The 72,089-nt window shown below is 38.4% G+C and overlaps 4 protein-coding genes across 10 annotated transcripts in view; all 4 read right to left on the reverse strand.

The window, feature by feature from the left end:
- The window catches only part of LOC135767433 (uncharacterized), an 8,813-nt gene extending 4,524 nt beyond the window's left edge, over positions 1-4,289 (reverse strand). Inside the window, exons 1-5 of the mRNA XM_065277146.2 lie at positions 3,906-4,289; positions 3,287-3,486; positions 2,988-3,074; positions 1,498-1,584; positions 1,127-1,210 (exon numbers count right to left, since the gene is read on the reverse strand). Of these exons, the coding sequence (XP_065133218.1) occupies positions 1,127-1,210; positions 1,498-1,584; positions 2,988-3,074; positions 3,287-3,476 (448 nt within the window). The 5' untranslated portion in view covers positions 3,477-3,486; positions 3,906-4,289. The remainder of the gene's footprint in view (positions 1-1,126; positions 1,211-1,497; positions 1,585-2,987; positions 3,075-3,286; positions 3,487-3,905) is intronic.
- A 13,303-nt stretch (positions 4,290-17,592) lies between these two features.
- On the reverse strand, positions 17,593-49,473 carry LOC135767445 (mannose-binding protein A-like). 5 transcript variants are annotated; one of them, XM_065277167.1, is made up of 7 exons: positions 48,699-49,473; positions 46,470-46,653; positions 27,338-27,355; positions 27,176-27,247; positions 18,493-18,588; positions 18,110-18,241; positions 17,593-18,002 (listed from the first exon to the last, which is right to left on the reverse strand). In XM_065277167.1, exons 2-7 carry the CDS (start codon positions 46,651-46,653, stop codon positions 17,725-17,727), a joined length of 780 nt encoding a protein of 259 aa, XP_065133239.1. In that variant the 5' UTR covers positions 48,699-49,473; the 3' UTR covers positions 17,593-17,724. The 5 variants fall into 5 exon arrangements, with proteins under 5 accessions (XP_065133239.1, XP_065133237.1, XP_065133241.1 ...); XM_065277165.1 differs by having other exon boundaries at positions 46,470-46,656; XM_065277169.2 differs by lacking the exons at positions 46,470-46,653; positions 48,699-49,473 and adding an exon at positions 28,129-28,464 and having other exon boundaries at positions 27,338-27,463.
- Positions 49,474-60,230: 10,757 nt separating this feature from the next.
- Positions 60,231-63,563, reverse strand: LOC135767440 (mannose-binding protein A-like). 2 transcript variants are annotated; one of them, XM_065277155.1, is made up of 7 exons: positions 63,422-63,563; positions 62,320-62,434; positions 62,162-62,221; positions 61,823-61,882; positions 61,659-61,721; positions 61,504-61,557; positions 60,231-61,343 (listed from the first exon to the last, which is right to left on the reverse strand). In XM_065277155.1, exons 1-7 carry the CDS (start codon positions 63,422-63,424, stop codon positions 60,877-60,879), a joined length of 822 nt encoding a protein of 273 aa, XP_065133227.1. In that variant the 5' UTR covers positions 63,425-63,563; the 3' UTR covers positions 60,231-60,876. The 2 variants fall into 2 exon arrangements, with proteins under 2 accessions (XP_065133227.1, XP_065133226.1); XM_065277154.1 differs by having other exon boundaries at positions 62,162-62,224.
- A 1,501-nt stretch (positions 63,564-65,064) lies between these two features.
- Positions 65,065-72,089, reverse strand: part of LOC135767438 (mannose-binding protein C-like) — a 21,259-nt gene continuing 14,234 nt past the window's right edge. The window contains exons 2-7 of one of the 2 annotated variants that reach the window (XM_065277153.1): positions 68,781-68,895; positions 68,634-68,669; positions 68,295-68,354; positions 68,131-68,193; positions 67,967-68,029; positions 65,065-67,806 (exon numbers count right to left, since the gene is read on the reverse strand). In XM_065277153.1, the coding sequence (XP_065133225.1) occupies positions 67,340-67,806; positions 67,967-68,029; positions 68,131-68,193; positions 68,295-68,354; positions 68,634-68,669; positions 68,781-68,895 (804 nt within the window). In that variant the 3' untranslated portion in view covers positions 65,065-67,339. Of the gene's footprint in view, positions 67,807-67,966; positions 68,030-68,130; positions 68,194-68,294; positions 68,355-68,633; positions 68,688-68,780; positions 68,896-72,089 lie in introns of both variants that reach the window. The other variant, XM_065277152.1, reaches the window with a different exon arrangement.

Genomic DNA, 72,089 nt, shown 5'->3' on the forward strand with positions numbered 1-72,089 from the left:
AAAGTGTCAGATGTGAGCCAGAACTGGGCCACAGCAATTTTGCTATCTGGGCTGTACACACGCTTCTGTTAAACGAGCTTTCAAATCAACCGAGTCCAGTTCCATCTCGAGAAAAGAGATTCTCTGCACGGGGAAAAGCTTGCTCTTTTCCCAGTTGACCTGAAGACCCAAACGAGCAAGGTGTTCTAGAGTTAAATCTCTGTGATCGCACAGCGTCTGACGTGTTTGAGCTATTATGAGCCAATCGTCTAAATACGCGAGAATGCGCACACCTTTCTCTCTCAGGGGTTTTAAAGCCCCCTCCACTACTTTGGTGAATACATGGGGCGACAGAGAGAGCCCGAATGGGAGGACATTGTACTGGTATGCTCGCCCCTCGAACGCAAAGCGGAGCAAACAAGACTTGGAAGGCGGGGGCCATTGCCGGAGGAATGACACCCGTCTCCGCAAATCTGCTATAGTCATGCCCTCGCAGACAGAGCATGAACTATCACGCAACGCTGCCTCTGTGTGCTGGAGCCCCAGACACGAAAAACAACGCTCGTGGCCATCCCGGGGAGCGATGAACACACCGCATCCAGAAACAGAGCACGGACGGAATTCCATCTTTAAAAAGACGAACCCGACCGTGACATGAATGAATGGCTGTCTTTAAAAAGACACAAAGCTCAAACGTGCCGCTCTTTTAGGGAAATCACTCTTTTGTGCAAACGTGAAACACACTGGGAGAGGCAACGCATTCACTCGAATTCAAATCCTAAATTAAAGAGACAGAGAGAGAGAGAGAAAGGGTGGAGAAAAAAAACTGTGAGCCTCCGCTGAGGTGTCTTCGCACAACCAACTTCAGCAAGCTGAGAATATTTTCCCAGAAAATAGGATCTACGAAGATCAGTAAGCTTCTCGTGAGCAGATATCTGCCGGCTTCGAAGCAATAAAAGCTGATTTGGTATTGTGGCGGCGCAGGCATTATGCAAATACCTGCATGCCAAGTTCATTGGCGATTTCGTAGTTTCTCGAAGTAGATAGGTCACCCGCGAAGCGGTTCCCAATTCGTCGGTCACAACGTGACGTCGTAGTGACCGACTGAAAGGGAACTGAAACATGTCTTATTTTAGTATTCATCTACCTCTTTCTGTAATTGTGATTCTGTTGATAAGTTTTTGGTTCTCTGATTGAAGACTTTTTGTTAAACTGATGTCAGCAGGAGAGCCTGTAAAGAAAGATTGAGATTGATACTGTAAAGTAACCACAAACACAATGTATGAGAATGATTTACTGTAGCATGTTATACTCTCTTTATGTCTTTACTGAATTCCTTTTAACATGGCAAAAGGAATTAAAATACTATTTTGTGATTTCTTTTGTAAACAGTCACCTCTGTGAATTGAATTAAATCCAGTAAGTGTTCCTGACTTTAGGGTCTGGTGTTTGTCTGTTTATATTATAATGTTGACTTTATATTGCAATCTTTGTTAAAATGTTTTCAAATTATTTTACCTGGTTGCCCAGTGTTTCCTTTCTCTCCTTTAGGGCCTATAGGACCTACTGGTCCCGTTTTGCCTGGTGGTCCTTGTACACCAATTCCTGCAGTGAAAAAGTGATTAATCTTTATCCAGTAGAACATTTTCTAAAGAACATTAATCTGGCTTCTCTGTCAAGTTACGCATTTCAAATTTCAAATGTACACCAACTGAAAGACGGCAATGTCACAAATCTGTGATGTAGCACGCAACAGCCAATTGAGATCAGTGCCGTAAAACCATATGTCGTAAAGCTTCTTAAGGCGCAATATTTAAATTTAAATTCATAACGAACACGAGATGTAACTTTACTGTGGCTGATGAGAACTGGGATTATGATTGCTGGATAAAGGGCTGAATTTGGATATGTTTCTTGCAATTGTATGAATTTTAAAGATGTGGATTACAGTGAATGAATACAATTAACATCTTTTGTGAATGTATCTTCTGTAATTATTATTGCACAGGAGATGACTGCAGACACTGTTAACCCTCAATTTGTTTTAACCCAAATAAATAAGTACACTTAACCATTAATTATCCCTCCATTATGCAAGTGTTTTAGTTTAATGCACAATTTGCTTTATTTCTCTTATTCAACAAGAAATGTTGAGTTGAATCAATGTATTTTTTACTTATTTCAATCTCTGGATTTAAAATGTTTACCAATCATGCATTGCAGCATGCATAAATTAACTTTTATGTTATTTGATTGTTATTTTGCTGTTGGTTGCATTTTTTATACTACTGCAGTTGGTATTATTGTTGCTTATTATTATTTTTGTGAAGTTAAGAGCTCATAATAATGATAATAATAATGTTTTTTTAAGTTGAATCAACTCATCTGGGCTTAAACGCATTTTATTACAAACTAATACAAACTAAATATTAGAAATGGTTAAAAGATTGCAGAAATGTTTTAATTTGAAGGTTTTATAGTGTAGTCTTATTTACTATTGTGTAATCTCTGAAAGTCATGAACTTGAAAATGAGTCTTAAATAAACATGAAAATTTGCCTGAAAACATGCCATTAATACGAGTAAGAAACGCCAATGCCCGCCATTTTAAAATTTAAGAATTGAAATACGTACAAATTTGTACATCTGTAAAGCTGTTAACGCAAATAATTAACATTATTAGTCATGTCAACACATTAATTCTGTTGATAAGTGCTCGATGTCTGATTGAAGACTTGTTGCATAACACAATGTATGCGAATGATTTACTGTAGCATGTTATACTCTCTTTATTTCTTTACTGAATTACTTTAACATAGCAAAAGGAAATAAAATACTATTTTGTGATTTCTTTTGTAAATGGTCACCTCTGTAAATTGAGTTTACTTCAGTATGTGTTCCTGACTGCAGACAGAGTCTGCATTCATAGGGTCTGGAGTTTGTCTGTTTATATTATAATGTTCACTTTTTATAGTTATCTTTGTTAAAATGTTTTTGCAATATTTTTACCTGCTTGCCCAGTGTTTCCTTTCTCTCCTTTAGGGCCTATAGGACCTGCTGGTCCCATTTTGCCTGGAGGTCCCTGTGCACCGATTCCTGTAGTGAAAAAGTGATGTATCTTAATCAAATCTTTATTTTCATGCAGTCATCCAAATCTCTTTCTCATATGGCTCATGTGGCATTTCAGTCTGCACATAAATAGTGGACAGTAATGCTAGCAGTAAAAAATACAGTAAAAATACAGTAAAAAAAAAAAAACACTAGCCAGAAATAACACATATTAACCTAACCAGAAAGATCAGACAAACCTGGATCTCCTTTCTCGCCTTTCTGACCAGCAGACCCATCTTTACCATCCCTGCCAGGGATGCCGTTGTGTCCAGGTATACCCGGTACCCCAGCATAAACCGCACAGCTATTATTTGTTGCAGCCAACAGATGAGACCAAAACTGCATTTGGAGCAGCACAGCAAATAAGCATTGCCTTAACATCATCATGTGAGGTTGACTGTGGAAATAGCAAAGTTTCAGGAAAGTCTTTTAGGAAAAGATTGTACATAATTATTAAAAAAAATGATCTGAATAGAAATGATGATACATTTAATGATTCAAACATATGTAAACAAGTGACATTGTCTAAACTTCACTATAAATATCCTCTATCACATTCATGTGCATATAGACATGACACATATTAGTTGTTTCAGTTGCTGAAACATAAATATAGGACAGGATCTTTCACACATTAGCACATTTTAGCTTAAATGACATAAACATAATACACAGTATAATTCTCTCAGTCTATTCTGTTTTAACAATATAACAACAGCAACATTCTCTTGCTTGCTAAGCTTTATATTTGTTGTTTGATTTGTTACCCAAATATAATCTTTAAAACAAATTGTTTAAAATAATAACGAGTCTTACCTATTAGCCTACTATGTTATCAAGATGACAGGTCTTAAGTTTACTGTGGCGTTAGCTGAATTTATTTGTGCGGTGCCTACAAATAGTTTACTCACTGCAGAGTACACCAACAGGCAAACCAATAAAATCTTCTCATCAGTTGTTTGGAGGTGTGTGATAAAATACAGATATGAGAAATGAAAGAAAAAACAAACAAGGTTTTGATTGGGCCTCTTAAATGTCACAAGATTGCATTGCATTAGGTGGTTTGATTACTGTGGTGGAGAGCACTAACACATCAGTTTAAAATCTGTCACAGTGGTTCAACTTGGTAGACCAGAGCATATGATTTAACTTCTTAATATGTGAACATCACTTTTTTTTAGCATAATACTTAAATTCTGTAACTGGAAACTGTTGTACACATACTGCTTTAGAAAAATATTTGGTTATTATATGTATTGGTTCTTCCTAACCCCAAAATAGAAGGAAGAAATCTGAAGAGAAGAAATATATATATATATATATATATATTTTCTTATTAAACGTACTCTTTATTAGTTATACAATAGTGTAACATTCATTACAGAATGATTCCTCTAAACCAAATACAGTAACTTGCTGGCAACTGTGCTGCCACTTACTGTAAAGTTACAGGAAAATAATTTCGTTTCTTACGCTGAATATGGCACATTCTATGTGATTTCTATTTTACATTTAATAGATGTGGATTTTCTTGGTTACAACTAACATCATCTTAATAACCAGAACCCATTTTGAGAACACCACAGTCTTTTGCTCCAATATAATTATCATGCTGGCCTGAACCCCATTTGGTAAAAGTCAAAAGTCTTATTTATGATCCTTACTTAAAGTCTACGTACGCACCAAAGCCAAAAATGGCATACGTCAAAAAATATGAATACTCATAAAAGAAAGCAATGTTCCCCTTATAAATCACAGATCAGGTCTTTGCAACAGTGTTCATTGAACACATTATTTGTTGCAAAGGTTGTTAAGATAAAGTTTATAATGTATTTATAACAGAGATTGTAGATATAAGTAAATTGTTTACACAATCAAAAAATTCGGTATTCATAGAAATAAAATGTTGATCAAATATATATTCTCTATTGGTTTTAACTTACAGAGCTTTCCTCAGATCAAACTTTTTAAATTTTATTATTAAGTACTTGCTGGAAAGCTTATTTTTTTGCCTCACGTGCAGATATCATGAATCACCCCATTAATCGCAACAATGGTGACATAATTTATGTTGCAATGCATGATGGGAGTCATGAGTTTTATACCATGGTGGATCCCAGCATGCTTTGCAACATCATGTTTGTCACCATGGTTGCGATTAATGGGGTGATTCATGATATCTGCATGTGAGGCAAAAAAAGTATTTCACAATAATATTCCTATAATATCCTGGGATTTTGCTGTGTATGCGTACATAAATCATCCTCAGATCCCACCCTGCAAGGCCATTCTCCCATCAAGAGATTTTTTTAAATGATAAATCACCACTTTTCCATGGGAGCTGGCGTACATACGTTTCCATACGCATGCTTTATAAATGAGCTCCCTGGTTTCCATTAACGTCTACAAACTGTCCTTCTTTATCTCTGTCTGTGACTCAAGCACGGGCGATTCTAGGGTTTTCATAGAGTATAATAGAATAAATTATATATATATATATATATATAAATCCAGAAAACAATGTGCAAAGCATCAAAAAAGCATGAATGAATTTCATGACTGCTGATTACTTCATATCACCCCATATTAGATAAATATAGGCTATAGGCTAGTGCACTGACTCCATGGATTAATGGCATGTAAACATAATGTAAGGCTGGATTTTAAACTTTTTCTCACATCTGATTTATGTCTGTTAATGAAACAAAAGATCTCATATTAACTGCAGTAACTTTTGTAAAATCTAACTCCATAATACACCTTAAACTTAACAATTACCTTAAACTTAATTGAGCCTATTTAAGATAAATTTGGATTTATCTTTGTTAAAATGTTACAGATTTTCTCCTCTCGTTTTCTTATTTAGTTAACTTTAATAACAGAGACTTCAACAGGTAGGCCTAAAAGACTGATAAAGGGGCGGTTTCCCAGACAGGGATTAGACTAGTCCTAGACTAAAACAAATGTAAGAGCTGTCCAAACTGAAAACAACTTGCAAAGACATATCTTAAAATACATCAGTGCCCTTTGTTTTTTGCCTCAAAATGCACACAAATTATGTTTTTAAAAAGGTATGTTTGTTAAAACTAATTATATTTCCTAATAAAACTAAGGCTTAGTACTGGTTAAAGCTAATCCCTGTTTGGGAAACCACCCCAGAATGTTTAAGATAATCAATTGTTTAATATGATACTCACTAAGACATCTTTTTTTGAGACACGTTAATATGTATTTGTCTGTTTACCTAAAAGACGCAAACGTGAACTCATTTAGCTCTTTGCATGCATGCTATAGACCAATTTCGTGTTTGCAAATAGAGATGACGTTTTTTGTGGGCGGAGCCAAACTGGTTGCAGAAAGTGACTGCTCCGCAGTAGGCTTGTGAAGTGTTTTAGCATTAAACCGTGATTTTTATGGATCCGGTGTTCTGTCGAAGTCTGATTCCCCTATGTTTCCCTTTAGTGCAATGTTTCTTATAGCGTTTTAATCACGTTACGTTTATTTTTTAGATACGTTTACAGTATAGATAAAAAGTTTAAATGGCTTGGCTACTGATATGCATGTATGTAATGTATATGTATTGTTCTTTTTTGCTAAATCAATTATTTTTACAGTCTGAATCGCTAAAAGTACATATAAAAGCAATACATCATGTATTATATATAATAGCGTTTATTAAATATTTCATAATTTTCCTGTTTTCTATTATTTCTTCCTTAATAAATTATAATTGTAACGTGATAAAAACGCTATAAGAAACACATGGAGGGAACAGACTTCGACAGAACACCGGGCATCTTCTCTACTTATTTTCTATTCTAATTTTTAAAAGATTTCCAGATGATTTCCTCGCTCCATTCTGTCCGTTTAAGGGCTTATTGTAATCATAAACACCTACGTTTATCTTCAAATGATGTCTTCGACGATGGTATTCTGAAAAAATGAAAGCCATCTTTTTTGGCATTCTTATTCTGACACTTAATAGCACAACAGGACATTTTCTAGTGAGTTATCTTGCTCTTTTCACTCGTGTCTAATTCATTTCCACTGTTTTTCTGCAACCGAATTGCGCACGCAGCTTGCAGTGACGTAACTGTGACGTCTACTCTAAATTGGTCTATTGTTGGGTAGGAAGCACCAGGCCCCGTGCACATGATTCATTTTCAAGGCAGCAGTCCAGTTCAACACAGTTAATCTCATCAACACAGTTAAAAGATCACTTCAAGAATAAATACATGGAGTCGAGTTCTGTTGTAGAACAGCACAAAGAGAAAAAAGCCCAATCTATGAGCAGTGACTTTATTCAGTCCATTTTATTCATTTTAATAATGTGCTGTGCTGCATCACGTTGAAATAAACACGTCAATTAACAGAAAAATTATTCTTTTAGGGAGTGAAAGTAGCATATTCAATTTGGACACCCTGCACACCCCTCTAGCTCAGCCACCTTATTTGAAGTATTCCACTGTATTGCCTAGATGGGGCTGAACGTGCTGAAAGTCACAGAGGAGAAAGAGCCGAAGTCTGCCCTGCTGCCGTTTTCAAAAGAAATGTAAAGGGGACTTAAGCGATCAAGAATTTCTGTACAGTTTATGGGGCTAACATAGCAACATTTTTAGAGGGGACTCCAGCATTTGCGTTCTCATCACTTAATCCACTGGCTACCTACTCAAAGCTTTAGCAGTATTTCCTGGCAAAGCAATTGTTCCACCAATTTCCTTTCATCATTTAATCTGATTAGCAAAACTTTTAACAAAAAACTATTTTTGTCCAACCTTTCTGGATGTAGGCCTATCAAAACTTGTTACTTTGGCATTTAGATGCTGGATTTCAGATTTTAGAGATGTAATGTCACCTCCAGGATGCATTGAAACTCAATTACAAGATGGCTGATATTTCCATGTTTAATGCCTGATGCGTATTATTAAAAAATTAAACCCACAAACATTGTGTCCAGGATTGCCTGGTACTCCATTATAAGCACGACAGTTTAGGTTTTGAAGTTTAGCTCCATGCTAAAGTCCAGACTGAAACATCAGAACAATGAAGTAAACTGGCTCCATCTGCTGATTTAAAGTGGGAAAATGCTTGTTTTAGAAAAAAAGATTAACTGTACCAATGTTAAAGGTGCAATGTGTATGATCAAACCAAAAACAATGAGGTAGATTAATGACTCTCTGAAGCAGTGTGGAGTTATTGGATCAACCACTGATGGCCATCAATCAGACGGGATGAGAAATCATGTTATTGGATGAGGTAAAGTAATCAAGTCTTATAAATGTTGTGTTTGATGACATTGTTTTATTTAATTATGTAAGGTTTCATGTAATTTTTTCAAAACTAAATTGTTAGTCATGCTAGAGTATTAGTCCAATTCGATGGTGTGTTAACACAGCACATAATTAAGTGTTCAGATCAACAAACTTACAATCTACAATGATTTTTCACATAATATGTATTGACAGTACAATTCTAATTGTGAGTTTATGATGTAAAATTATGATAGCTACATTGTAACAAACTCTATTGTGACAGTTGTCAATATTTTTTTTTTTACTCTACTATTGGTAGCGGAGCTTATGCATGTGTATATGCAATACCGGAAGTTATTTAAGGGAGTTTGGTTCGGACGCTCGCTCGCTCTCGCTCACTCTCTCTTGTGAGCCGTGTCTCGCTCTCGTTCAGGTTCAGTTTCAGGTTCGCTCGCGTTTCTCCTCTGTTGTTGTTGGAGTGTGCAGTGGGTTGCACTGCCGTGAGTATGTTGGTAAATCTTTTACTCTCTTGTTCTGAAACCGGGTAATATTGCTTTGAAGTGAGTGTATGGTATAATATTAATGCGGGAGTATGTGGAGTCAATGCTGATGATTCCTAGTGTTTACACATAACAGTTTTTTTCAACTGAGTTTTAAAGGACTATAAACGATCCCAAACGAGGCATAAGGAGTCTTATCTAACACAACGATTGTCATTTTTGACAAGAAAAATAAAAAATATGCTCTTTTAAACCACAACTTTTCATCTAGGTCCGGTCCAGCGCGGCCTAACGTTAATGCGTAGTGACGTAGGGAGGTCACGTTACATATAAAACGCACATTTGCGGACCATTGTAAACAATAAATTGACACAAAGACATTAATTAGTATCAGTTGACATACAACAACGTAGGAATGGTCCTCTTTCAACACACTTGTAAACACTGGGGTGGAGTTTCACGTTCGTCCCCTGTGACCTCTTGACGTATTGCGTGGGGTCACGCTGGCGCATCACGACCGGATCTAGACGAGAAGTTGTGCTTTAAAAGTGTATATTTGTTATTTTTATTGTCAAAAAATGACAATTGTTTTGCTAGATAAGACCCTTATGCCTCGTTATGCCTGGTTTAATCCTGCGCTTCGTGCTATGAAGGCAAGAGGCCAGTGCCCGGTTGCATGAAACTCCTTAAGTGAGGGTTTCCCTGAGGGAGAAAAAAACCCTGAGGTAAGGGATTTATTTAAGAGCGTAGCAACAAAGGTCTTAACTGTCACCCTTACCTAAGTGTTTATACTAAGTATTTTACAGTAGTCTCTGCCAAAACACGGCAGCGGAGAAGCGGTTGCTATACACAGGAAAATCCCCAGTGTTAAATTAACTCTACCAGTGTTAAATCAACACTATTTGGTGTTTATATAATCCACACCAAGATCGGTGTTAAAAAAGACTGGTGTTAAAAATATAACTCTGAATCAGTGTTAAAGTTAATGAGATAATGAAGTGATGATTAAGACATTAATGGTGAACACCTGCTGGTCATTCAAATCAATTACATTTTGGACATTTTCCTGTCTCTAAATTTTTATTTTGATGACTCGTTTTCTGGAGAAAATACTAAAATAATAAAGAAAGACAAATTATTAAATGCAATAGATGAATACTGTTGGGTGTATGCCTCCAAGAGCTGCAATCTTTCACGTTTGCCTCTCTATCAGCATCTTGTTTGAAAAATAAAATGATAACTTGCAGAGTTATTTTCTAAATGGATAAGTTTAACTTCTAAACAGCTGTCAGAACAAAATACAAGTGCTCAACTATTCCAGTATCCACACGCGTGATTTAGTAGACAAATATTCTCTCTGATGTGATGTCTCACAAGTCAAATAGACATTTATCACAAAATGTATCACATTAAATCTTAAGTTTGTGTTTGTTATGAGTTCATTTGAAGTCACCATTACTGTGATTAGTGTTTCCTTTAGTTAGGCATTTGTCCCTTGACCTTCACTGATCTAGCTCTGCTCTTTTAGCAATAGCAACAATGTTTTAGTAAGATCACTTGTTCATTGCTTCATGTAAAGGGAAAACCTTCCAGACCTTCTCAGTTTATTTTTATTATATTCTACTCTACAAATCATTGAAACATTTGGTCACAAATTAATTATGAAGAAACAGGCATAAAAAAACTTTATGTAAATGACATTGAATGAGACTGCCGTATATGCTTTAGTGTGTTTTTTTTTGTTATTTTGATTTTTGCTTAAGAGAGACTTCATGATTTCTGATACAAATCTCAACAATGGTGACAGTTAATGGTAAGAAAGTTGCTAAATTTTTGTCATGTTGCAATGCATGATGGGATTTATGAATGAGTTTTCTACAATCCTGGTACCCAGCATGCATTGCGGCATGAAGCTTTGTTGTTGATTGTCACCATGATTGTGTTTTATAGGCTGATTGTTGAAGTCTCAGTGTGTCTGACTTACACCACAGATTAGATTTGGGAAAACAATATTTAACTCTTCAGGGTATGTGGACTTTTACAGCACTATTGGATTTCATGGGAGCCTCACAGGGTTGGCAGAACATAAATTAAAAACTTATATTCAGTGATTACTTTTTTATGATATCATTGAATCCCAAGACTTATACTTTCACACTAATTAACATAGTAACAGTAATAGACTTCATTTCTCTCCTCTTCCTCTGCTTTAACAGATGTGTTTTATAAACACACTGCCACAATGAGCAGAAGAAAACTAACATTAAACTTCAAGACCCAAGTACCCAACTAAAGGAAACACTAATCGGAGCAATGGTGACTTACTTTATTAACCAGATTTACAGCAGTTCTTTAGAAGTTAAACCTATCATCCATGTAACTCTGCAAGCAAGTTGTAATTTTAGTTTTCAAACAGAGATGATGATAGTGTTCATTTAACTATGGTGATTTCATCTATTGCATTTAATAATTTGGCTTTCTTCCTCGGTTTAGTATTACTTTCTCCAGAAAAAGAGTCAACAAAATAAAAATTTAAAGACAGGAACCATTCCAAAATTGAGTTGATTTGACATGGAATGACCAGCAGGTGTTCACTATTAATGACTCAATCACTTCATTATCTTATTAACTTTAACACTGATTTAGTGTTTTTTTAACACCAATCTTGGTGTGGATTATATAAACACCGAGCAGTGTTAATTTAACACTGGGGATTTTGCTGTGTAGTTACAAAATCTCACAGCGTAAACAAATCAACGCACGCAGCTCAACAGACGGCGTATTTGTGTACAATGAAACATCGCAAATAACAGACTGTAAAGTGCCGCATGTATAGAACCTGAAAGTAATTCAAACTGGAAACACTTTAGATTGACGGACGATCAAACCGTTATTCTCCTAATAAATGCGCATCACTTTTCTCGAAGGGATTATTTCGAACGTTAGAAATGCGCGTTGGTACTTCATTTTCTTAAATAAACATAAAATCAGCCATCGCGTGTGACGTTAAGGGACCTCTTATAGTACCTTAAATTTTTAAGGGAAAATGGGACTTAAGGACTTTCTAGCAACGCATAGCACTGCCCGGTTGCATGAAACTCCTTAACCTCTTAAGCGTCATCCTATCCTTTAGAGTGGGGGGGTGAAAAATTGAAGTGCATGTTCAAACCCAGATAGCAAGCACATGTGGGCCACTTCAGGCAAAGATGCGACACTGGTGGCCTTCTTATGGCCCGAATAAAAGGGATGTGAACCTAAAGTGGCTCACATGTAAAATTGCAAAAATGGGCCAAATATATCATATTATATGTGTGCCTTTTAAGGCAAAGATGTGGTGCCCACGGCAACATATCATCTGAATATGAACCAAAAGTGGCCCATCCGACAAATAGTGAATATGGCCCAAATATCAAACAACAAATATGGACCACCTTTGGCAAAAATGCTGCACAGCAGTCACGGGCTAATCTAGGAAAAAACAAATGTGGCCCTCACATGTTGCAGCAAATGTGGCCCAGCTCTTTACAAACATGTCTGGGCCAGTTTTGGCATAGATATGGCACGGTAAGCACTGGTCATGTGGGTTTGTGTCTAAAGTGGCCCACATATGTTGCAGTAAATGTGGCCCAGTTCTTTTAAAACATATCCGGCCCGGTTTTGGCAAACATGTGGCACAGTAAGCACCAACTCATGTGGGTGTGAGTCGGAAGTGGCCCATATATGATGCTGTAAATGTGGCCCAGCTGTATAAAGATGCATCAGGGCCAGTTTTGGCAAAGATATGGCACAGTAAGCACCGGCTCATATTGGTGTGAATCTGAAGTGGCCCACATATGATGTAGCAAATGTGGCCCAGCTGTATAAAGACGCATCAGGGCCAGTTTTGGCAAAGATATTGCACAGTAAGCACCGGCTCATATGTGTGTGAGTCTGAAGTGATCCAAATACCCAGCTAACAGAGAAAAGTTCTAAGAACGTTCCCTGAAAGTTCCCAATGTTCCCAAAAACTTTCTGCCAACATAAAAAGTGTCCAGTTTTCTTGACATTCTAAGAACATTTCTGTGTTGTCTGAACGTTAGAGGAAAGTTACATTTTACCATTGTCAAACATTATGAATGTCCTATTTAAATGTTAACACAATGTTTAAAACAACAACTGTTTTTTATATTGACTTTTTTGCTTGTTATGTGAATGATAGAGAAAAATTGCATTTTATTATTTTAATACTGTTATAAAACATTATTTCTGAATGTTCAGTAAAAATATTGCTGTAGAAAACACAATTCACTTATTAGGTTTAGATGTTGATGCTTTGTTTAATTTTAAGTCACCATTATTGTAATTGGTGTTTGTTTTAGTTGGACCATTGACTTCTCCATTTTTTCTTCGTTATCTTACTTTGTGTGTAAGAAACACATTTGTTATGGTAGTACAAAGTTAACAGTGCAATTCTGTGGTGTTAGTATGTAATGGTAAAAATCATAATCTAAGTAAAGGATTTACAAAAGTTTATTTTCTGTCAATGTTGTATATGAGATCCAGCACTTTCACAGCAGTTTGTCATTAAGGAGTTTTAGAAATTTTGGCAAAAAATAACCGTTGTATATTTGGGACGTACAAACATCAAGAATCAGACTATGAATCTCAACCATGGTGACAAAGAAAATTGTAAAAAGTGAATTATTTATCCATGTCGCAGTGCATGCTGGGAGTCCTGAATGAGATTTGTAATTTGTTAATACCCAGCATGCATTGCAGCATGAAGTTTTTAATTGAATTGTCACCATAGTTGAGATTCATACTCTGTTTGTGGCATCACTCTGGCTTGCTCGTGGGCGAGACGTGTCAAACAGGAGTGGACCACACAAGTGCCATCAATCCATGCCAGGTGTGGGCCAGTGAAGGCCACAAAGAATGGTGTTGGATCTGGGCCGAATCTGGGACAAAATTTAAAGGGGACATATTTTGAGATTTTTTTAAAGATGTAAACTAAGTCTTAATCTAGGTCCGAGCAAAAGTGTGCCGTTTTGGGTGTGTCATTTAAAATGCAAATGAGCGGCTGAAGTGCAAACACTGATCACAATGAGGGTGGTTTGTTGTAATTGAAACTCAATTGTGCTGTCAAGTCCTTATTTTCTCTCTCTTCTCTCTGAACTAAATGGCATTGCTGTGGTTGGATAGTGCAGATAAAGGGGGCGGTATTACCTTATTCTGACATCACAATAAGAGCCAAATTACAATGACCTATTTTTTCACATGCTTGCAGAGAATAGTTTACCAAAACTAAGTTACTGGGTTGATCTTTTTCAAATTTTCTAGGTTGATAGAAGCACTGGGGACACAATTATAGCAGTTAAACATGGAAAAAGTCAGATTTTCATAATATGTCCCCTTTAAATTAACTATTACCCAGATTTGGGCCAGATCTGCTTTATTTGCTTTGTGTTTGGCGGACATGTGGCGTTTCTATGGTTTGCTTGTGGTAAAGATCAGGAAAAAAGAGGTGGACCGCTCAAGTGCCATCATACCATGCCACAGGTGGGCCAGATGAAGGTGTCAGATGTGAACCAGATCTGGGCCACAGCAATTTTGCTATCTGGGCTGTTACGCGTGCGCGCGCATACTGCACCATATGGGAGGGAGAGAGCTCGTGCACAGATAACTGGTGTGTGTGTGTGTGTGGGAAAACACTACTAACCTTTCGTTAAGTCATGATACTCGATAAACTATCTTCTCTGTCAGTAACATCTGTTGACTGTTAACTTTTACGTGAAATGACAACGGAGGAACCCAGGTGGAAAACACCGCCAACTTTTAACTCCTTCACTCAGTGTCATGTAAGAGAGGCACAAGGTTCCGCACGCAGCAGTGAGAAAGCGTGCACGAGAGAGAGAGAGAGAGAGAGACGCTGCTGAGCGCTTGCAACAGCGAATGAAGCTGTTTTAAATAGTAAAATAAATCTAAATGGTAATCATTAAAAATCTAGTTGATTTGTGTTGATTTGTGCCAGTGTTGAGTCTGTGGCGGGGATCTGCATACTGTAGCAGTGAAAATTAACACCATATGTATAATAAATTATAGCATATGTATAATAAAAAGAAGCCGGCCCAAAACAGAACCCTGGGGTACACCATTGGTGACTGTAGATATTCTTGAACTATAACCTTTTAATTGAATACACTGACTGCGTCCAGATAAATATTACCTAAACTGAGACAGAGCAGTGCCAGTAATACCAATGGAAGCTAATCTGTCAAGAAGTATATTATGTGAGATAGTATCAAAGGCAGTGCTCAAGTCAAGAAGGACAAGTATAGTTAAAAGCCCAGAGTCAGCTGTCAACAGTAGATCATTGGTTATTCTGACAAGAGCAGTCTCAGTAATGTGGTGGCCTGGTGGGAACACAAAACCAGATTGGAATTGTTAAGACAAATTGTTATTAAAGGCATGTTCATGAATTTGAATTGCAATACACTTTTTCACTACCATAGAGATAAATAGTCAATTTAAAATTGGACGGAAATTGTCAAAATTTAATGGATCACCACCTGGTTTCTTAAATATGGGTGTAATAATGGCAGATTTAAGAGATGGAGATACAACCATCTCTCACCAACTCAAAATTTTTTTGTAATCAACAGCAAAATACTATTGCTGGTAAACAAGCTTTCACTAAAGGAAAGCTTGTAAAGTACAAGTTATAGTCATGCGTAGGTTCTATGCCATATACTATGCATAGGCTGTGCGTTGCTCTGCGTAGCCTGACGTGCACCTAGACAACATTTATTGATTGAGCACAATGTTACTAGATCTCTCCTGTCCTCTAAACAGAGGCTTGTGTTTATCCCCAAGACGAGGCGGCAGTGCAGGGGTGATCATGCTTTTGCTTCAATTGCACAATCTGCCCATTTTTATTAGAACTGCTTCATCTGTAATTTAATTTAATTTAATTTGTATTATATATTTTATACATTGGTCTGATGTTTTTTCTTCTCTTCTTGTTCTTTGCTTTACTGTTTTTATTTTCATTATGTTATTGATATATTTAGTTATTATGTAATAAAGCACATTAGTCAACCTGGGTTGTACGCTGTAAATTCTAACATGTTTAGTTTACTTGAAAAAAACTAAGGAAACCGATTGCCCTTATTTTTCCAAAGCAGACTTAAAAGGAAAATTAAGGTTAAATTACTAATCAGCTATTGTTTACTCAACTCATTCATAACTCCAGTGCATTGTAAATGGACAAAATTGTGCAAATTTCTTACCATTTACCTTCACCATCATTAAGATTTGTATCAGAAATCATGATATCTCTCTTAAGCAAAATTCCCCCAAGCATTACAGCAGTTTTTTTCCAGAACAGTGCCATATGAGCAGCATTTTCATGTGCATTATTTTCTTTACCATGTATTTATAAACAAATGTTTTATTAACAATTTGGCACAATTTAATTCTTACTACATCAGATGATCTGACAGGCTTATCTCCTACTTCAAACAATGAACAAATGGTCTTATTAAAACACGGTTGTAATTGTTATAAGAGGAGAGTTAATATACTAAAAGTCAGGGGACAAATGTCTAACTAAAGGCAACAGTAATCACGAAAATGGTGATTTCAAATGAATCTATAACAAACACAAACTGGAGATTTAATGTGATACATTTTGTGGTAAATGTCCATTTGACTTGTGATTACATCTGGGGCCTCATTAATAAAGCGCGCGTACGCACAGATTTGATCGTAAAGTGTGCGTAGGCAAAAATCCACGGCAAAGTCCATATTTATAAAAACTGTCTTTGACGTGGAAAAGTGCTTAGCGCCACGTCAGGGTCTGAGCAGACATACGCATTTTTGCTTGTCTGATTGCTGCAGGTTTTTGGAAATATAAGCCATTCTTTCTGTTTGAAATTGGGTTTAAACATTGATAAGCGCACTTTTATATGTCTGACATTAATTACGCATCGTTTAAAAGCGGAGATCTGAAACTGCTCGGCTGCGTGCACAAGTTCAAGTTCAGTTGCGATTTATAGATTTAAAAAGGGGTACGCGCGTTTTCTGCGCGTACGTTCGGTTTATGAATCACACGTACGCATTTTTGTTAAAAGATTTTCTTCTTCATTTTAGTATTACTTTCTCCAGAAAAAAGCTCAATAAAATGTCTTGGATATTGTGTGTCATTTTACTTAAATTGGTTCAGTTGTGTGAACTTTACATTTTAAAGGGGACATATTATGAAAATCTGACTTTTTCCATGTTTAACTGCTATAATTGTGTCCCCATTGCTTCTATCAACCTAGAAAATGTGAAAAAGATCAACCCAATAACTTAGTTTTGGTAAACCATTTTCTGCAAGCATGTGAAAAAATAGGTCATTGTAAATTGGCTCCTATTGTGATGTCAGAATAAGGTAATACCGCCCCCTTTATCTGCACTATCCAACCACAGCACAACCATTTAGTGCAAAGAGAAAGAGAGAGGGAGAAAATAATTCACAGCCCAATTGAGTTTCAATTGCAACAAATCACCATCATTGTGATCCGTGTTTGCACTTCATTCGCTCGTTTGCATTTTAAATGACACACCCAAAACGGCACACTTTTGCTCAGACCTAGATTAAGACTTAGTTTACATCTTAAAAAAATCTCATAATATGTCCCCTTTAACATTTAAACAACAATTAGCAATTTTTATAGTAAGGTATACTAATAAAATTCTCATTGTCAAATAAAAAACTATGAACACGAGTCAGATTTTTAAGTAACTTTAGTTTTGAGCAAAGAATGTATAAAAAAGATATAGAAAACTGTGTATATCTGCTGAAAGGAAACATTAAGAGTGTCTGTCCCTCTGGATTCAATGTGCCAGAGGATCTGACATTTACATGGGGAACAGCAGAAAACCACTGAAACTTGTGTAGCTTTCTTTATCATCATAAACCCAGCTGTTCTCCCACAGCTGTGTGTAGACTTTATCACCGCTCTCCAGTGTAAGAACAACACCATTGCTGCCATTAGCATTGCTCTCAGCTTTCAGAGAAAACACAGAACACTGAGGTTGATCATTCTTATATAGACTCACTGCCATTTGGTTACCAGTGTGAGAATGAGCATAAAATCTGAAGAAATAAACTCCTTTTACTGGTGCTGTAAAAATACCTGCAAGAAGAAAACATTCAAATTCAGGAACCTTGCCAAATGTGTATTTCACTTCACATACACATGTACTTTATATCACACAAGCATGTAGGAAGGACATAGATTACCATTGTTCGAGTCATATGCATTTCCGGTGTTAGTGAAGACTTTTTGGTAGACCAGAGTCTTTTGATCAGCAAAGGGTCCAGTCTGTTGTAATCCAGATGCCAAAAGTCCAGCTGAAAATGCAACCTTTTTGCCTGTAAACAGGTAAGCGGACTTAGTGGTTTTGTTTTGGGAAAGGTTAAAACATTACAGTAAATTTATTTTCACTTACACTTATAATATTATTACATTGCATGTTTACATTGGTTGTAAAATAGAAGTAATTCAAAAAATGATAAAGATAACTATAAAAGAAAAAGACAACAAATAACTGGAAAAATAAAGAAATAAAAATAGATTATATTTCCATAAAACCACATCACTGTTATTAAACTATAGTTTTTACCTTCATTCTCTTGCTTTAATACTTTCAGAGTTTCCTCTGTGACTCTCAATCTTTCTTCAATGTCCTTGATTTTTTCTGGTGTAATTAAATTTTGAGCTAGTGAAGAGACACAGAGCAATAAAAAACATCTTTAGAGCACCAAGCATGTTCATAGATACATTTTTACTATTTATATCCAATAGTGCCTGTGGTGTAAGTTAACTTTTGTTTGGACCATGGGGAAATATTGAAGAAGATGATAATGTTAGAGCAGTAATTCTTAAAGTGTGGTCACTGGTCCGCGGACTACTAGTGGTCCGCCAAACCCCCCCAGTGGTCCGCCAAAAGATGACCTAGGCAAGTGTTTATACAATCGCCACTTAAGTTGATTTTTAAATTAATGCACTCGTGAAACTGTGATATCAGTTCTTGCCTTCCTGTTTTAATAACGTAAAAATGGATTGGTGGCTAAACCAAAGAGGAGTCAAAAGAAAAGATCAAGCGTCAACTGAAAGCAGCTAAAATCCACAGATCTATTTGTTTTGTAATGTACTAGTTTTTGTTTCATGTGTAAAATCCCTGTAATTTCAGTGATTTTGCACATTAAGGGGAAATTTTTTTTCAGTATTTTATTGTTACCATAGTTACAACCATAGACTTCACATACCCACCACCTCAGTTTTAAACTATTGGCTCTTTGGAATGACATTAAAGCGTAACTAAACCCCTGGTCAGAGCCTGACTCCACCCACTGCAATATTTGAAAAATGCAAGAAAAGTGGGCAGATCCCAACAGAGATAGAGGGGACGAACTAAGCTCGTATCAAGTGTGTGGTGAGATCGTAACAAGGGCGTGGTGAGCTTGAACCTGCTTACGTCACGAGTTATTTCTTGGACCCAACATCCAATAGGAAAATTCAACTGCAATAGCCACCGTTCAACCTGAAGAGGGCAGCACTCAGACGTTTTTACACCATATATTGTAGTATTGAAACACTTTATATCCAAATGTCAAAAAACTTACTAAAATCAATGAACAGCACTAATAAAGCTTCATTCTTACAGATCATTAACTAAAAAAAGTTGGTTTAGGGTTTAGTTACTCTTTAAGTTGGACCTACACAGCAAAATCCCCAGAGTTAAATCAACTCTGCTGGTTGTACATATTGTCCCAATCTTACAGAGAGTTAAAAAGTAACTCTGAAGCAGAGTTAAAAGCTGCAATCTGTAACTTTATCCTCTCTATCACCATCTCTGTTTGAAACCTAAAATTGCATTTTACATCAAACTTGTAGAATTTTTTTCTTAACTTAGGTTTAGATGTTGGTTGTTTCATTTTAAGTCACCATTATTGTGATCAGTGGTTGTTTTAGCTGGACTTGACTCTTAGTTGCTAACTTTTTCAACTGCTATAACTATGTTTGTTTAAAACATGTTGTGTTATAGCAAGGAAAATACAACAGCACAATTTTATAGTGGTGTTAGTACATAAAGTCTAAACATCATCAGCATCTAGAAAATGTATGTGCAGGTGTAGTGTTCGCACACTTATTAGAAGTATCCTTTTCCATTAATTGTGTGAGACTCTACTATAATACAGCACCCTCATAGCAGTTTGTCATTCTAAATGATTTTGAAACACTGATACTTAAAATTTGGCTACTGTGTAGCGTACACATACAAACATCAAGAATCAGAGTATAAATCACAATGATGGTGAAAATAAAATGAAAAGCTTCATGCTGCAATGCATGCTGGGTATCAACAAATTACAAATCTCATCCAAAACTCCCAGAATGCACTGTGGCAGGAATAAATAATGAACATTGTTACCATTTTCTTTGTCACCCTTGTTGAGATTCATACTCAGATTCTTGATGTTTGTGTGTCTACATTGTGGTGCGGTTAATTTTTAAGTCCCTCAAAATCGTTCAGAATGACAAACTGCCATGAGAGTGCTAGATATTTTACTACAGTCTCACATGATTAATGGAAAAGGATACTTATAAGTGTGTAAACACTACACCTGCACATAAGTGTTCTAGATGCTGACAATATTTAGAATTTATGTACTAAAAAATCACTATGGAATTGCAGTATTGTTTTTTCTTTGCTATAACACAACATGACTTAACCATATAAAATTATAGAAGGTGGAAAAAACTAGCAACTAAGAGTCTAGTCCTACTAAAACATCCACTGAGTACAATAATGGTGAGTTTAAATGAAACAGCAAACATCTAAACCTAAGTTAAGAAAATAACTACAAGTATGCAATTTTAGGTTTCAAACAGAGATGGTGATAGAGAGGATAAAATGAGATGGTCCTCACTGCGGAACACAACATCCAGGGGGCGGGGTTGGATCTAGATCCAACTCCTCCCACTTTATATACTTTGTTCCGCCAAATGAACCAGTATATTTGCGTTGTTGCAGCCCGCAATTAGTTGCAACTTGTGGTCGCCAACGTTTGCTCTTATCAATTTAAGTGTACGTTTGATTAATAATATAGTTGAGAATGATTCATAATTTAGAAAGTATCACAGTTAGGTGTAAGGAGAGGTACGGACATGTTCCCGACAGTTTGATATCACTGAAGGGATTTATTTGTACATTATCCCACTTATAACACAGCTATTCCTATACGAGTAAATATAAAAACAAATTTATTTGATATCTTTTATTAGCAAATAAAAAAAAGTAAACCATCTACGAGGGAAACCTGTTTCCTAATGGCTGTAAGCAAAGACACGTTAAAACAAGTTCAAAGTCCATATATATTTTAATAATTATGCATATTTATACTGTATCCATTAATAGGTCTTAACTGCATGTGGTAAGATTACTCATAGTAGGCTTACCCGAAATGTTTTACTCCAAAACATTATAGCAAAAAACTTACATTTCACCCTAAAGGCACTACTTTTATTGTAGTCATAAGTAAAGTTAGTTTTTATGTCAAAATAATAACTTAATTTAGTTACGACTTAATGCGGAAATGGTAACGCAGAAACACGTGTATGACGTGTCTTGTGGTAAAACTGCCGACCAATGGGATCTCTGGATCGGGATCCAGCTCCGCCCCTGGATCTAAATCCAACCCCGCCCCCTAGATGTCACGTTCTGCAGTGAGGCGCTACTGGATAAAATGACTGATTGCAGCTTTTAACTCAAATTCAGAGTTACTTTTTAACTCTCTGTAAGATTGGGACAATATGTACAACCAGCAGAGTTGATTTAACTCTGAGGATTTTGCTGTGTAGGCTGTTATAGTATGTTTAATTGCAGTTTTTTTCACATGTGCAGTTTGTTGTTCATATTAAGCTGCAACTCATTTCACATTTACTTTTTCAAATGAAATAAAATTCATATAATAATTTCTGAACATAGCATTGCATTTGTTTAAAAAAAAAATAGTTTTTGACTTGAAACAGTTGCATATTAAACTTAAACTTAGCTAATCCTTCGTATTTTGTTGTTTTTTGGGGGAGTGTTAGAGTGGGATTCTGTAAGGTGGTCCTCAGAAAAAAATTGGAAGATAAAGAGTTCCTTGGGCTGAAAAAGTTTGAGAAATACTGTGTTAGAGTAAACATGAACCTTTGGACTTAAAGCTTTGGATTCATTTTAAGATCTTTAAAGTTTTATTTTACTTTTAGTAAGGATATCTATAAACTCCTGTACTCCAAAACATTGACTAAATTCACATTTAAAGGATAAGCATTTAAAACAGAGGGCCTTTATTTGCCCATAAAGATCAGATTTTTGTCACCATTCTGCAAGATCATTCTGCACTTTCGGCATCAGCCTAAATAACACTATTGGTTATTTTGTTAAAAAAATAGCAAATTAATTTCAGCTCTCCGAATTGTCACATCCATAACAGAGAAATAACGCTGTTTCTTCTTGTAAGATAAATAAATGTTATTTGTCTTTTGAAGAGCCTTCCCTTCTTTATTTGTTGGATATACAGTAGTAGTCACAGGGATGACGTCTTTTTTAATCCCAATCCCAAAACCTCATAATATCAACGTGAAGGAGAAGATTCTGAAGCAATGTTGTATTGCAGCACATTTTATACTGCCAGGAGAATCGGTCAGTATTTGCATACTAAAACGACATGGCATTACTCAATAAGACTTCAGTATTGGAAAAAGAAGGTGAAGTTCCCATAGCGTCAGCGTTTGACACAATGTCAATTGAACTTTTTCAAAAGGAAACCTATAGTGTCAGCCTTAGATGTTATGGCCACAGGCGATAAGCTGAATGTGTGATGCATACTGAAAACTGATCTGGAAACACTTCAGCAGATTCAAAGACAAAATATTTTATCGACAGTGTTTTTGTGAAACCACTCTCCAGAGTGGAAATTTTAAAAACGCTCTACTGTCACGTTCCCGTCTAAAAGGTGAAAACGCAACAATTCTGCTCACGGTGGCTCTCGTCACTGCACGTGTTTACGTCACAGGCATGCGCCAGTTCAGGAAAATAACAACAAACATGTCAGATTTTTCCATACGTCGGACCTTCAAGTTGCCATAGCAGCTGATAAATTTACAAGAGTCTTTCCAGAAGTTGTACGAAATATTCACAGGTAGTATTACTAATCAGAGAAGGCGCATTCATTTCCTCTATCAAATTGTTGATGCCCCAATTCATCGGAGGCACACCAGACGGCTTTGGACAAGACCTGGGAGAACAAGGAAGAAGGTTGTACGAAGGCGCGTGGACTTGGCGTTGTTGTGTGTCAGTGCTTCACATTGCCACCTAGCCGCCTGGAGTGCATACTACATTGAATATCACACACTTTTGCATCACCATATGGACGCAGACCACCCTAAAATGCTTGTATAAACACGGAATAAAAAGTGATAATGCAACGCCACTTTTGCATTTTCACTTCAAATCGTTTCTCTGTAAACGTAGTAGCCTAAGATCAAATAAATGCTGCATTTTAAAAAATATGTGCGACATCGAAATGCGTTTCTAAAATAATTCTACACAGGAAAATCCCCAGTGTTAAATTAACTCTACCAGTGTTAAATCAACACTATTTGGTGTTTATATAATCCACACCAAGATCGGTGTTAAAAAAGACTGGTGTTAAAAATATAACTCTGAATCAGTGTTAAAGTTAATGAGATAATGAAGTGATGATTAAGACAAATCAAATCAATTACATTTTGGACATTTTCCTGGCTCTAAATTTTTATTTTGATAACTCGTTTTCTGGAGAAAATACTAAAATAAAAAAGACAAATTATTAAATGTAATAGATGAATACTGTTGGGTGTATGCCTCCAAAAGCTGCAATATTTCACGTTTGCAACTTTAACACTGATTCAGTGTTTTTTAACTCTCTATCAGTATCTCTGTTTGAAAAAATAAAATGATAACTTGCAGAGTTATTTTCTAAATGGATAAGTTTGACTTCTAAACAGCTGTCAGAACAAAATACAAGTGCTCAACTATTCCAGTATCCACACGCGTGATTTAGTAGACAAATATTGTTTATGATGTGATGTCTCACAAGTCAAATAGACATTTATCACAAAATGTAGCACATTAAATGTTAAGTTTGTGTTTGTTATGAGTTCATTTGAAGTCACCATTACTGTGATTAGTGTTTCCTTTAGTTAGTCATTTGTCCCTTGACCTTCACTGATCTAACTCTCCTCTGATAGCAATAGCAACAATGTTTTATTAAGACCACTTGTTTGTTGCTTCATGTAGAGGGAAAACCTTCCAGACCTTCTCAGTTTATTTTTATTATATTCTACTCTACAAATCATTGAAACATTTGATCACAAATTTATTATGAAGAAATAGGCATATAAAAAACTCTATGCAAATTACATTGAATGAGACTGCTGTAATGCTTTAGGTTATTGTTGTTGTTTGCTTAAGAAATACTTCATGATTTCTGATACAAATCTCAACAATGGTGACAGTTAATGGTAAGAAAGTTGCTAAATTTTTGTCATGTTGCAATTCATGATGGGATTTATCAATGAGTTTTCTACAATCCTGGTACCCAGCATGCATTGCGGCATGAAGCTTTGTTGTTGTTTGTCACCATGATTGTGTTTTATAGGCTGATTGTTGAAGTCTCAGTGTGTCTGACTTACACCACAGATTAGATTTGAGTAAACAATATTTAACTCTTCAGGGTTTGTGGACATTTACAGCACTGTTGAATTTCATGAGAGCCTCACAGGGTTGGCAGAACATAAATTAAACTCTTATTTTCAGTGATTACTTTTTTATGATATCATTGAATCCCAAAACTTGTACTTTCATAATAATAAACATAAACAGTTAAAGACTTCAGTTCTCTCATCTTCCTCTGCTTTAACAGATGTGTTTTATAAACACACTGCCACAATTAACAGAAGAAAACTTACACTAAACTTTAAGACCCAAGTACCCAACTAAAGGAAACACTAATCGGAGCAATGGTTTCTTACTTTATTAACCAGATTTACAGCAGTTCTTTAGAAGTTAAACCTATCATCCATGTAACTCTGCAAGCAAGTTGTAATTTTAGTTTTCAAACAGAGATGATGATAGTGTTCATTTAACTATGGTGATTTCATCTATTGCATGTCATAATTTGGCTTTCTTCCTCATTTTAGTATTACTTTCTCCAGAAAAAGAGTCAACAAAATAAAAATTTTAAGACAGGAACAATTCCAAAATTGAGTTGATTTGACACGGAATGACCAGCAGGTGTTTACTATTAATGACTCAATCACTTCATTATCTTATTAACTTTAACACTGATTTAGTGTTTTTTTAACACCAATCTTGGTGTGGATTATATAAACACCGAGCAGTGTTAATTTAACACTGGGGATTTTGCTGTGTAGAGACGTTCGTGCATGGGCGTCGGAACCATTATATGTGGGTGGGACATGACAGGAACGTCGCTGAGTTGCTGTTCGAACAGAGTCCTTTGCGAAATGTATAACGTTTTAAACGAAAGTAAAGGTCAAACAACCATGCATTAGGAAAATTAATAACTGCTTTATTTATAGTATATTTTCTATAGACGTGTAAAACCATATGGCGGATTGTTTTACTTTCACTGTTTCACGAGTTTGTCTGCCCATTTAGTCTTAATAATTAACGGGAAACAAACTTAGCTTGCTGTTCTTAAAGGCAGCTCCAACCTTAGGTCGGACTCGAGCCCCAAGTTCAAGAAACAGAAGAAAAAAAGTAGGAGATGAGGAGGAGAGATGCCAGAAGAATTGCGGCCGTGCGCAGAGGCACGGAGACTCCCGTTTATCATATGCTTTTAATGATAATTGACAGCACTAAATGTGGTTCCTTTTGTTACTCGAGTTACTGGTTAAAATATTATTACTGCAGTAAAATAGTTTATTTTGATTATGGTGCCAAGATCGCTGAATAATTTTAACGTTTTTTTTTATAGAAGCCTGCAATTACTTTTTTATTTGCGAAATCACAGAGTTGAACGTCTTTTAATTATTAACATTATTTGTGAGGTACATTTGCAAATGATAAAGTCATACCTCTGAAATTGCTTGATCGATTGTATTTTAGAAGTACACATGCTTAAACTCTTATGACAGCATTGTTTCCTGACGGATACCATTAAATAAATTGCTCTCATTTTCAGAATCTCACATTTATATTTCTTTAAGAAAGAGAAAGAGAGATTGTGTATAACAAATAAATAAGGGTATACAAAAATTGCATCAGTTTACCTTCATTCGTTTTTCTTACCTCTTATTTCCTCAAAACAAAAAATTTACATTGTAGCCTACTGTCAGCAGAGTAGAGAAAAAAAATGTCACAAGAAAATAAATGAAATATGACATCTGTCATTATTTGCAAAATATTTAAGAGCTATTACCAGAATTCCAACCGCAATACTGTCTTTTATTTAATAAACGCTAATGTTCAGGCTAATTAAAAGGAAACTTCTATGGCAGTAAATTAATTTTTCGTGGGGGGGTTGACGTGGGGACACACCCACTTTTAATTTACTTCCGATGCCATGCGTTCGTGAATGATTCAGCTATGTCCCAGGCATCCGGTCCCACTCATATAGTGTGCAATCCACCAGTCTCTAATTGTGGCGAAATCTCCAAGCCAATAAATGTGACGAGAAACAAAACGTAATTGGTTGCTTTTTGTGTCAGTCATGAGGCCTCTTGGCTGGTGCTTGGCAATTCAAGATGACCATGGCTCAACAGACCTTCGATACTGTATGAAGGTCTGGATAGTAACAGATACATTAGTAATGTTTTCAAGGTGCAATCAGGGAGTTGTAGCGGAAACTAGCGGTAAGACTGTAAATTACAACCAACGGTTCAGTCCAAAGGTCACCCGTCCTTTTCAAAACGTATTTTAAAGCTATGGTAGCCGCCAAAGGACAAACACGTCATCCTCTGAGACAACGCAGGGTCAAAACACACTCCGTAGAACAGTTTGTCCGTTTAGAGCTACTTTAGAAACATGACGCCTACTTCCATAAGGGGTTAATTTAACGGCTCATTCTAAGGTAATAAAAACATGTTTATTATGTAAGGTCTTTACACATCACTGAAAACATTGTTATTTATATTATATTCCATTTCTGTCAAGAGATCCTCTTAAATTTTACACATTGCACCTTAAAAGAAAAATGCTATTCCACAATCATTTGAAAAAGTTCTGTAAACTATATTTAAAAAATAACCTGGGTCTCCTTTGAGTCCTGGGAGTCCACGTGGCCCAGGTGCTCCTGCGTGACCTGGTGGTCCCTGCACTCCTGAGAATAAAAACAAATCATTCTCCAGATCTCTGAATTTAGATGTAAAGCACTGACCCGATCACTTCAGGCATTTATTCACTCACTTACCTCGATCTCCCTTCTCTCCTTTAGGTCCACTGTTTTGAGCCAATAGTTGCTGTCTGAACTGAAGCAGCAGAAGGACACTGATGTACGGCTTCAACAGCAACATCTGATAGTTCACAGTGGGAAAACCTTACACACCATTACTTTTAAATAAATATAATTTTATTTTGTGTTTTTAAAGCAAATATTCACTAAAGAAAACACTTCATGTCTCATGATAATATTGAGGAAATTAACTCCAGATATGTTTGACTTGTAAACAGGAAACGTCTGTCTCATGGCACAGGACACAACTTACAAAGTCTTTTCATTAACAACATTTTAAAGTTAGTTCAGTTCAGAAACACCTTGTATACCTTAATTTAGTTTATTATATGTAATTTGAATACTTTATTACTATTTTATGCATATTTTACTTTTCTTTCATTGTTTCATTTAAATATAAATGCAAGTCCTCCAAGATCCTGAAGACCACAACAAACTCTTTCTTTGTGAGTGTATAAGCACACTTAAGCAAATAAAATCCATTTAATTAAGATTGTGAAGATGTAATTTAAATGTATCTAAATGTACATTTAAATGCATCTCAGATGATATTTTAACAGTACAGTAAACAAGCTTAACAGCATACACCTACTTATAATGACTACAATCTGAATACTGTAAGTATTGTGTATAACAAAAACATGTTTTGCAACATTTTTGTAGTTCACTTCAATAAATAAGCTCATATAACCATTCCTGTTTTTATCTTATATTGTTTTCATTTATTTTGAATAGCATTCATTACATACCATTTTACTGCAGGAGAAGATCACAGCCAACGATAGATGTCCAAGTTATCAAAATCACACAACTGACCGGACAGAGGAGGCTCTTGTTGTTTAAACTGATGTTGTGAGAAACTGACCCACCTCACAGATACACTGCCTTCATAATGTGCACATTGTGCAATGCACTTTCAGACTTGACACCACACCATCACATGATAATACTACAAAAATAATCAATTCATGACACACCAAGTCCTTAAGAGGATCTGATTGTCACGGTCCGATCAGCCTTGTAGATGTTTTTGGTTGAGTGTCTTGTGACAGAGCATGAAGTCTGGATTCTGATTCAGTCACGCTTTGGGTCTTGTCCGTTGCTTGTTGTAAACACATGGACTTTAAGGTTTCATTGCGTCATTTGTTCTTGTTTTGTGTTATATTGGAGCATGAAGATTCCAGCAATTATTGTTTGTCAAGTGGTTGAAACTGTGAGACACTGGCCATAGAGTTGGGGTTAGGATCCATGCTGTCAATATTTTACTATTATTCAGCTGTACTGCGGTAAAAAAAAACAGTAACACTTTAAATGATAAAAACAGCTTATTGCAAATAGTTTCAGTAAAATTTAAAGCACTTGTTTGCAGTGAAGCTGCCAGGTTTTACAGACAAAACAACAGATTTTTGCTGTATTTTTGGGATGTTATGATTACAGTAAAAAATTTTGCAGTATTTACAGTGAACTTATATCGACTAAATATCAAGTAACACTTCACTCTAAGAGACATAAACACAAATCAAACCAAATTGCCACTCAAAGCATAAATGTTTTTTCATTTAATTTGTCACTCATCTTGCATGTTTCATCATCGTCACTGTTTAACTATATTGCAATGGTTACAGGCCAGGGATGGATTGGTAATCTGTGCGTTCTGGAAAAGTCCAGAATGGCCGTTCAACGGAGGGCCGTCGCCAAAAAAAGTCTAATAACGCAATATGAAGAGCCAACAGCAGGGGCACTAATACGATCACTTATATGATCCTACGTGTAAGAAAAACGAGGAAGAAGATTCGGCCTTCTAGCTAGCGGTGATCATAGATAGTGGCCGTGATTGGTCCATGGATTGAGCATCCACAGATCCAGATTGAGCATCCTGAGCATCCACAGCCTGGTCATGATGAGGGACTGACAGAGTTAACTTCACATCAGCAAGTGGTCCTCCCTGCTGAAAAAACCAGCATACCAGCAAAACCAGCATATGTTGTGTTTTGGTGCTGGTTTTCAAGTGAACACCAGCTAAACCAGCATCACCACCAGCATTAGCACCAGCTAAACCAGCACCAAACCAGCATTAGCACCAGCTAAACCAGCATTAGCACCAGCATCCCATGCTGGTCATACCAGCATATGTTGTGTTTTCATGCTGGTATGCTGTGACCACCAGCTAAACCAGCATAGACCAGCATAATTCCCATGCTGGTCCATGCTGGTTTGATGCTGTTTTTTTCAGCAGGGCTGTATGTGCCAATAGTAGCAGGACACATCACATTATAATAAATTATACACAATATAAAAATAAATAAAACTCGTGTGAAAATAGACCTAATGCGCAACTACTACGTGATTAGAGTGTGCGTGCGCGCGTGCGTGCGTGTGTGTTAGAGAGAAAGGCGTGGGCGCAATTGAACAGTACAAACTTAAAAACAATACATACTCCGTCATTTTGTTCATATGGGACATCATTCATTTGTATACAGTCGAAATAAAACAAAACATTGTGCTCTTGTCAAACTGTATTATCTACAACTGTCATCTAACCAAAATCACACACACACCAAATTAAAAAAATATTTATCCAGCGGACATCTATCGTATTGCATTGGTTTTCATTTCTTTCATTGACATTATTGTATATGAGAGGTTGTAGTGAGCTCACATTTTCTGCTACAATGAAGACTAAGGTATTGAATTAAACGGGAAAATATCAGGCATGCATTGCGACCACTCTAAACGTGCTAATATACAAGAAAGAGGGCTAAATAAATGACCAAATTTAAGTTTAAACAAAACAATCTTAGCTTGCACTTTCTGTCTGTCTTCCATCAGAGTACAGTTTTTCCTTGTCTGTCATATTTGTGTTTAGTGTTGTGGAATTGGCTAAGACCTGGTGGTGGTTTGTGAAAGCTTTTACAGACAAAATTTATAGGGCCTCGCAATTTCATTATTTGAAAACTTATTATACATCAAAGTGTAATATGACATTGACAAAATATTAAATAACCTTGTCTGATAGTCTGACAGTATTGTGGCATAGTATCAGGACATCCTTGTGTCTGTTGCGCACGGCTAGGGGCGAATGGCCGGATGACGGGCCTATTTGGGAGAAAGTCCAGGGCTGTTTATTAGACCCAGTCCGTCCCTGTTACAGGCAAACATGATAAACAAAAATTTAATTAAATTGATAACACAATGATTAAACAAATAAAGGAGATATTATTTGTTTTTGTATATTTAACTTTAATGTTGTTTAATAGTAAATATATATTTGAAAGTCAGATGAAAACAAGCATTCTGTTTGAATATTATACAAATTTCTAACAGTGTATAAATCCTACAGATTTTTATAGTTACTTATATGAATAGAATAGAATAGCCTTTATTGTCATTGCACTAAAAGTGCAACGAAATTTAGGGTGCTCCCTCACCCACAACAAGAAATAACATACATTTTCAGAAAAACAACAACATAAAAGGACTGAATGAAAACCGTGTTTCCTCATCATAATATAAAAAATAATAATAATAATAAATATATGCAACATAAAAAAAAAATATCTTAAAGTGCCCATCTTATGACTGCTTTTCCACAAGTTAAATAGGTGTATGAGGGGCTGTTTACACTTGGTATTAAGATCTGTTTTCATCGATCGGATCACAAGTGGACAAGAGAGACACATTACGTTTACACCTGGTATTTAAATCCGTCTCTTTTGTCCACTTTCGACCGCATCTGTCCTGAATACTGTGAGGGGGTGGTCTGTGAGACGGTGGGCGAGTCTCTCTGCTGTCATTCAAACTCGAGCTGGAGTAATTATGAGTTTATATGGACGCAAACGAATATTATGTCGGAGTCCACTGCTTGTTTAGCAAGTATACATGCTGCACAGAGTTTTGTACGTGTGTATGTAAGAGCTTTCTCTGAATTTTCAGCGCAATTGATGAAATAGGATCGCGCAACTTTCACACGCTTTCAAAACGAAACTACGGAGATCAGTCGCTTTAGTTTATCAATGAAAGGCTAAAAATAGCGCTGTTCACCGTATGTTCACGCCAGAAGTCAAAAAAAGATGTAAAACTTGTGTTTAATACCTCAGATTAGATAAATGGGCGGAGAGAAGGCGGTCGCGTGTGGCTGTTCGAACACATTCAACCACATATGCGTTCCACAACTCCAAAGCGATCCGATCGAAAGTGGTTTCGACTACCTCTGGATGTGGTTGAAAGTGGTCGAAAGGGGACAAGCTCAAAACATTTTGCACACTGTTTACACCTGTTCTTGTTTTGTGTTATGTTGGGAGTCTGAATTTCACAACTTCTTGGCATTGTTTAGCATGTGGTTGAAACTGGAAACTGTGAAAAAACGGGTCATGGAGTTGGCATTATGGTCCATGTTGTCAATATTTTACAATTATTTAGTGTACGTGATATAAAAATACAGTAACACTGTCCTGTAAATGATAAAAACAAGAAGAAATGTGAAGCCGGCCATTAAAAATCTCTTTAATTAAACTGGTAACACAATTTCATAATGAATAATAGAGAGTTATTACTTGTTGATTTAACTGTAATGTTACTCATGGTAGAATTGACAGACAGACAGATTTCTAATAGTGTAATAATACAGCAAATGTGTTTAGTTACTTATATCCTGAATGAGGTATATTATTTGATTTCTATTTCACATATGATAGGACGATTATCACAACCAATATCATCCCAAAAACCAGATGGCACTCTGAGAACACTACAGTCTTGTGCTCCCTTATAATCATCAGGTTGACCTGAATCCCAGTTAGTAAAAGTCAAGGGTTTTCCATTATTGTCTACAAACTGTCCTTCTTTATCTCTGTCTGTGGCTCCAATATATGGATAACTGTTTGGAACATTTAATCCGCTGGCTACTGATACTTTTAACAAAGCTTTATTTTCATCAGCATTTCTTGGCAAAGCAATTGCTCCACCAATTTCCTTGCAGTATTGAATCCCCTTATCGAAACTTTCTACAAAGCCATTATAAACGAAGTATTTCTGTCCAACCTTTCTGAATGCATCAAAACTTGCAACTTTCTCCATTATGGCAATCTTGGTGTTTAGATGCTGGATCTCAGATTTTAGAGATGTGATGTTATCTCCAAGACACCCTGATAATTAAACAATTAAAAGATGGCTGATATGTCCAGGTTTAATGCATTATTAAAATTTAAACTGGGCTGTGATATGTCTGAATGAAATAATGTAGTATAACTTATAATGTTTGATACCTGGTAGACCTGGTGGCCCTTTTAGTCCTTGGGGTCCAGGTGGTCCAGTAAGTCCTTGGGGTCCAGGTGGTCCTGCTTTACCTGGTGGTCCATGCACTTCCACTCCTATGATGGTAAAGTAAAAAGCTAAATCTTCTCTCGATATGATGTTTTTATTAACAAAGTTCGGGAGGAACACGTTCAAATAATCAACCTAATCACCTCAACTATGACCAGCTGTTGACAATCAGTAATCAGGTATCCACCTGATTGGCATCAACAGAAACCTATATAGACTGGAAACCAACTCACCCTCATTTAGTGATGGCCAAATGAGGCTTCCTGAACCACTGAGGCTTTCCAGCCCATTGGTTCGTCAAAAGGTTCAGTTACCCGAAGCCTCATGAACAGTGTGCTCTCTAGTGACACCTGCTGTGGAAAGCAATGTATTGCACACAAATCTATTCATTCTGAGCAACCAAATTGTCATGGTATGGGCTTTATCTATTGCCTGTGTATTAAATAAAGTATTTTACTCTGCTTGTGTTAACCTATGTACACACAACTCATACAAACACAACTTTGTGTTAAACTATTCAGTAGTTCTTTGGGTTATTGATAACCGTGAATGCCCCGAATGAGTGTAAATAAATTATTATGAGTGCAGTGCTGACTGGGAATGCAATAGTGCAATGCTTATTGAACTGAGGGGTGCAATAGTGCAATGCTTATTGAACTGAGGGGTGCAATAGTGCAATGCTTATGGGACTGGAAGTGTGAAACAGCAAACTGCAACACGGAAAAGTGTTTACTGGTTTTTATTTAAAACAAGTTTTTTAACAGTATTTGGATTGAAGCGGTTTCTCTTTTTAGAAAGCTCCTCTCAAACCTTAGAAAACACCCTTTCACAGGGCACTGATGATGCTGGACAACATAAGACGGTCAGTGCCAGCTTATATAAATTGGGATATTGGAGCTTCTGTTTGTTTCAATATCCCAATGGATCCTCAGTCCTCCTAGTCCAGTCTTATAATAATAATAATAATAACAGCAATACTATATATAATAATAAAACTAATACTAATATAGGCTATATATACACAGGAAAATCCCCAGTGTTAAATTAACACTGCTCGGTGTTTATATAATCCACACCAAGATTGGTGTTAAAAAAACACTAAATCAGTGTTAAAGTTAATAAGATAATGAAGTGATTGAGTCATTAATAGTGAACACCTGCTGGTCATTCTGTGTCAAATCAACTCAATTTTGGAATTGTTCCTGTCTTAAATTTTTTATTTTGTTGACTCTTTTTCTGGAGAAAGTAATACTAAAATGATGAAAAAGCTAAAATATTAAATGCAAAAGACAAAATGCCAGTTAAATGAACACTATCATCATCTCTGTTAGAAAACTAAAATTACAACTTGCTTGCAGAGTTACATGGATGATAAGTTTAACTTCTAAAGAACTGCTGTAAATCTGGTTAATAAAGTAAGTCACCATTGTGCCGATTAGTGTTTCCTTTGGGTACTTGGGTCTTAAAGTTTAGTGTTAGTTTTATTCTGCTCGTTGTGGCAGTGTGTTTATGAAACACATCTGTGAGAGCAGAGGCGGTTGAGGAGAGGAGAGAAGAGAAGAGAAGTGAAGTCTAAAACTGTTTCTATGTTAATTGTTATGAAAGTGTGAGTCATGTGATTCAAAGATCTCATACAAAAAAAAATCACTGAATATAAGTGTATAATTTATGTTCTGCCAACCCTGTGAAGCGCCCATGAAATCCAACAGCGCTGTAAAAGTCCACATATCCTGAAGAGTTAAATATTGTTACCCAAATCTAATCTCTGGTGTAAGTCAGACAGACTGAGACATCAACAATCAGCCTATAAAACACAATCATGGTGACAATTAACAACAAAGCTTCATGCCGCAATGCATGCTGGGTACCAGGATTGTAGAAAACTCATTCATAAATCCCATCATGCATTGCAACATGACAAAAATTTACCAACTTTCTTACCATTAATTGTCACCATTGTTGAGATTTGTATCAGAAATCATGAAGTCTCTCTTAAGCAAAAAACAACAACAAAAAACACACTAAAGCATTATGGCAGTCTCATTCAATACAATGTCATTTGCATAGAGCTTTTTTATATGCCTGTTTCTTCATAATTAATTTGTGATCAAATAAAATAAATATAAAAAAATAAACGGAGAAGTTCTGGATGGTTTTCCCTCTACATGAAGCAATGAACAAGTGGTTTTACTAAAACATTGTTGCTATTGCTAGAAGAGGAGAGTTAGATCAGTGAAGGTCAAGGGACAAATGCCTAACTAAAGGAAACACTAATCACAGTAATGGTGACTTCAAATGAACTCATAACAAACACAAACTTAACATTTAATGTGATACATTTTGTGATAAATGTCTATTTGACTTGTGAGACATCACGTCAGAAAGAAGATTTGTCTACTAAATCACGCGTGTGGATACTGGAATAGTTGAGCACTTGTATTTTGTTCTGACAGCTGTTTAGAAGTTAAACTTATCCATTTAGAAAATAACTCTGCAAGTTATCATTTTATTTTTCAAACAGAGATGCTGATAGAGAGGCAAACGTGAAAGATTGCAGCTTTTGGAGGCATACACCCAACAGTATTCATCTATTGCATTTAATAATTTGTCTTTCTTTATTATTTTAGTATTTTCTCCAGAAAACAAAAATTTAGAGACAGGAAAATGTCCAAAATGTAATTGATTTGAATGACCAGCAGGTGTTCACCATTAATGTCTTAATCATCACTTCATTATCTCATTAACTTTAACACTGATTCAGAGTTATATTTTTAACACCAGTCTTTTTTAACACCGATCTTGGTGTGGATTATATAAACACCAAATAGTGTTGATTTAACACTGGTAGAGTTAATTTAACACTGGGGATTTTCCTGTGTATATATATATATATCATAATATATATAGCAAAATAATTACGTGTTATAGGTATTAGAACTAGATATATGCTAATTTACTCTAATGATCTACTTTCCAAGGCTATGTATAATTTACTCTAATAATCTACTAAACTAAGTGTAATATAATATATAATACAGGCTATGATATATAATGATAACTACAAACTCGCCATACGTACAACCAACACCTCAACACCAATGCAACGTACTGCAAAACCCACAAGAGGCGCGAGTTTCGAACCATTTTTATCCGGAGGCGATACTCTGAGTGAAGCAATGACGTATTCAACAGAAAACGAGGCCTCGTTTGTCATCGTCACGTGATTTTCACGGAAACGATACAAGCCTCGAATCGGGGCTTCATCTGGAACGCCCCTTTTTGCTCGACACAAGCTCCGGAGCTTCGCTTCAGATGTCACATCACTACCCTCATTCCTTGATAGTTTCAGCAGGAATTGAACATTGCTTAAACTTAAGACAAACATCAACCAACGCCAACATCTTCTCTAAGAAGTTCCACAATCTTCATATCTCTCTCCAACCAACTCTTCCATCTACAAATCCACACCCCGCCGCAAAGCCACAAACTAAACAAGGAAAGATCACAAAGCTACATCTCTACTCACCAAAAGGTTTTCCATCCTCGCAAGAGCGGTTTTGTCAGACAGCACCAGCAGGCCTTCAGCCTGTCCAGGTTTGTGATCAAGATTCTGCCGCCAAGCCTCAATCATTTTTTCGCTCCGAAGATTGCCGCAAAGCAGCCTGCCATGCACTGCATGATGCAACCCTGCAAGTAAGCCTACGATGGCCCTTCATGGGCCCACTTAGGGCTAGTCTAAGGGCCCCGCGCAGGTTTGCTCATTGGCAAAACGTTGGCCCTTTAGCGCTGGCCCTGCGCGGGCAGCCCTCACTTAGCCCCCAGGAAGCCCTCATACAGAAAAATCCCCAGAGTTAAATGAACACTGCTGGATGTTTATATTGTCCCATCTTACAGAGTGTTAAAAAGTAACAATGAAGCAGAATTAAAAGCTGTGTTATCCTCTTTCTCAACATCTCTGTCTGAAACCTAAAGTTGCATTTCACATCTTACTTGTAGAGTCATTTTCTTAACTTATGTTAAGATGTTGGCTGTTTCATTTAAAGTCACCATTATTGTGATCAGTGGTTGTTTTAATTAGACTTTGACTCTTGAGTGTTAGCTAGTGTTTTTTGGCTGCTATATCTAAGTGTGTTTAAAACACATGTTATAGCAAAGAAAAAGGTTATAGTAATTGAATATTGATGGTTGATACATAAACAACATCAAACATAATCGTTTAATGAACAGATTTATTAATATAGTTTTCCCCCCTCATCAGAAGCATCATTTTCTGTTAACAATGAAATACTACAGTTTAAGGTCCAGAACTCTCATAGCAGTTTATTATTCTGAAGGATTTTGATAGTTTGCACATAAACATTAACCGCTGAACGATGTAGATGCACAGACATCAAGAATCAGAGTATGAATCTTAACAATGGTGACAAAGAAAATGGTAAATAAAGGTCATTATTTATTCATGCCGCAGTGCATTCTGGGAGTCCTGGATGAGATTTGTAATTTGTTGATACCCAGCATGCATTGCAGCATGAAGCTTTTCATTTTATTGTCACCATCATTGTGATTCATACTCTGATTCTTGATATTTGTGTGTCTACATTGTAGAGCAGTTAATTTTGAGTGTCAGTGTTTCAAAATTCTTCAGAAAGACAAACTGCTAAGAGAGAGCTGGATCTCATACTGTAGTATCACATTGTCAGAGAAAGATCCTTCTGATAAGTGTGCAAAAAATAAATTAATACATAAGTTTTTATATGATGATATTTAAACTTTATTTACTGAACTGATCACCACCAAAGTATCGCACTCTGTTATAACAAACATGTCTTAAACACACAAAGTTATAGCAATCAAACGATTGAACAATACAAGAGTCACGAGTCAAGTTTAACTAAATCAAACACTGATCACAATAGTGGTGACTTTAAATGACACAAAATCTCAACCTAAAGTAAGAAAATGACTCTACCAATAAGATGTAAAAATGCAATTTTAGGTTTCAGACAGAGATGGTGAGAGAGAGGATAACAGCGCTTTTAATTCTGCTTCATTGTTACTTTTTAACACTCTGTAAGATTGGGACAATATATACATCCAGCAGTGTTCATTAAACTCTGGGGATTTCTCTATGTGAGGGCTTACTGGGGGCTAAGTGAGGGCTGCCCATGCAGGGCCAGCGCTAAGGGGCCAACGTTTCGCCAGTGAGCAAACCTGTGCGGGGCCCTTAGGCTATGCCCATACAGGCCCATCGTAAGCTTACTTGCAGGGAACACATCCCAGCGATACAGGTTTCCCGTCCAGCTCAAGCATGTTTCCGCCAGTGGTGTTATAGCCCTGCTTTCACAAACCTTTCTGTCTAATTTCTAACCCTTTCCCCTGCCTGTGTCTCCACTATCGGGCTCGAGCACGAGGCTACCTCCGCTAGGAGCATATGCCCAGACGCCCCTACCTTTTCCCCCTTGTTTTCTTATAATTATAAATCAAACTGGTATGACATACAGCACACAATTCGTAACTTACATCATGTTGCCGGTTGCGCAAGAAATAGACCTTTCTCACAACTTCCGTATTTATGACCGGACTTACGCAATCGTCGCGGAAATCTACTTCCTCCGCAGTCAAGGCAATGTAAAAAGCTGTATCTGTTCCATCAATTCCCTGTTGATGGTGAAGGTATACAGAAGTGGATTCAGGCTATCCGGCGAGACTTATAATGTGTCGTTTTAGTTAACAGTTCAGTAACAGTTATACTCGCTCTCTACTTACCTAGAAATTTATTGACAAATTCTTCATGGAAAAAGTTTTCCTCCATTAGTCGTGTCACATAGCAAATGTAATATTTGGCAAATCCGTTAACGAAGTTTTGTAGACTCTTTGATCCATTTTAAACTTGCCCGGGTTTATGTTTTTCTAGTGTGTTGACGCTTGAAAGGAACTCCGCTTACACGACGATTACGTATTTCCGGTTACTGTGAGAAAGGTCTATAACTTCAAAGCCACATGCACACTGGCAGTGGAAGCAGCTCCTGTTATCCAACAGCTACATTAATTTAATTCCATACTGGGAAACGCGATCGTTTTACATAAGGAACACAACCCGAGCCCATATTGATTCCTGCCCCGTGCTGCAGTTGACACATTGATGTTGTTCCGCTGGCTCGTGTGCGTACCCTGCTCTGGGGTGCTTTTCCCGAGCAACGGCATAACGCGCTGCTAAACCATCATACCGTGCATAGTTGGAGAGGCCAGCTGGCTTGTCATGACTATTTCCCGAAAACATAGCAACTTTGTCGCACATCCGTCGCTGAACTATGTTGGCTCAACAATAAAGTAAATGATGTCAAGACAAATTAATCTGTTCAGATCAATTTAATTTCCTATTATTGCTGTAAACTACATGCATCACATCTAAAGCTTTTGTTGTCACGTTTTAGTTCTCTGTTGTTTAAATCCAAGATTCGTCTTTCATTCGCAAGTTTCCTTCTACGTCACTCATTCCAGGGATTCCCCAGGGTCTTAAAGCTCGTTGTTATGCTCAGTTTTCCAAAAACAGCGCTTCAATTCTGTTTACAACCTTAAAGACATGAAACAGACTTTGTTTATATTTAGATTACGGTTATAGAAATCACTGCATGCTGCTTTCTTTTTGTTTAAAAGCATGATCTACCCAAGTCTACATGTTATACTAACTATAGAACTATACTTCTAACCACAGCCGTCCAACTGATATTTGGACATTTAATGCGGCTGATAAATAACGTCACTGAGCCTGACTAAACTTACCAGCACTTTATTTGAGATCTTTTCAAATAAAAGATCATGCCATTTAATTCAACATGGATGAAAGTGCAATTTTAAATAAATTATTTATTGATAAATAATGTTCTATTAAAGAAGCAAATTTTTTTTTTTGTAGCCTATTGCCATCAATCATAGTTCTTAGAAATAAAATTGAAATCGGCCAAAGCATGTATCAGCCCAGCCAGCAGTGCTTGGTGGGGCAAATGTAGGCCCCATATGGGCTTGCAATATGGGCCCCAAGCTGGGCTTGCACCCGGGTTTCATGCTGGCCCCATCTGACTTAGCCCACATGAACCTTCTGTAGAAACTAAAGCCAATGTGGACTAAACCAAAGTCAAGTATGGGTGTTGTTGGGTTGAAGAAGTGATGAAGTTAATTAGAAAATGAAGAGATGAACGAAGTGATGATTGACCATTAATGATAAACACCTGCTGTTAATAAACAGAATCACTAAAGAAAGATGAACAAGAAGAGAATAAAGACAAAATACCAGCAGAACCACAACAACTACAAAAAATAAATAAACATTTCTTGGTGGAGCTAATGTAGACTGCAAAATCCCCAGTGTTAAATTAACATTAACACTGCTTAATGTTTATATAGATCCACACTACAGAGTGTTAAAAAAGTAACACTTGAAGCATTTTACATCTTACATCTTACTTGTAGAGTTATTTATTAACTTAGGTTTAGATGTTTCATTTAAAGTCACCATTATTGTGATCAGTGGTAGTTTTAGTTGGACTCTTTACTCTGTTTTTGACTTGTTGTTTTCTGGTTGCTGTAACTTGATGTGTTTAAAACCTGTTTGTTATGGCAGGGAAAGAGGCAGAAGTGTCCAGTGTGATTCTATAACGGCGGTGGTGGTGGTTAGGATATAGTGTTGATTTTCATGTAAAAAAACTGATATGCTATTTCAGTTTGCTTACCAAAAATATTTTTTCTGTCAGTAATGTGATACTGAAGGATGACATCTGGCACGCTCATATCAGTTTATCATTTTAAAGAAAGTTGAAATACTGTATAGTTCACAATTAACTGTTGTCCAATTTAGACACCCAAATATAAAGAATCTGAGTATGGATCTCAATAATGGTGCCCATAAAATGAAAAGCTTCATGCTGCAATGCATTCTGGGTATCAATAAATCTTATCAGAACTCCCAGAATGCACTGCGGCATGAAAAAAAAACATGAACATTTTGGCATTTTTCTTTGTCACCATTGTTGAGATTCATACTGTGAGACTTGATGTTCGTGTGTTTAAGTTACACCATGGTTAATCTAAGTACACATTGTTTCAAAATCTTCAGAATGACAAACCGCTTTGAGAGTGCCAGATATCATACTGTAGCATCACATTACTGAGAGAGACCAATACATCTGCTAAATGAGCAAACATTAAATACAGTTTCTAGATGTTCAACATTACGCATCGAACACCATAATAGAAATGCAACATAGTCTCTTCTTTACCATAACAAATACAACACACAAAGTTATAGCAGGCAGAAAAAATAAACAAAGAGTCAAGAGTCCAACTAAAACAACCAATGATCACAATAATGGTGACTTTAAATGAAACATCTAAACCTAAGTTAATAAATAACTCTACAAGTAAGATGTAAGATGTAAAATGCTTCAAGTGTTACTTTTTTAACACTCTGTAGTGTGGATCTATATAAACATTAAGCAGTGTTAATGTTAATTTAACACTGGGGATTTTGCAGTCTACATTAGCTCCACCAAGAAATGTTTATTTATTTTTTGTAGTTGTTGTGGTTCTGCTGGTATTTTGTCTTTATTCTCTTCTTGTTTATCTTTCTTTAGTGATTCTGTTTATTAACAGCAGGTGTTTATCATTAATGGTCAATCATCACTTCGTTCATCTCTTCATTATCTAATTAACTTCATCACTTCTTCAACCCAACCACACCCATACTTGACTTTGGTTTAGTCCACATTGGCTTTAGTTTCTACAGAAGGTTCATGTGGGCTAAGTCAGATGGGGCCAGCATGAAACCCGGGTGCAAGCCCAGCTTGGGGCCCATATTGCAAGCCCATATGGGGCCTACATTTGCCCCACCAAGCACTGCTGGCTGGGAGCATGTCACAATTAAAGTAAAAATTGAATTCTGAATTAGCCAAGGAAATTGGAACCAGTGCATCTTCACTTGAAATCCCCACCTCAAATGCCTCTTTAGATACCATCCTCCAAGCTGTATCCCCCAGAATCCTACAAACCTACCCAACCCCTTGAAAGAGCTTCAAGACCTTCTACTCTTCTTACAACCTGTTTTTCCTGATTTTGTCCCTACTCACCATCTCATTCATATCCTACCTCAATCACCACAAGAACCTCAAAGCCAGCTCCATTAAAGGATACCTAAGTGGAATCCAAAATTTTCCACAAACTTCTTTTTCGGCTCACCCTCTCCAGTAATAGCTAGCACCCCGACATCCACGCTCGTTAGGAATCCAAAGAACCCACCCGTCCTGATGCAAGACAGCCAGTAACCTTAGAAATACTCACCATATGCATCTCCACCCTTTGTCGAGATTTCCAGTCCACCAACACTACCCTCATACTCTACGCAATGTTCATTCTGGCCATCACTTGCAACTTCAATCCAAATAATCACCCAACAGTTTTCAGATCTATCACTTCCGGACAACGATACCATTTCTTATTCCATCAAACAAAGCAAGACAGACCAAGTGAGAAAAGGCCATTCCATTTACATCTTCAACTTCCAAACACCAATTCAACCATACCAGACTCTCCTAGCATATCTACATTCCAGCGACTCCCAGGCTAGATCCACATCAAACCCATCAAACCCTGACTCAAATCGCCAGGTTACACGCTTCCGGTTCCAAAACACCTTAAATCTGTCCTACTCATATCTGGCTTCCCAGCAGACCTCTTCTCCAAAACCTACATTCGATTGAATCGCTCCAACATCAGAGAAGCTCAATGAACCTTCATCAGCGGATCCCACCAGCTCCATCCCACCAGCTCCAAGACCACATAAACTATCAGACTTTATCCACTGCCGCAGCAGTGATGTTTCCTCTGCTCCCGCAGGAGCCCCCCCTTTTTCCCTGCACTCTACTAACCTCCACTGCTATGGAAGTGGTTTCCCTCTGCTCCCGCAGGAGCCCTCCCTTCCACAATTTCTCCACCGCCACAGCAGTGATGTTTTCCTCTGCTCTAACATCAAATCGCTCCCACATCAGAGAAACCCAACAAACCTTCATCAGTGGATCCCACCAGCTCCAAGACTGTATAAACTATTAGACTTTATCCACTGCCGCAGCAGTGTCATTTCTCTGCTCCCGCAGGAGCCCCCCCCCCCTTTTTTCCATGAACTCTACTAACCCCCACTGCCATGGAAGTGGTTTCCCTCTGCTCCCGCAGGAGCCCTCCCTTCCACAATTTCTCCACCACTACAGCAGTGATGTTTCCTCTACTCTCACATCAAACCGCTCCCACATCAGAGAAACCCAATCAACCCTCATCAGCGGATCCCACCAGCTCCAGGACAACACAAACTATAAGACTCTCTCCACTGCCACAGCATTGATTTTCCCTCTGCTCCCGCAGGAGCCAGCTTTTTACTAAAATCCACTGCCGCAGTAGTGGTGTTTTTACCATCTCCCACAGGAGATCTGTTCTCCATTGCTGCAGCGGTGCCATTTTCTCTGCTCCCGCAGGAGCCCTGCTTTTACTAATCTCCACTGCAATAGCCGTGATGTTTCCCCTGCTTCCGCAGAAGCCCTACTCTCCACTGCCGCAGCAGTGACTTTCCTCTGCTCCCGCAGGAGCCCTGTTTCCACCGCCGCAGCGGTGTTGTTTCCTCTGCTCCGCAGGAGCACCGCTTTTACTAACCTCCACTGCCACAGCAGTGATGTTTTCCTCTGCTCCCGCAGGAGCCCTGCTTTCCACAATTTTCCTCCACTGCCGCAGCAGTGATGTTTCCCCTGCCCTCGCAGGAACCTATTTTCACAGTGGTGCCATTTCCTCTGCTCCCGCAGGAGCCCTGCTTTCCACTAATCTCTACCCAGATAGCAAAATTGCTGTGGCCCAGTTCTGGCTCACATCTGACACTTTCATCTGGCCCACCTTTGGCATGGAATGATGGCACTTGAGCGGTCCACTTCTTTTTTCCAGAACTTTGCCACAAGCAAGCCATAGTAATGCCACATGTCAGCCAAGCACAAAGCAAATAATGCAGATCTGACCCAAATCCGGGTAGTAGTTGATCTAAATTCTTGCCCAGATTCGGCCCACACCTGGCATGATTCATGGCACTTGTGTGGTCCACTCCTGTTTAACACATCTCAACCACGAGCAAGCCAGTGTGATGCCACAATCAGAGTATAAATCTCAACCATGGTGACTATTAAATGAAAAACTTCATGCTGCAATGCATGCTGGGTATTAACAAATTACAAATCTCATCCGGGACTCCCAGCATGCATTGCAACATGGATAAATAATTAACTTTTTACAATTTTCTTTGTCACCATGGTTGAGATTCATAGTCTGATTCTTGATGTTTGTACGTCCCAAATATACAGCGGTTAATTTTTGCAAAAGTTTCTATAACTCCTTAATATCAAACTGCTGTGAAAGTGCTGGACTTCATACATATTATTGACAGATAAAAACTCTTAAAAGTAAACCAATTAATTAGATTATGATTGTTACCATTATATACCAACCACTACAGAATTGCAACTTTATTGTAAATAGTTTTACACTACCATAACAAATGTGTTTTATACACACAAAGTAAGGCAACCACAAAACAACTTATAAATAAGTCAAGGGTCCAACTAAAACAAACACTAATCACAATAATGGTGACTTAAAACTAAACAAAGCATCAACATCTAAACCTAATAAGTGAATTTTGCTTTCTACAGCAATATTTTTACTGTTTTCAGAAATAATGTTTTATAAAATAATAAAATGCAATGTTTCTCTTTCATTTACATAACAAGCAAACAAGTCAATATAAAAACAGTTGATATTTAAAACATTTTTGGGAACATGTGAATCACTTTACACTCACACCCACATGAGCCGGTGCTTAATGTGCAATATCTTTGCCCAAACTGGCCCTGATGCTTCTTTATACAGCTGGGCCACATTTACAACATCATATGTGGGCCACTTTAGACTCACACCCACATGAGCCGGTGCTTACTGTGCCACATGTTTGCCAAAACCGGCCCAGATATGTTTTAAAAGGACTGGGCCACATTTGCTACATCATATGTGGGCCACTTTAGACACACGCCCACATGAGCCGGTGCTTACTTTGCCATATCTTTGCCAAAACTGGCCCAGACCTATTTGTAAAGAACTGGGCCACATTTGCTGCAAAATGTGAGGGCCACATTTGGTTGATTCCAAGGTTAGGCCGTTTCTGTTGTGCAGCATTTTTGCCAAAGGTGGCCCACATGTGATTTGATATATTTGGCCCATGTTTGCTATTTTACATGTGAGCCACGTTAGGTTCACATCCCTTTTATTCGGGCCATAAGAAGGCCAGCAGTGCCGCATCTTCGCCTGAAGTGGCCCACATGTGCTTGCTATCTGGGTACTACCATCGCAGTACTGTCTCCTCTGCTCCCGCAGGAGCCCTACATTTCACAATTCTCCACTGCCACAGCAGTGATGTTTCCTCTGCTCCCGCAGGAGCCCTAATTTTCACAATTTCTCAACTGCCACAGCAGTGATGTTTCCTCTGCTCCCGCAGGAGCCCCACCTTTCACAATCTCCACTGCCACAGCAGTGTCACTTTCCCTGCTCCCGCAGGAGCCCTGCTTTTCACAATCTCTGCTCCCGCAGGAGCCCTGTTTTTCCCAACCGCCGCAGCGGTACTATTCCCTCTGCTCCCGCAGGAGCCATGCCTTCTCACAATCTCCACTGCCACAGCAGTGTCACTTTCCCTGCTCCCGCAGGGGCCCTGCTTTTCACAATCTCTGCTCCCGCAGGAGCTCTCTTTCTCCACCGCCACAGCGGTGCTGTCTCCTCTGCTCCCACAGTTTTCCACTGGTCCCGCAGGAGCCCTGTTCTTACAATTTCCCCACTGCCGCAGCAGTGATGTCTCCTCTGCTCCCCCAGGAGCCCTGTCTCTCCACCGCCGCAGCGGTGCTGTTTTCTCTGCTCCCGCATGAGCCCTGCTTTTCACAATTTCCAACTGTCACAGCAGTTATGTTTTCTACGATCCCGCAGGAGCCCCGTTACCTCCCACTTTACATTCAGCAATTTTTGGGGGGACACACACAGTTCCCGGCTGCTGTCCGATGCTAGTTTGCGATCTTTTGGGGGATTGTTCTGGGTTCGGGCCTAAGGCTGAGCCCGGAACCCTCTCCCTGCCAGGAAGCGCTCCGGGCTCAGTCCATTAACGAGCTCGGAGCCCTCTCCTCGGACAGCACGCCAAATACGCATATTAATAACTGTTCTGAATTATTTGTAAGTGTGAACTCGTGAAATGATGTTTTTATTAACAAAGTTCGGGAGGAACACGTTCAAATAATCAACCTAATCACCTCAACTATGACCAGCTGTTGACAGTCAGTAATCAGGTATCCACCTGATTGGCATCAACAGAAACCTATATAGACTGGAAACCAACTCACCCTCATTCCTTGATAGTTTCAGCATCCCTCCACCTCCCCTTCTCCGCACGATTGCCTAAGTCACCTTACTTACCAGAACAGGGGGGATTGTTCTGGGTTAGGGCCTAAGGCTGAGCCCGGAACCCTCTCCCCGCCAGGAAGCGCTCCGGGCTCAGTCCATTAACGAGCTCGGAGCCCTCTCTTCGGACAGCACGCCAAATACGCATATTAATAACTGTTCTGAATTATTTGTAAGTGTGAACTCGTGAACATGTTTTCTGTTAATCACTGACCCAATCACTGCATTCATGCACTTCAACTCTCACACAAACCTGGCTCTCCCTTCTCTCCTTTAGGTCCAATAGCCCCATCTTTTCCATCCCTACCATCTCTTCCAGGCAGACCATTGTGTCCAGGAGTGCCTGGTACTCCACAATGAGCAGGACAGTTTGGTTCACCTCCATGCAAGAGTCCAGACTGAAGCATCAGTAGAAAAATGAAGTACACTGGCGCCATCTGCTGGTTTGCAAAAACGTGAAAGCTTAAAGTAGTTTTACCAGCATATTTACATTCATGCAAATGAGCTAACTTCAAAAGATTAATTAAATTAATAAGTCAATTAAAATGTATTAGGTGTAGTCCGATTAGCATTTAAAAAAAAACTTATTTTATAAAATACTTTGTGTTCATACAGTGAGAAAAATTTGATTCCCTGCTAACATATTTTAACTTATTTTATAAGTTATAGCAACTCATCTATACTCAAAATAAATAGTTTGAAAAATTTAGATAACTAAATAAAGGAATTTAAGGCTGCAAATAATTTGTTACAGTGTATAAATCAGCATGATTTCTGGCTCCCAGGTGTTTTTTATTCAGATAAGGAGCTGATCCACAAATGAAAGAAACACAAAATAACACAAAATCAATCTACCTCAGCCTGGGGCTCGATGCAAGATCTCAAATCTGAATCATCTGATCATTGTTATATTATTTGGCAAAATACATCAGTGGGCAAACTTACAAAATCAGCAGGGATCAAATATTTTTTCCTCAGTGTACATAGAAAGCATGCTTGCCAATAAATATCTTTGAGTCATTTTCCATCGGTTAAAAACAAAAAGATGTTTTTTTCTGAAAAATATGTCACATCTGAAATTGTATGTAATGTTAAAAACATATATATGAGATGCTTTTACAAAATGTTGTGAATAAACATTGAGAAATGCACCAATAATAGTGTCTACCAGATACGTTACATATTTAACTCTATACATGCAGGTGACTATTATATTAGGTTAGCAGATTTAGAGAGATTAAATGGTTGTTTTATTTAACAAATATCCACAAAATCCAGCTGCATTCTCAGTGCTGCAGATTAGTGTGACATCTGAGTCAGGGAAAAGATGCATAAACAAATTGTATATAACAAATACAGTGTCATGCAATCCACATTTAGTTACCTCTTATATCAGCAGTAATTTATTTCAATAAATACATTTTACAGAATAAAGTTTTAAATATCAACTGTTTTTATATTGACTTGTTTGCTTGTTATGTAAATGAAAGAGAAACATTGCATTTTATTATTTTATAAAACATTATTTCTGAAAACAGTAAAAATATTGCTGTAGAAAGCAAAATTCACTTATTAGGTTTAGATGTTGATGCTTTGTTTAATTTTAAGTCACCATTATTGTGATTAGTGTTTGTTTTAGTTGGACCCTTGACTTATTTATAAGTTGTTTTGTGGTTGCCTTACTTTGTGTGTATAAAACACATTTGTTATGGTAGTGTAAAATTATTTACAATAAAGTTGCAATTCTGTGGTGGTTGGTAAATAATGGTAACAATCATTATCTAATTAATTGGTTTACTTTTAAGAGTTTTTATCTGTCAACAATATGTATGAAGTCCAGCACTTTCACAGCAGTTTGATATTAAGGAGTTATAGAAACTTTGGCAAAAATTAACCGCTGTATATTTGGGATGTACAAACATCAAGAATCAGACTATGAATCTCAACCATGGTGACAAAGAAAATTGTAAAAAGTTAATTATTTATCCATGTTGCAATGCATGCTGGGAGTCCCGGATGAGATTTGTAATTTGTTAATACCCAGCATGCATTGCAGCATGAAGTTTTTCATTTAATAGTCACCATGGTTGAGATTTATACTCTGATTGTGGCATCACACTGGCTTGCTCGTGGTTGAGATGTGTTAAACAGGGGTGGACCACACAAGTGCCATGAATCATGCCAGGTGTGGGCCGAATCTGGGCAAGAATTTATATCAACTACTACCCGGATTTGGGTCAGGTCTGCATTATTTGCTTTGTGCTTGGCTGACATGTGGCATTTCTATGGCTTGCTTGTGGCAAAGTTCTGGAAAAAAGAAGTGGACCGCTCAAGTGCCATCATTCCTTGCCAAAGGTGGGCCAGATGAAAGTGTCAGATGTGAGCCAGAACTGGGCCACAGCAATTTTGCTATCTGGGTTGGCACTCCATTTATTTATTATATTTATTCTTAGCTATTTTTAAATAACTTTCAATTACTTACTGGTTTAATGTAGGAGCCCAGATGACAGCCAATGTCTGATGCATAAAAGTCAGCAAAATCACAGATTCACTGAAATGAGTCTTCTTGATATAAGACTGATCGGGGTCCATGTATTGATGTGTAAAGTGTTGTTGCCCAATATTAATACGCTACTCACACAATGTGCGCATGTCTGAAAATAAAACAGAGCAACCCTCTCACTTCAGAAATGAGAGAAATAACATTGGATGATATATAGCAGATGTTTTAGTTTTGTGGCAGTGTAAAAGCCATTTTAACAATTTGTTGAGGTTCAGCTGTCTTCAGATGCTTTTAGCACAGATATTCAAACATCAAATATCTCATATTTTTGGTGATATACTGTACTTCATTTTATTTTATTTTTCATATGTAACACTATTGAGAAAAATGATTTGTTAAACTATTCATTACATGTTGCTGTTACTTTTGTTGAAAGAAAATTAATTTTAAAGTTAAAGGCGCTCTATGCGAATTCACTCGTTTTAGACCATACATTTTTTTTGTTTTTTGCCTGTCCGCTGATCAAACTGTAAAAAAATGCGATCTCTGTAGACAGCCCAGGCTCTACAAACTTCAATATAAACACAGTGGCCAAACCTGCACCACAAAACAAAACAAAGTGTTCAAGCCAATAAACGCCAAGAAGGATTTGGGGGTTGGGTTTGGGCGCGTTCATGAAAGCACAGAAGGTAGTGGGAGGAATTAACTACGCTCAGCTTGTTTGAAAACACATTTCAAAAAACAACACACAGATTCGCTTCCCAGATAGCAAGCACATGTGGGCCACTTCAGGCGAAGATGCGGCACTGCTGGCCTTCTTATGGCCCGAATAAAAGGGATGTGAACCTAAAGTGGCTCACATGTAAAATAGCAAAAATGGGCCAAATATATCAAATCACATGTGGGCCACCTTTGGCAAAAATGCTGCACAACAGAAACGGCCTAACCTTGGAATAAACCAAATGTGGCCCTCGCATTTTGCAGCAAATGTGGCCCAGTTCTTTACAAATAGGTCTGGGCCAGTTTTGGCAAAGATATGGCAAAGTAAGCACCGGCTCATGTGGGTGTGTGTCTAAAGTGGCCCACATATGATGTAGCAAATGTGGCCCAGTTCTTTTAAAACTTATCCGGGCCGGTTTTGGCAAACATGTAGCACAGTAAGCACTGGCTCATGTGGGTGTGAGTCTGAAGTGGCCCACATATGATGTTGCAAATGTGGCCCAGCTGTATAAAGAAGCATCAGGGCCAGTTTTGGCAAAGATATTGCACATTAAGCACTGGCTCATGTGGGTGTGAGTCTGAAGTGATTCATATACCCAGCTAACAGAAAAAAGTTCTAAGAACGTTCCCTGAAAGTTCCCAAAAATGTTTTAAATATCAACTGTTTTTATATTGACTTGTTTGCTTGTTATGTAAATGATAGAGAAACATTGCATTTTATTATTTTATAAAACATTATTTCTGAAAACAGTAAAAATATTGCTGTAGAAAGCAAAATTCACTTATTAGGTTTAGATGTTGATGCTTTGTTTAATTTTAAGTCACCATTATTGTGATTAGTGTTTGTTTTAGTTGGACCCTTGACTTATTTATAAGAAGTTCCATGGTTGCCTTACTTTGTGTGTATAAAACACATTTGTTATGGTAGTGTAAAATTATTTACAATAAAGTTGCAATTCTGTGGTGGTTGGTATATAATGGTAACAATCGTAATCTAATTAATTGGTTTACTTTTAAGAGTTTTTACCTGTCAATAATATGTATGAAGTCCAGCACTTTCACAGCAGTTTGATATTAAGGAGTTATAGAAACTTTGGCAAAAATTAACCGCTGTATATTTGGGACGTACAAACATCAAGAATCAGACTATGAATCTCAACCATGGTGACAAAGAAAATTGTAAAAAGTTAATTATTTATCCATGTTGCAATGCATGCTGGGAGTCCCGGATGAGATTTGTAATTTGTTAATACCCAGCATGCATTGCAGCATGAAGTTTTTCATTTAATAGTCACCATGGTTGAGATTTATACTCTGATTGTGGCATCACACTGGCTTGCTCGTGGTTGAGATGTGTTAAACAGGAGTGGACCACACAAGTGCCATGAATCATGCCAGTTGTGGGCCGAATCTGGGCAAGAATTTATATCAACTACTACCCGGATTTGGGTCAGATCTGCATTATTTGCTTTGTGCTTGGCTGACATGTGGCATTTCTATGGCTTGCTTGTGGCAAAGTTCTGGAAAAAAGAAGTGGACCGCTCAAGTGCCATCATTCCATGCCAAAGGTGGGCCAGATGAAAGTGTCAGATGTGAGCCAGAACTGGGCCACAGCAATTTTGCTATCTGGGTTAGAACGCCTTTAACGAATAATATTTATATTTCTGTTCAAACAGATTATGGGGCAGTTTCCCGGACAGGGTTTGGATAAGTACAGGACTAGGCCTTAGTTATATTAGGACATTTACAAAAAAAAAAAAAACATTACCCCTTACGAAAGGAAAATATATTCACCAATACATTATTTGCAATATATTGCAATATATTATTTTACGTTCAATTTTCCAATATATATTGATGGTACATATATTCTATATATGTGTAATATATTGAAGTATATTGCAAAATATACAAATTATTGCCGCTTTCAATATATTGTACATGAATATAATATATGTGTTTGTATATTTAAAAACATATGCAATATTATATTTATAAATATCCCCAATATTGTATTTTGATTTATATGCAAAAATGTATAAAAAAAATATGTACAGATATCGTGTCACATGTATGTTTACTATATGGTAGAATATATTTCAAATATATGTAAAATTATATGAAAATATACATGAAATATATGTAGATATGTGTTCGATATATTGTGGAATACATTTGAAAAATTTGTGAAATTAGATGGGAAATATGTGAAATATATGTGCATATATGGAAACATGTATTAACAATATATGTACAGATGTAGTGTCACATGTATTTTTACTATCACTGTAAAAATTGTGCCGTTAAATAACAGTAATCAACTGGCAGCTTGGTTGCCAGCAAGATAATGTTATTTTATGGTTCTGCCTCTGTTAAAATACAGTTCTACTTCCGTTAATTTACAGCTCCTCTATTTTAACAGTATGTTAATGTTATAATGCCCTGAAAGCAACTCATTTCATTTAGGAAACCAATTGCCTGATCCATTCAAGTTTATTAATATATATATATTTACATGGTGGTGTTAGTATTGTGAACTTAATTAATTTGAGTCCACTGAAAACAAATATTACTTCTAAAATTGAAATGCAAACATTTAAACTTTCACACAAATCTCATGTAGTTCACCATGAGCAAACTACACAGTTACTGCTTTAAAATAAAACAACAGGCAGCATAACATCAATGATCTACTGCCCATCCTTGACTCTAAACAACCACACTACTCTTCAGCACAATGGTAACCCAAAAACTGAGCCAAATCCTAACAAAACAAAACATTAAACACTAAGAGATCTCTCACATTATCATCTTGTGTAAATCCCCTGAACAGTTTTTAAGTTCACATGATTTAAAAAACAAAATACAAGGACTTTTCTCTAATGTCTGTGTGAAATTAACATATTTCTGTATGCAAATTTGACTGTTAAGTTTTCTGTTTTTTAACAGCACTTTCAAATCCTTGGTGTCAAAAGAACACTGCTTAATGTGTCCACACTACAAAGAGTAAAAGAAACAGACCCAATGTTGAAGTTAATGAGATAATGAAGTGATGATTGAGTTAATGATGAACAGCTGCTGTTAACAAACACAATCACTGAATAAAAGATGAACAAGAACCGAATAAAAGAGAAAACAAGCAGAAACTCAACTTACAGACTTAGATGAGACTCAGACTTACTCAGATTTTCTAAGATCTCACAAGAAGATCATCAAACAACTCCACAAACAGCATTACCATCTTCACTTATTACAAACCAGTTAGATTTTATTTTATATGTACATTAGCTCTTACTGAGAAATAAATCATACGGTGTGGTTTCCTAAACAGGTATTATCTTAAACCAGGAATAGTTTAATTAGGAAATTTAACAAGTTTTAACAAACATGCCTAACTAAAAACATTACTTGTGCATTTTCAGGCGAAACAAAGGGCACTGATGTATTTTAAAATATGTCAGTGCAAGTTGTTTTGAGTTTGGACAGCTCTAGTCTAATAGTCTAATCCCTAAATAATGGTTACCATTCTCGTGATCAGTGTTTACTTTAGTAGGACTCTTGATCCTTGTGTTTGCCCTTTGGTATTATATTTATTCATGCTTATCAATGTGATTTGAAAGACATTGAAGATGGCAAAAAAGTGTAAATAAAGTATTATCACTAACTAATGACTGTTATGGTGTAAGTCTCATGAGTCAAAAGTAATTTACTGATTTATACAGAAGCTCATAACTGATTAGATGGGTGGCAACCCCTTATAGTAGTCTAATAATGTGACAGAAACTGAGTGTTGAGGTAGCCAGAGGAATCTTAAAAACATTGGGATTAAATGAAATTTAAAAACACGAGCAAACTACACACACAGACATCAAGAATCAGGCTATGAATCTCAACAATGGTGACTATCAAATGAAAAGCTTCATGCTGCAATGCATGCTGGGTATCAGCATAGTACAAAACTCATTAGGCCGATGAACTGTTTTTCCATTTTCTTTTGTCACCCTAGTTGAGAATCGTAGGCTGATTCTTGATGTCTGTGAGTGTCAGCTGAGGACTGTTTTCAAGTTTGCAAAAATCCATTTGTAGGCAACTCTGTCAAGCTATCAGATTACTGTTATACTAATAATTCATGTAATGATTCTGATTCAAATATGTAAATACTTATTCATAAACATTCCTAAGAACTACTAATTGTTATGATTAAGCTTCATAAGGCTGGTAAGACAAACTACTGATCAATAATCAGACATCCAACCTCACAAGTGTCTATCATCTCTTGGCTTTCTTTGCCATAACAAAAATGCATCATAAAGACACAGTTACAGCAACCCGACTGTAAACCAAGTCAAGAGCCCAACTAATGAAAACAGTGATCACCATAATGGTGACTTTAAAGAAAATGCTTGTAAAGTCTAGTAAACACATGTTTGTTCTCAGTAAGAACTGTTGTAGATGTATAACAGAAATAAAGTCAAAATGGTTTAAAAGTGAAGATGGTAATGGTGTTTGTGGAAATGTTTAATTCTCCTCTGGTGATATATGAAGAGATTTAATGTGTTCTGTTATTTTCAGTTGATGTTCATTTAACTCTTTGTGTCTGTAAGTGTTTCTGCTCATCTCTTCTCTTTTTTTGTTTATCTTTTCTTCAGTGATTCTATTTATTAGCAGCAGGTGTCCATCATTAATGCTTCAGTATCGGAACTCATTGACTTGATTTCAGGTGGATCATTAGGAAACTAATGTAGGGAAGAGTGAATGAGGGTGTATGGTGTGATTTGGGACGCAGTCTTTAACGGGTGGACTCTTAGGGCTGTAAATTCACATTATTCTGAAAACTGTTTTTTTACAGAATGCAGAATTTAACAGTATACTTCTGTTTTTGTTAAAAAACAGAATCATGCTGTTAAATTTGGCTGTTTTTTAACAGCAATTTTTTACAGTGTATATGGTAGAATATATTTCAAATATATGTACAACTACATGGAAATGTATACGTAGTTCCCTTTCAATACGGTTCACTTCGCATTGCGTCAGTTTGCTGACGCTATGGGGGAAACTCCTGTTTACTCCGTGATTGAAGCCTATTGGTTAACGTCTGTAGAAAATACAGACCAATGACGTTTGAGCCCGCGCGGGGGCGTGGCACACGTCCCTATATAAGCCGGTGAAATACGTCAAGAGCTCATTACTTTTCTCCTTCAGCGCGAACCTTCTCGCTGCTCAGAAGAAGAAGCCCTTACTCGCCGTCGATCCAAGCACTGCAGCGGACTACAACACACCAGCGTGTTCCCCTGCCGCTTTCCGGTGAGCCTAAAAGAGAGTTATCTAAAAGAGCAGAAGCGCGTTGAGATAATGTCGCTTCGGCATTGCGGCTCCTGCCGAGCCCCTTTGCCTGTGGAGGATTTCCACAAGGAGTGCGTCATCTGTCTGGGTCCTGCCCACGCCGAGGCCGTACTCGCCGAGGCGGGCTGCGCCCACTGCGAGCTCCTTCCTATCGCGGTGCTGCGCTCCCGCCTCGAGATCTTTAAACGGAAGGCTTCCCGTGCTCTCCCGCCTAAACAGCAGCGGAGCCGTGAAGCTGGAAGACGCCCTGAGACCGAGTCCACGCCGGCTCATCCCCTGCGTGCTCTGTCTCCCCGCCGTCACCCTGTCACCTTCGCCCATGAAGACCTACGCCCCCTGCCGAGTGCTAGCGGCATGGTTTCCTTTGGGTCCGGTGACAACTTGGAAGTGATGTCATCCTCTGAGGAGTTAGAGGATTGGGCGGCTTCGGATGACGACGCCCACGCAGCCGCCGCTGATGAACCTACCGAGTCGCGTCCTCACGACTCTGAGCTCATCCGCATCTTGACACAAGCTACGACGGAGCTCAACATCAAGTGGTCACCGCCGTCAGAGCCTCAACTCAGCCGGTTGGACGAGTGGTTTCTGCAGCCCGGGCGCCGTCAATCGTCCCGCCAACGGCAGGCGCCGTTTTTCCCTGAGGTTCACCAGGAGCTCACCAAATCTTGGCGTGCTCCCCACTCCACCCGAGCTCAGAGCGCCGTCTCCCACGTCCTCTCCGTAGTGGACGGCGCTGATGAACACGGCTACTCCAAGATGCCGCCGCTCGAGGAAACTGTAGCCGCCCATCTCTGCCCGTCTTCAGCCGGCGGATGGAGGGCTAAATTGAACCATCCGTCAAAGCCCTGTCGCCTGACATCGACCCTGGCGTCGAAATCTTACGCCGCCGACGGCCACGCTGCATCCGCTCTCCATACGATGGCGGTGCTGCAGGTATACCAGGCAAAACTCCTCCGTGACATGGACGAGACAGGTCCGGACCCGTCGACCTTTCAGAACCTGCGCAGCGCGACTGATCTGGCCCTTCGCGCCACTAAAGTCGCCACTCAGGCTGTAGGAAGAGCCATGGCCAGCCTGGTTGTTCTGGAGAGACATCTGTGGCTGAACTTGACGGAGATAAAGGACACGGATCGGGTTGCCCTTCTTGACTCGCCCGTGTCACCGTCGGGGCTCTTCGGCTCCGCTGTGGAGGGGTTCACCCAGCGCTTCACTGAGGCACAGAAATCGTCGCAGGCTATGCGGCATTTTCTACCAAAACGATCTGCCTCAGCGTCTGAGACCGGCCGCCCAAAACCGCCGCCAGCTCAACGCCCTAAGCCAGCACCAGCTCAGCCCCAGCAGAGAGCTGAACCGGAGGTCAAGCGCCAGCGTCCTGCACGACCGGCTGGCCCACCTCGACGCCGCGGTCCCCGTCCTCGGATTACGCTGGACCCGACGCCGGCGCCGCCTCCCTGAAGAGAGTCTGAGGAGGAAAAGAGGCTCTGGTCCCGCTTCGGCCGGCCCGCCCTCGAAAGTTCTGCGTGTTTCAGTCCCCTCGGGCACTGGACACACCCTCGCTGTAACAGCGAAACACAAATTTTTACCTTTTCACAAAAAGAGCAAATTTCCTCCTCTGTACACACAAACACACACACACGGCTTAACGTCCATAAGCATATCGACGCTCGCCGTCAAATTTCACGTTTGGCAATCCACCCCCGGTATGCCGGGCTGGATTCTAAACGTAATCCAACACGGTTATTCACTTCAATTCGCCCGGAGACCACCCCGGTTTCGCGGCGTTCTCTACACCACTGTCCCAGACGATCGTATGCAGATCCTCAGGGAAGAGGTGCGTTCTTTATTACTAAAAGACGCGATAGAGACGGTCCCGGCGGATCAAAGCGAATCAGGCTTTTACAGTCGTTATTTTCTCGTTCCAAAGAAAGACGTTGGCCTCAGACCGATATTGGATCTACGCGTTTTGAATCGCGCTCTTGCCAAACGGCCGTTCAAAATGCTTACAGCCAGACGAATCATGGCGTTAATTCGACCGGGCGATTGGTTCATATCAGTGGATCTGAAAGACGCTTACTTTCACATTCCGATAGCGCCACGTCACAGGCCGTTCCTAAGATTCACGCTCGACGGGACAGCATACCAGTACAAAGTTCTGCCCTTCGGATTATCTCTGGCACCACGCACATTTACCAAATGTGCGGATGCGGCTCTCGCCCCTCTCAGACAGAGCGGCATCCGCATATTGAATTACCTCGACGATTGGCTTATTCTAGCACAGTCAGAGAGGGAAATTACTGCGCACAAGACCGTTGTACTCCAGCATTTGGAGAATTTGGGGTTCAAAATCAACCTCCAGAAGAGTTTGCTCACCCCCACGCAGCGAATCGCGTTCTTAGGCACGACGCTCGACTCATTAAAGATGCGGGCATGGCTTACACAGGAACGCGCGCTCACGGTCAGACGCGAGGCGGCATCGTTCAAAGCGGGTTCACATCTCCCTCTCAAACGATTCCAAAAAATGCTGGGTCTGATGGCAGCAGCATCCCCACTAATACCGTTGGGAATGCTGTTCATGAGGCCGCTTCAGTTTTGGTTGAAAGCGAAAGTTCCGCCCCGTGCTTGGTTGTCGGGCCGCTTATTAATCAAAATCACGTACAGCTGCGTGAAAGCGCTTTCGATATGGACATCCCCTCACCTTTTCCTCTCGGGCACGGAGCTCGGCTCCGTGAGCAGGAGGAAAGTGGTGACTACGGATGCGTCTGCGACGGGTTGGGGCGCTCACTGCGACGGCGAGCTCGCCTTCGGTGCGTGGAACAACCAGTTGTCTCAGCTACATATCAACCACCTCGAGATGTGGGCGGTTATCTTGGCGCTACGACACTTTCGACCGAAACTCCAACATCAACACGTTCTAGTGCGGTCGGACAGTATGACGGTGGTTTCGTTCATAAACCACCAAGGAGGGCTGAGATCTCGCTCCCTATCCAGGCTGGCGAGACGGCTTTTATTATGGGCTCACGCGAACGTACGTTCGTTAAAAGCGACTCACGTACCGGGTGTAGCCAATACGGGTGCAGACATTCTCTCGCGCAACGGTCCGCCGCCGGGAGAATGGAGACTGCATCCTCAGACGGTCGAGAGAATATGGACCGTCTTCGGCCGGGCGGAGATCGATCTGTTTGCGTCAGACGAGAACGCGCATTGCCCGATCTTCTTCTCGAGACACCACGATGCCCTGTCGCAAGCATGGCCGGCGTGTCTTCTGTATGCTTTTCCTCTGGTGGCTCTGTTACCACAGGTCCTTCAGAGGATAAGAGAGACGAAATGCGCGATAATTCTGGTCGCCCCGTTTTGGCACAATCAACCATGGCTCCCCGACCTATGGCAGCTGAAAACATCAGCACCATGGCCAGTACCGCTGAGGAAAGACCTCCTATCTCAGGCGAGAGGGACGATATGGCATCCACAGCCGGAGCTATGGAATCTACACGTTTGGTCTCTGAACGGCAACCATCACGCCTTTCAGGACGGGTGTTAAATACTCTAACTGAAGCTATGGCCCCATCTACCAGGCGCCTTTACGCTCAAAAGTGGTCTATTTTTTCTGACTGGTGCACGACGAAAGACTTAAACCCAAACACCTGTGAAGTGGAGCATATTCTCTCCTTTCTGCAGGAAATGCTGGACAGCGGTCGCGCGCCCTCGACGCTTAAAGTGTATGTGGCGGCGATAACGGCGAATCACGCCCTTATCGCCGGTCGCACCGTGGGAAAACATGATCTCATCATTAAATTCCTCAGAGGCGCTCGCAGACTAAACCCACCGCGACCTAACACGGTCCCGTCTTGGGATCTGTCCACGGTCCTGAAAGCGCTGCGCGGTCCCCCTTTCGAGCCCCTCGAACAGGCTGACCTGCGCGCTCTCTCGTTTAAAACCGCTCTCCTCCTGGCGTTGGCATCGGTTAAACGAGTGGGCGATTTACACGCGTTTTCAATTGACCCGTCGTGTCTGGAATTCGGTCCTAACGATAGCAAAGTGATCCTTAGACCGAGAGCGGGATACATTCCTAAAGTTTTGACCACGCCATTTAGAGTTCAGGTGGTTTCACTTCTCGCCCTTCCGACGGCGGACGGCGAACAAACCCCGAACACGCTCTGCCCAGTCAGAGCGTTAAGAATATACACGGACCGTTCTGCCTCATATCGCAAGTCAGATCAGCTGTTCGTAAGCTTCGCACAACATTCCTTAGGTATGCCGCTCACTAAACAGAGGCTATCTAAATGGATCGTCGAAGCCATTGCTTTGGCTTACGCCTCCCTGAATGAATATTGTCCAGTTGGTTTAAAAGCTCACTCCACGAGGGGTATGGCTTCATCTTGGGCTTGGTCTACGGGGATTTCTATCGTTGACATTTGTAACGCGGCCGGCTGGTCCTCGCCGTCTACGTTTGTCAGATTTTATAGCCTGGATGTCCCTGCCTTACAAGCACAGGTCTTATCGGCTTAATGATTCACGCGACTGCGTTTCTGTATGCCTTCACGGTGCGTTGCTAGCTCACCGTCATGGCTACCTATTAATAATTCATGCACAGCTCGCGGCGCGCTCAGGGAACCCGCCGTCTCGTGCTCTATTGTATATGCATCATGGTGCGTTTAGAAACTTCACTGTATGCGTATTACTGTCTCATATATGGTGCTTACACTTGCGCTCGCTAGAGCTATGTATATGCTGGGTTAGGGCCACATGCAGTGTCTCTCCGGTAAGGGCACCTCAGTCCGTTGTGTATGCACGGCGGGATGGGATTACGTTCCCCCATAGCGTCAGCAAACTGACGCAATGCGAAGTGAACCGTATTGAAAGGGAACGCTTAGGTTACTCACGTAACCCCGGTTCCCTGAAATAACGGGAACGAAGCATTGCGTCGCTGGCCGTGCTACAAACGTCTACGCAGCGAGTGTTATTCGGCTGCGCGCTTCAGTCGAATAATAATGAGCTCTTGACGTATTTCACCGGCTTATATAGGGACGTGTGCCACGCCCCCGCGCGGGCTCAAACGTCATTGGTCTGTATTTTCTACAGACGTTAACCAATAGGCTTCAATCACGGAGTAAACAGGAGTTTCCCCCATAGCGTCAGCAAACTGACGCAATGCTTCGTTCCCGTTATTTCAGGGAACCGGGGTTACGTGAGTAACCTAAGCGATATGTGTTTGATATATTGTGGAATACATTTTACATATATGTAAAATTAGATGGAAATATATGTACATATTTATTGTAAATGTATGCACAATATGTTTCCATATATGAGAACATGCACATACAATGTATGAACATATATGGGGATATATACAGTATATATACATGAAACATCTAAAATATATAAAAACTTAATATGCAACCTGCAATATACAAACATTTATAACACATATTAACACAAACTGATGGGTAATCTATCAAAAGCCACCTTTATTTTCTTTTAATCAGGCACAGATACTAAACCCAATTTGAGATACAGAGCTACATAGGCCTATTAAAACCACAAGAGGTTTTGCATATGGTCAGTCAAAGGAAATGTGATGGCCTTTACATTACATTACATAAATGTGTTGCATTGCATTTACATAAATTACATTTTAAAAGAGTGCCATTAAACAAAAAATATACAAAATATAAATTAAAGCCACTTAAATTACCAATGTCCAGGATCACAGGATGTGGTCTATGCATATATTGCAATATATTAAAGCATATAAAGACAAACTATTACGTGTAAAAAATATAGTGCCCTTTTTGTTCTTGATTGCAATATATTTTGTATCATATATACATGTATGGTTCATGCATATATTTCAATATATTGGAAAATATAAATATTAAATCCCATACATGGGAATATGTTGCCTAATATATTACATGATATTTTCCAATATACTGCAATATATTTTTGTTTCGTAAGGGACAGGTGTGCATCTTGAGACAAAACAAGAGCACTGATATATAAGATGTGTCAGTTCAAGGTGTTTTTAAATGAAGGCAGCTCATTTTAGTCTGGGACTAGGATAAGCCCTTTCCGGTAAACCTCCCCTTTATTTCTATTGTATTTCACACATAATAGGACGTGGCTCATTACAACTGGCATCATCCCAAAGTCCAGACTCCACTATGATCGTACCACAGTGTTGTGTTTTCTCATAATTATCAGGTTGACCAGAAGCCCAGTTGGTAAAAGTCAAGAGTTTACCATCAATGTCCACAAACTGTCCTTCTTTATCTCTGTCTGTGACTCCAATGAATGGCTTTTCACTTAAACCACTGGCTGTCACTACTTTCAGTAAAGCCTGATTTTCAACAGCATTTCTTGCTAAAGCAATTGTTCCACCAACTTCCTTGCAGATTTGAATGCCCTCATCAAATGTTTTTAAAATTCCATCATAAACAAAATATTTCTGCCCGACTTTTCTGAATGTACCAAAACTTGCAGCTTTCTCCATCATGGCAAACTTGGCAGTAAGATCATGAATCTGAGATTGTAGGGACGTGACGTCACCTCCAGGACTCCCTGAAAACAAAATCATTACATCAATTTACAAAGTTTCACTATGGGATGGTCAAGCAACTCTACATAAGTAACACATGCTTATTTCTATAATGGTACATTTTTTACTTAAGTTATGAATATAGAAACTAATTATAATAACTTAATATGATTTATAATATACCTTGTTGCCCTTTCATGCCAGGAAATCCAGGCATGCCAGGACTGCCAGGAAAGCCTATGACAGTAAGATAGTGGTAAAAAACTAAACCTCCTCCATCTCTCTTCATCGCAACAATCACCGTCCACATCCCTGTGCTTATACACTCTCACACTAACCTGGATCCCCCTTCGGGCCAGGAAAGCCAGGCCTACCAGTTGGACCAGGAATGCCAGAAAAGCCTATGACAGTAAGATAGTAGTAAAAAATTAAACCTCCTCCATCTCTCTTCATCACAACAATCACTGTCCACATCCCTGTGCTTATACACTCTCACACTAACCTTGATCCCCCTTATCTCCTTTAGGTCCAGTGGGAATCATGTCCACATTTGCAGAAAGCCCTGACAACAGAATTATTAAATTATTCTTATTGGCTGAAATTCAGACGGTATAATCAGATAATTCACTGTCAGGTGAAACACGTTTGTCCCCAGAGACATGAATTTAAGTTTGTTTGATGTCATGAATTGCTTGACAACAGCATCAAACCATTAGATTTACCACCTATAGGTAAAATTGTTGGTAAATGCAGTATTTTTTTTTACTTGACCCAAAAATCTGAACTGAAGAATCTCACTACACACAATAACCTAACATACAGTAACTTAATACCAGTTCACCTGAGTCTCCTTTGGATCCTTGTGGTCCAGGTGGTCCTGCATTGCCGGGTGGTCCCTGCACTCCTGAGTACAAAAAACAAATCATTCTCCAGCTCTCGGTGTTACACAATCTGTTACGCACCGACTCAATCTCATCAGGCATTTATTCACTCATTCACCTCGATCTCCCTTCTCTCCTTTAGGTCCACAGTTCTGAGATTCATCTCCATACAGTAGTTGTGGGCCGGACTGAAGCATCAGAAGGACACTGATGTACGGCATTACCAGAGACACCTGATAGTGAGAAAAACCTTAGAGACATTTTTAACCACAAGCACAATTGTTTATTTGAGCTAAGTTCAGTCATTTTGAACATTTATAAACCACCAGCTTCATTGAGTTCAAACATTTTTGTAAAAAAAGCTGAATTGTACCTTTACAAAAAACCCACATGACATTTACATCTTCAAAAACGCGTGTGGTTCTGGATCACTTTGGGTACATTTTTGTCAAATGACTTTAAATTAAACCCAACAAACTCTACACGTAAAATGCTATTTTAGGTTTCAAACAGAGATAGTGTGGTTTTTGCTGTGTTTAAGTTGTCAACTTTTCATAAGCAAAAACTTAAAATTGCAGGTAGAATTAACTTACAAAACCAATTTGTTTTGTCTTTATGTTGCAGGGTTTTTTTTACAGTAAAAACCCATGGGATTACATATGCAAAATTTGGTTTGTCTGTACATGTGAGTAATATGTTTTCCCACAAAAGATTTATTAAGTTTTGTGTGTGTTTTTTTTTTAAATATACATCCACACAAGCCAGCTTTATGCCTCATGACAATATTGAGAAAATAATCTTCAGATGTGTGACTTCTGGAAACATCTGTCTTATAAAAATTACATAACTTACATAAAGTATTTTCATAAACAACATTTTACAGTAAAGCTTGCTCAGTTATAAGCAAGTCTTCAGAGCCTTTAAAGACCACAACAAATTGTTTATGTCCGCACACATGACAAATAACTCAGTTCAACTCTACAGTACTCTACCACACTATAATATTCTTACAGTAAAATTTCTCAAATGAGCTTCTTTTCTACATTTTATCCATCAAAGTAAACCGATTTTACAGCTTTCAGAGTGTAGTTTTTTAAAGTGGATGTTATTCTTGTGCATAAAATAACATAATGTATTACAACATTTTGTCAACATCATGCGTTACAACATATTGATAGCAATTATTCTCATGTATTTTGAAAAAGCATTCAGTTACATACCATTTTACTGCAGGAGCAGTTGACTGTCAATGTAAGATCAGCGAAACTAAAACCACCCAACTGATCCAGACAGAGGAGGCTCTTCTTGCTTTAAATCTGAGGGGCTTGTAGTTTGCACAGTCAATGAGAGATGAGAGGAGGCCTAAAAGAGGAGAAGCGATGATCAAATCCTACAATACCTCATGAAGGAAGCAGAATTGACAGGCAGACTTAAATGAGAGCAGATAAGGAATGTGTGAAATTACTCTACTGTAGGAACCTGTAGGAAAATTGTAGTTTACATTTTAAGTAACAGTAGTTTACAGTAAAATGTAAATTAGAGTTTTTTCATTTCTTTCTTTAGAGTTTTTTTTAATCAGAACTTTTCTTCACTCTGCATGTGGAAAGACGCCGATACCTTGTAATATTGATACATTTAAAACACCTGTCAAAAACCAATGATGCATTGACTTCGTTTCATCCTACCTTCAATTGTTCTCTAACCACCTCCAAATTTTGAGCTAAAAGCTGAAATGATTTTATTTTTGTGAAGGTTGTTTGTTAGAGATCAGATTCAGAGCGATGATCAAAACTTAGACAGTGTTTTTATTGGCCCCGTCCCAAATGGCGCACTTCATGTGGACTTTCGGTCTTGTGGACTTAAATTGCACATGCTCTCTATCTACAAGTCCGTAGGGTGTCCCATCTGCCATTTTTACCCTTTAAAGTGTGCTTCTTTTGCTCCCTTGATACGGTCTCCGGCTAACCCCGCACTGCAGCAGGCTTGGTTCACTTTACCAACCCAGAAGTCCTTGCGAAAGAGCAATCAGACCAATCGGACGACGGAAGGGAGGAGTTCACACTGACGGGCAACTTCCCTTAGACCCTTTCAAGGTTTGTAAACATTGAATGACTATCAGGTGCGCGCGCAGCATGGGGTCAAACTGTTCATACCATTTAGGGTTTCTAGTGTAATCTAACAGGGCTGAAAAATGATGACTTACCTGAAATAAAGGGAGCACTACAAACACAAGCCTCTTTGATCTTTGCATTGTCCCAGTCAGCACGTTTAATTGCTTGCAGCCAGATTTTGTTTTTTGTTTTTGAGATTCTGCAGGAATCCTGAAAAACTTAACGGCAGACCTGGTGCGATTTTCACAGCACACGACGCGAGTAGGCATTTTTGACGATACTGAATAATACGCAATCAATCTGCTGGAACCGCCTCTGACGTGAACCATGTAGGGGTCTATTTCGGCGTGACGCTCGAGTCTATCGCAAAACTCGGCTTAAAGGAACAGTATGTAGGATTGTGGCCAAAATTGGTATTGCAATCACAAAACTTGTGGCTAAAACTGGTACTGCAATCACACAACTGGTGGCCAATATACCAAACGACAACATAAACATCAGTTGAGGGCTGCATCCCCACTTTTTAAATGACAATATCCTGGCCAGACCACTGTTGTGAGTGATATAAGTATTTGAAATGAAAATGATTTCTTAATGTCTAGTGACATATCAGGGCCATTTTATGATTCATTGATATCTATTTCTTACATACTGTTCCTTTAAAACATATATGCCTCATGCAAAGGTGGACAGAGTCAGAGAAAAGATGCATAAACAAATTGTAAATAATAAAATTACAATGTCATGCAATCCACATTTAGTTCCCTCTTAGATGAGGAGTCATTTATTTCAATGAATACATTTTACAGAATAAAGTATACATCACTATGCAATTTCTTCACAGTGATTCAGTTAGACTGGATGTTCATATCTTCTGAAGGATTCTCAAGTCTCTTCTGAATTTGGCAGTTATTTATCAAATTTATTCTCAGCTATTTTTAAATAACTTTCAATTACTTACTGGTTTAATGTAGGAGCCCAGATGACAGCCAATGTCTGATGCATAAAAGTCAGCAAAATCACAGATTCACTGAAATGAGTCTCCTTGATATAAGACTGATCGGGGTCCGTGTATTGATGTGTAAAGTGTTGTTGCCCAATTTAAACATCGTCACCTACACTCAAAAAAAATAATTCGTAAAAAAACGGATAATGTCCTGGCAGAAAATTACCGGCACTTTTTCCGTTATGTTTACAGACATTTCCATTTATTCAAAAACTGAACATTCTGTAGATTTACAAAACACTGTCCGTAGATTTACAGAACATTGTTCGTAACCTTTAGGGACACTTCAATCCGGCTATGAAACGCAAATAAGAAAACTCTTTCTTACCATTTACGGTTTGTTGAGATTTGTATCCAAAGTGTTGATCTGAAGCAAAAACCACAACTGACACATTCGAAGGAATCTTATTCAATACAGCGTGTTTTAAGATAAGAATAGAGTGTCACTTTTATAAATTTCAGTTCTTTACTCTTATTTTATCATTTCGTATTTAGATGTTAGGCAGCACAACAAATAATCAATCAAGCTTGGATGACATCACAGACATCTCTCTGCAAACAACACACACGTTATAATTGTTAAAAGCAGAAAACACTGTTACAATGCTAATGAACAGAGTTAAATCAGTGAAGGTCAAGGGACAAAAGCCTAACTAAAGGGAACACTAATCACCATAGTGGTGACTTCAAATGAATCTAAAACAAAATTGTAGTAAATGATAAATTTTGTATTAAATAATATCCATTTGACTCACACGCCACATCAGAAAGAAGATTTGTCTACTAAATCACATGTGTCGATGCTGGAATAGTTTAACACTTGTATCTTGTTCTGACAGCATTTGTTTAGAAGTTAAACATCATCCATGTTAGAAAAGAACTCTGCAAGCAAGTTGTAATTTTAGATTTCAAACAGAGATGGTGATAGAGAGGCAAAAGTGAAAGATTGCAGCAGGAGTTGTTGCACCCATAATGCAACATGTTATAAAAAAACAGATAAACACCTGTAAAACATAAATACGGAAAATTCCTTCATATTTACACAGTACTTTGTCCGTTTTTTTACAGATTTTTTTTAGAGTGTAACCTTCCTAAAATAATTGCCTTCCTAAGTCATTTTTTCAGGTTTCTCAGAAAACACAAATAAATAAACTAACTTTAGAGGTTGAGTAGATTTGTGTTCTTCTTGATGCAGCTGCCATTTAGAAAAAGTATTTTAACTTAGGCAAAATAAAGTCATGCTCTTGACTTAGGCCATTATACTACAGGGGTACAATGGCATGATCTGTTCAAATGAGGATGTGAGCGATTTTACCAGACGTGGCCAGGATCTTGAGGAGATGAATTATTATTGTTTTTGTCAAAAAATGACTTAAGCAATTATTTTAGGAAGGTTGAAGATATGTAACTCACACAATGTGTGCATGTCTGAAAATAAAACAAAGCAACTCTGTGCGTCCACTTCAGAAAGGGGGAAATAACATTGGATGATATATAGCAGATGTTTTAGTTTTGTGGCAGTGTAAAAGCTATTTTAACAATTTGTTGAGGTTCAGCTACTGTCTTCAGATATTCAAACGTGAAATCTCGTATTTTTGGAGATGTACTGTACTTCGTTTTATTTTTGTGAAATGTAACACTATTGATCAAAATTACTTTTTACTCTGTTAAACTATTCCTTATGTGTTGTTGTTACTTTTGTTGAAAGAATATTAATATTAATGTTACAGAATTATATTCATATTTGTGTTCAAAAAGATTATGTGGCAGTTTCCTGGACAGGGTTTACATGAATTCAGGACTAGGCCTTAGTTATATTAGGATATTTAGGTTGTTTTAACAAACATACTTTTTACATAAAAAAAAAAACCATTACAGGTGTGCATCTTGAGGCAAAACAAGAGCACTGATATATGTTAAGATGTAGGTGTTTTAAAATTAAGGCAGCTCAAACATGCATTTTAGTTAGTCTGGGACTAGGATAAGCCCTTTCCGGGAAACCTCCCCGTTATATACTATTTCTATTGTATTTCACACATAATAGGACGTGGCTCATTACAACTGGCATCATCCCAAAGTCCAGACTCCACTATGATCGTACCACAGTGTTGTGTTTCCTGATAATTATCAGGTTGACCAGAAGCCCAGTTGGTAAAAGTCAAGAGTTTACCATCAATGTCCACAAACTGTCCTTCTTTATCTCTGTCTGTGACTCCAATGAATGGCTTTTCACTTAAACCACTGGCTATCACTACTTTAAGTAAAGTGTGATTTTCAACAGCATTTCTTGCTAAAGCAATTGTTCCACCAACTTCCTTGCAGATTTGAATCCCCTCATCAAATGTTTTTACAATCCCATCATAAACAAAATATTTCTGCCCGACTTTTCTGAATGTACCAAAACTTGCAGCTTTCTCCATCATGGCAAACTTAGCAGTAAGATCATGAATCTGAGATTGTAGGGACGTGACGTCACCTCCAGGACTTCCTGAAAACAAAATCATTACATCAATTTACAAAGTTTCATTATGGGATGGTCAAGCAACTCTACATAAGTAACACATGCTTATTTCTATAATGGTACATTTTTTACTTAAGTTATGAATATAGAAACTAATTATAATAACTTAATATGATTTATAATATACCTTGTTGCCCTTTCATGCCAGGAAATCCAGGTATGCCAGGACTGCCAGGAATGCCATGAAAGCCTATGACAGTAAGATAGTGGTAAAAAACTAAACCTTCTCCATCTCTCTTCATCACAACACTCACTGTCCACATCCCTGTGCTTATACACTCTCACACTAACCTTGATCCCCCTTCGGGCCAGGATGTCCAGGTATGCCAGGGCTGCCAGTTGGACCAGGAAAGCCTATGACAGTAAGATAGTAGTAAAAAACTAAACCACCTTCATCTCTCTTCATTACAACAATCACTGTCCACATCCCTGTGCTTATACACTCTCACACTAACCTGGATCCCCCTTATCTCCTTTAGGTCCAGTGGGAATCATGTCCACATTTGCAGAAAGCCCTGACAACAGAATTATTAAATTATTCTTATTGGCTGAAATTCAGACAGTATAATCAGATAATTCACTGTCAGGTGAAACACATTTGTCCCCAGAAACGTGAATTTAAGTTTGTTTGATGTCATGAATTGCTTGACAACAGCATCAAACCATTAGATTTACCACCTATAGGTAAAATTGTTGGTAAATGCAAATCCCAAACATTTATTTAGCCTGAACTGAAGAATCTCATTCAATACAATAATCTAATATACAGTAACTTATGTTTAATACCAGTTCACCTGTGTCTCCTCTGTCTCCTTTGGATCCTGGAAAACCTGGTAGTCCCTGCGCTCCTGAGTACAAAAACAAATCATTCTCAAGTTCTCTGTACACACAATCTGTTACGCACGGACTCAATCTCATCAGGCATTTATTCACTCATTCACCTCGATCTCCCTTCTCTCCTTTAGGTCCACAGTTCTGAGATTCATTTCCATACAGTAGTTGTGGGCCGAACTGAAGCATCAGAAGGACACTGATGTACGGCATTAACACAGACACCTGATAGTGAGAAAAACCTTAGAGACATTTTTAACCACAAGCACAATTGTTTATTTCAGCTAAGTACAGTCATTTTGAAATAATTGTTTTATTTCAAATTTTGTGACAAAACAGAGAAATTAATTAACTGCCACACCAAGAAAAAGGCATTTGAATTTTTTTTGTTTGCATTTCTTATATCCTTATGTCGCTTGTTAACACACACAATGGATTTTTTTCAACACATCACTTCATTTTTAATATCGGCCTCTACCAAATTGTTGATATGTCACTTAAAATAATTCATAACCGTACTATGAAATCAGAAAATATGAACTATATGTTTATTAAATCTTCTTAATTTATTAAAGCTTAAATATTAAAATATTTCAAGTTTTCATTTAAACACAGGAAATGAATTTTTTCTTGTTTTTTTAACAATAAAAAATAACTAAAAGTAACAAAAATAAAGATATTACATTCATTCTGCATTCAAAACCTAAAATAAAAGAAGGCAAAAGATAGTAATAGAATGGCATTTTAGGTTAAATTATGATTCAAGAAACACTCTGTCAAGTGTGGTAGTGCAACAGGATTTTCCCCCCCTTTTTTTGATAAATAAACATTTCTTTGTAAACCAGCAATGCTGTGTAGAGTAAGCAAACATTAGAAACAATCTTTCAAACAATGGCTGTTTCTCAATTCCAAGAACCCAAAGAACGGACTTGCCAGGCGACCTTGGAAGAAGGAACTCAAAAGGTTGCGAGAACACAGAACATACTTGTGGGAATTGAGATGTGTGCGATCTTCCTGTTGGTCACCTGACCTCCCCAGATTTCAGCGCACAAGTCTGCACTCGATGCATCCTCGATATCAAGAACACATCCGTGTATTTTCATGCGTCCTCTGTACTTGTGTTTTTCAGAATTGGAATTGAACTTCGACTGTTAATGATGACGTAGAGCAAGAACACCAGGATGCAAGATCGCTGAAGAACGCATATTGACAAACAGCCAATATTTCAGGATCCTGCCCGAATCTTGTTTTGTATTATATCTAGTCATGTTGGTAGGGTCCTGACAGTATATTGTTTTGTGTGGGGAATGCATGGTCTCAGTGTTGGTTTTATTAGATCACGTATTTCCCATGTCTCGTCACTTTTTACTCTCTCCCTTACCTGCTATTTGTTTCACCTGTTCCCCTCATTTCTTCTGTCACGATTCTGCCATCTTGTCCTTTGTTTAATCTACCCTGCGTTCCAGTTCGTTTTTTCTGACCTTCCCTCAACTTCCCTCAGTCTCGTTCACTCGGAGGTACGTCATTGCTTACGTTGTACGAGTGCCCACTACTGCTGGAACACTTGAAGTGGGTTTAAATGGATCACCCTAAGCCCTTGATCACATGGAAAGTGGAGACCGCCCCCTCCATGTGCAAAGCGCGAGTTGCTGAAGTGACGTCACAATCGTGTTGCATTGTGGGATATGGAGCTGCCTGAAGTGTACAAATGAATTAGTCTCGCTCCCTCGTTCAAAATCGAGGGAGCGAGGGTCTGTCCATGTAAACTTCCCTCGTCCACTTGACAAAGTGGAACGCACTTCTAAATGGCGACAGGGATTCCCCCAAGGGGAAGTGTTTAGGGAAGTTTGCGAGTGCGTGTCTAAAACTGGAGTGGAACGCAGCCATAGTCTTGTGGCAGAATCATGACAGACCCATGTTTTGTGTGGGATCACGTGGTCTCAGTATTGGTTTTACTAGACCACGTGTTCCCGGTGTCTTGTCACTTTTACCCCGCTCCCTTGTCATCCTCATCCTTATTGTTTAACCCATGTCACCTGTTGTCCTCATTAGTTCTCCCCTATTTAAGGTCCTTGCGTTTGTTGTTCTGTGCTTGTGCATTGTTGTCTCATGCCTGTGAATACTCTGTCTTAAGTTAAGTATAGTGATATTCAGTGTTTAGTAGAAAAGTGTTCTGTCAGTTTATTGTGAAGTGTTTACCAGTTTAGTGTTTTAGTCTAGTCCTGTTTCCAGTTGTGTTTATTCTGTTAGATTAGTTATCCTGTTTATGTTGTTTTGCTCCCTCGTGGGCCTTTGTTTTCGGTTCATTTAAATAAAGTGTTTGTGTTCATCAACCTCTATCCCCAGATAGCAAGCACATGTGGGCCACTTCAGGCGAAGATGCGGCACTGCTGGCCTTCTTATGGCCCGAATTAAAGGGATGTGAACCTAAAGTGGCTCACATGTAAAATAGCAAAAATGGGCCAAATATATCAATCACATGTGGGCCACCTTTGGCAAAAATGCTGCACAACAGAAACGGCCTAACCTTGGAATAAACCAAATGTGGCCCTTACATTTTGCAGCAAATGTGGCCCAGTTCTTTACAAATAGGTCTGGGCCAGTTTTGGCAAAGATATGGCAAAGTAAGCACCAGCTCATGTGGGTGTGTGTCTAAAGTGGCCCACATATGATGTAGCAAATGTGGCCCAGTTCTTTTAAAACTTATCCGGGCCGGTTTTGGCAAACATGTAGCACAGTAAGCATCGGCTCATGTGGGTGTGAGTCTGAAGTGGCCCACATATGATGTTGCAAATGTGGCCCAGCTGTATAAAGAAGCATCAGGGCCAGTTTTGGCAAAGATATTGCACATTAAGCACTGGCTCATGTGTATGGAAGGTTTTTTTGGTCTTTTTTAAATTAATTAATTAAATTATAAAATAATTAATTAAATTATAAAATAAAAAATAAAATCGCAAAATATGTCCCAAATTTGAAAATTAAATGCTAAAATAAAAATTAAAACATTATATTAAATTATTTCATTTTCATTTTTAATGTGATGAAGCATCATTCCGGCCAAATTAAAAAAGAAAATTAAATTGATGATTTGACATTTCATTTTCAATATAATCTTGAGTCAAGACTGACAATATTAAAATAAAAAGTCAAGCTTGAAAAGGAATCTGTAAAAACATTTTTAAAAGGGTTTTTATTCATACCCAAGCAATAATTGGGACAAAATTAAAATGTAAAGTTCAGTTTTAATTTTATGTTCTCTTTAAATTATTTGTTTTCATTTTCTTTTTCGTTTTCATTTTCATTTTCATTTTCAACTTGTATGCAAATTTAATGTTAATCAGTGGGTGGCGTTTATTTACTTGCTCAAAAAAGGGGATTGGCTAACGCTGCGTTGCCAACTCAGCGACTGTGTTGCTAAA

The sequence above is a fragment of the Paramisgurnus dabryanus genome, chromosome 6 (genome assembly GCF_030506205.2).
Source record: "Paramisgurnus dabryanus chromosome 6, PD_genome_1.1, whole genome shotgun sequence".
In the NCBI taxonomy this organism is placed as follows: Eukaryota; Metazoa; Chordata; class Actinopteri; order Cypriniformes; family Cobitidae; genus Paramisgurnus; species Paramisgurnus dabryanus.

Excerpts from the sequence above, each read along its gene's own strand:
- LOC135767445 (XM_065277167.1), bottom strand. The coding sequence starts at position 46,653 with ATGGCGCCAGTGTACTTCATTTTTCTACTGATGCTTCAGTCTGGACTC. Across the intron at positions 18,242-18,492 it reads ATTAAAGCAAGAGAATGAAG|GCAAAAAGGTTGCATTTTCA; the intron begins GTAAAAACTATA and ends ACCTGTTTACAG. Across the intron at positions 18,003-18,109 it reads TGCATATGACTCGAACAATG|GTATTTTTACAGCACCAGTA; the intron begins GTAATCTATGTC and ends TTCTTCTTGCAG.
- LOC135767440 (XM_065277154.1), bottom strand. Across the intron at positions 61,883-62,161 it reads AGGATCCAAAGGAGACTCAG|GGCTTTCTGCAAATGTGGAC; the intron begins GTGAACTGGTAT and ends TTCTGTTGTCAG. Across the intron at positions 61,558-61,658 it reads TGGCCCGAAGGGGGATCCAG|GCTTTCCTGGCAGTCCTGGC; the intron begins GTTAGTGTGAGA and ends TTACTGTCATAG.